At 33.4% G+C, this 72,089-nt stretch overlaps 4 protein-coding genes and 4 long non-coding RNA genes across 15 annotated transcripts; 2 read left to right on the top strand and 6 right to left on the bottom strand.

Moving 5' to 3' along the window:
- Positions 1 to 2,948: 2,948 nt before the first annotated feature.
- LOC110927142 lies at positions 2,949 to 3,373 on the bottom strand. Its single transcript, XR_004894000.1, has 3 exons — positions 3,293 to 3,373; positions 3,115 to 3,183; positions 2,949 to 3,016 (listed from the first exon to the last, which is right to left on the bottom strand). It is a non-coding gene; the product is annotated as an uncharacterized LOC110927142 (long non-coding RNA).
- A 1,674-nt stretch (positions 3,374 to 5,047) lies between these two features.
- Positions 5,048 to 6,712, bottom strand: LOC118492483. The gene is made up of 3 exons (XR_004893986.1): positions 6,592 to 6,712; positions 5,213 to 5,367; positions 5,048 to 5,116 (listed from the first exon to the last, which is right to left on the bottom strand). It is a non-coding gene; the product is annotated as an uncharacterized LOC118492483 (long non-coding RNA).
- Positions 6,713 to 15,915: 9,203 nt separating this feature from the next.
- LOC110871798 (ethylene-responsive transcription factor-like protein At4g13040) lies at positions 15,916 to 18,965 on the top strand. 2 transcript variants are annotated; one of them, XM_022120541.2, is made up of 7 exons: positions 15,916 to 16,103; positions 17,209 to 17,265; positions 17,399 to 17,523; positions 17,588 to 17,669; positions 17,811 to 17,985; positions 18,280 to 18,401; positions 18,616 to 18,965. In XM_022120541.2, the coding sequence occupies exons 2-7, from the start codon at positions 17,226 to 17,228 to the stop codon at positions 18,747 to 18,749; spliced, it is 678 nt and encodes a 225-aa protein (XP_021976233.1). In that variant the 5' UTR covers positions 15,916 to 16,103; positions 17,209 to 17,225; the 3' UTR covers positions 18,750 to 18,965. The 2 variants fall into 2 exon arrangements, with proteins under 2 accessions (XP_021976233.1, XP_021976229.1); XM_022120537.2 differs by having other exon boundaries at positions 15,921 to 16,103; positions 17,585 to 17,669.
- Positions 18,966 to 19,229: 264 nt separating this feature from the next.
- On the bottom strand, positions 19,230 to 23,778 carry LOC110871790 (FHA domain-containing protein FHA2). Its single transcript, XM_022120524.2, has 3 exons — positions 23,029 to 23,778; positions 20,220 to 20,377; positions 19,230 to 19,641 (listed from the first exon to the last, which is right to left on the bottom strand). The coding sequence occupies exons 1-3, from the start codon at positions 23,585 to 23,587 to the stop codon at positions 19,432 to 19,434; spliced, it is 927 nt and encodes a 308-aa protein (XP_021976216.1). The 5' UTR covers positions 23,588 to 23,778; the 3' UTR covers positions 19,230 to 19,431.
- Positions 23,779 to 29,304: 5,526 nt separating this feature from the next.
- On the bottom strand, positions 29,305 to 32,875 carry LOC110871772. Of its 7 annotated transcripts, XR_004893829.1 has the most exons (10): positions 32,791 to 32,875; positions 32,598 to 32,676; positions 31,953 to 32,024; positions 31,765 to 31,836; positions 31,588 to 31,672; positions 30,739 to 30,906; positions 30,179 to 30,219; positions 30,078 to 30,101; positions 29,759 to 29,987; positions 29,305 to 29,469 (listed from the first exon to the last, which is right to left on the bottom strand). It is a non-coding gene; the product is annotated as an uncharacterized LOC110871772 (long non-coding RNA). The 7 variants fall into 7 exon arrangements; XR_002553925.2 differs by having other exon boundaries at positions 29,759 to 30,101; positions 31,758 to 31,836; XR_002553939.2 differs by having other exon boundaries at positions 29,759 to 30,101; positions 30,173 to 30,219; positions 30,709 to 30,906.
- Positions 32,876 to 51,241: 18,366 nt separating this feature from the next.
- LOC110871764 (dolichol-phosphate mannose synthase subunit 3) lies at positions 51,242 to 53,665 on the top strand. Its single transcript, XM_022120493.2, has 4 exons — positions 51,242 to 51,411; positions 52,858 to 53,005; positions 53,126 to 53,233; positions 53,424 to 53,665. The coding sequence occupies exons 2-4, from the start codon at positions 52,904 to 52,906 to the stop codon at positions 53,481 to 53,483; spliced, it is 270 nt and encodes an 89-aa protein (XP_021976185.1). The 5' UTR covers positions 51,242 to 51,411; positions 52,858 to 52,903; the 3' UTR covers positions 53,484 to 53,665.
- Positions 53,666 to 53,776: 111 nt separating this feature from the next.
- On the bottom strand, positions 53,777 to 60,034 carry LOC110871757 (membrane protein of ER body-like protein). The gene is made up of 7 exons (XM_022120486.2): positions 59,792 to 60,034; positions 58,951 to 59,328; positions 58,281 to 58,367; positions 55,548 to 55,706; positions 55,198 to 55,476; positions 54,465 to 54,526; positions 53,777 to 54,335 (listed from the first exon to the last, which is right to left on the bottom strand). Exons 1-7 carry the CDS (start codon positions 59,976 to 59,978, stop codon positions 53,850 to 53,852), a joined length of 1,638 nt encoding a protein of 545 aa, XP_021976178.1. The 5' UTR covers positions 59,979 to 60,034; the 3' UTR covers positions 53,777 to 53,849.
- Positions 60,035 to 67,216: 7,182 nt separating this feature from the next.
- LOC118492416 lies at positions 67,217 to 67,877 on the bottom strand. Its single transcript, XR_004893617.1, has 3 exons — positions 67,717 to 67,877; positions 67,528 to 67,621; positions 67,217 to 67,277 (listed from the first exon to the last, which is right to left on the bottom strand). It is a non-coding gene; the product is annotated as an uncharacterized LOC118492416 (long non-coding RNA).
- Between the last annotated feature and the right edge of the window lie 4,212 nt (positions 67,878 to 72,089).

Here is a 72,089-nt window from a genome sequence, read left to right as displayed (position 1 = left end):
CTGATGTACTTTTAACAGATGTGGGCTGGTTATCATCTACCTCTATGTCCTGAAAAAATCATATTAAAAAAAATTAATAGAAGAATAGAAATGGATACAAAGTATAATACCTAATAGATTCGAACCTCCAAAAGCGCTTTATCGTAATCAGCCCTGGATATCTGAATTACATCATCATCATCATGATCAGATTCAACCTTCTTGCTCAACCTTATCTCAACCTCGTCTCGATACACCGTTAAACCAAACATAACATCATTAATTTTTTCAAAAACCAATAAATCATCTTCTTGAACGCCAAGATCGTTGCAAAGTTGAGTCCAACCTTCTGAGAAAACATAGTTTGAATTAACCTTACTTGTTGACACCGTCCACGGAGAACCCTTATAATTAACCTCATATGAGCCAGCCATTCCATCGTCTCCAAAACATTGTTGGACAAAAGATTCTTCAATCATCTACTTAATATGAAACATAACAAATTGAATGTTGACTATGTAGGTTATATTATTAAAAAAGAAATACATGCTAAATATAAAGTTTAAGGAAAACTTAATGAAATTACGTACCGTATAACCCAATGTTAGATGACGATTAATTGTGAAATAAGATTGCTCACATACGCCATTAACATAAGATGAAAGATAGAGACCAAAATGGTTCATGGGACGAAATGACAGGAGACAATCTTTCTGAAGTTTGAGATCTGAAACAACTTCTCCCCAGCCGTCAGTTAAGACTGGCATACGTTTTAATCGTTTCAACATTACGACCCAAATTTTCCCACTTGAGTGATATATACGCATCTTCCTATCGGCCCAATCCTCTCCGTAGAATTGATTAACAAATCGGATAGGGACATCCTGTATATATATTAATATTAATATTAAGTATATTTAGTATTATAAGTTTAAAAAATAACTTAAACATTAAATTAGTCTAGCAGCGGAATTATATATTAAATAAAGATTACTTACTATACTCAATGAGGATGGGTTTAGAAGATACTTTACAAATGAAGTATACATTTTGATACCTGCAACAATAATTTATTTTCAAATTCTCGTAGTTTAGCAAACACTAATATATACAGTATACAACAAAAAAACAATATATACATAACACTGCTTGGACTACAAAAAATGACGACTAAAATAATGAAAAACTCATATTTATATGATTAACAAATTATAATTTTATATGAATATAGATAAAATATTATAAATAAATTTGGTGCATCAGCAATTAAAATTTTTAATACCAGTATCTATCAAAATTTAAGCAAATGATTACATACTTCTTCATGAACAAACATTTATAATAAAGAGTTAAATTGCTGAAGATAGCATAACAAAACTAAAGTACAACAGTATATTTCAAACAAATAAAGAGTCAATCTTACAAAAAACAACAATATTAATGGTTAACTTTAGAAATACATCAATGAAGTGGTATAAAATCAAAGATGGAAAAGATTTAAATTAAAGTTTATGACCGGTCACAGGAACATAAATGTTGTTACCTTTAAGTAAAGATTAGAAACCCTAGTTTCGGTTGCCGGAAACCATTATATCTGATGATTCCGGCGATAATCCGATATATAAACAACTTTTGAACATAGCATAACAAAACTAAACTACAACAGTATATATTATACAATTAAAGACTTAATCTTACAAAAAACAACAATATTAATGGTTAACCTTATAAGTACAACAATGAAGTGGTATAAAATCAAAGATATAAAAGATTAAAAGTAAAGTTTATGACAATCACAGGAACATAAATGTTGTTACCTTTAAGTGAAGATTAGAAACCCTAGTTTCGGTTGCCGGAAAAGTAAATGAATGATGATTCCGGAGATAATCCGATGATAAGATCCGGTGCCAATATTGAGTTCTCCTAGGGACGATAAGAGTGATAAGAAGGATGATTTGATGGTAGAGTATGGTAAGGAGAAAGTCATTATTTAGAACCGCCATATTGAAATTTACATATACATCCCCTATAGTTTGATTTCTGACAAAAATAAAATTGATTTAATCTATAATTACCACAACAACCTTTTACATTACATAATAGAATTGAATAATAATTATATGTTTTTAAATATATGAAAAAGGAAGATATCACAAATAAGTAAAGTAATAAAAATAATTTATGGTAAGTGTATATTAAAAAATTTATAATGTATCAAATAAATTCCTTAAATACATTAAATTACATGTATAGTAAAATTTAATTCAAATATCAACCAATAATAAAATTTTACGTTATATTTAAATAAAATACAAATAATATAAAAATTTAATCTAATAAAAAAAATATCTAAGTTTGCCAAATTAACGAATTCTCATATTGGGTACTATATTTTAAGTAAGATTCATTATTTAAAGAAGGGATTATTTTTTTAAATATTTAAATAACGTTAAAAGTTGTTATCTTATTACTATGTAATTTTTTCTAAATACCAATTTATACAATATCATATTAGCTCTTATATTTTAAATAATAATATCAATACTCAAACGACATATTATTAAAATGTTATACAGCAAAAAAGAATAATGATGTCATATGTATAAGAAACAAAAAAACGGGATTAGAAAAATAAATTAGCAAAATAACAATTGATATACATAACAAAAAACTAAACAATAAAACAACCATGTTCATAAAAATCAACCACCGAGTTATAACCATTGTCAAAATAAACATAAATATCCAAATACTTAAGAAAAAAACAGCCGATTTAATCAAATGTTCGAAATATAGGTGACTACTTTTCTTTCTTTGGAATTAGAAGAACTGCATCCACACCACCATCTTTACGCGACTTCGAAGAAGACTGAGAAGATACATCATCCACATCATACACGGTTTCCAAATTGCGCTTCAAGTCACGCTCGCTGCTCGTATCAAACTCAGCATCCATCCGATCAATCGATGTTGTAAAGCCAACTTTAAACACATTTGAGCAAGGGGTTACATCGTCTCCCGTTTGGGATATAGAATCCTAGTTAAAAATAATGAATAATTAGGTATGAGTTTGGAAATACAATTAACATATAATGAGTTAAAGTTGAATAATAAATAAGGTAAACGATACTAAACCTTAACAGGCAAATAATCATTACGATTTGAATCGGATGGTTCGACATTGACGGCTTCCTCATCAATAGGCTGTTTTTGTAAATTATTTTAAGTTAAAACAATATATCATATTAATCAGTAATTAAACATTGATGGAAGATTGTAATAATAATATAAGGGTGAATTGGAATAAGTATACCTGAATAGTGTCAAAATGTTTATCCAGCTCGGACAAAACAACCGGGTTATCAGTCATCTTGGAGACTGAATATCCATCAGATTCTTGCTGATGTTAAAAGAAGAAACAGCAATCTTGAAGGCAAACTTCATATTGAGTAATGAATTTAGCTCATTTGGAAAGCTTCCTTCGTTTGCTAACTGTTGAAAAATAAAATATAATTAATATTTTTAAAATAAAAAAAATATGATAAAATGAATTATTTACTACATACTTCAATGTTGTTGTCTAAAAGCTGATTAGCATTAACCTTCAAAAGCTTTGTCACCTCACGCTCAAACAATGTTAGACTCACAATACCAATGCAATCTTGGACACGTATATAAAGCCTAATTCTGAAAAAAATATAAATGAGATTAACTTATTTTGACAACAAAATAAACAAAAAATGGTTAATATTTACCGTGGAATTGATGTAACGGTTCTTGTATTACAAATATCAGTCTTGCATTCTAAGAGAGTAACCTCTTCAGAACCATCAGTACCATCCTGCTTTTCTTTAACAACAGTAACGGTTGAAACCTTTTTGTTGCAGTTTGTGCACGCGTTGTAAAACCACTCATTGTTGGATGCAAAACTCTTGATAGTGCCAACAATGACAACAAACCTCGTCTGTGTTTAAGATATATATAATGTATTAAAAAAATTGATAGTGTAAAACATATAAAAACTATATGTTATCCGTGTTACCGTATCTATTGAGGTTAACGACCCAATGGGAAAAAAAGGTGAGGTCAGAAAGAAATTCTTCAGTGGCAGACTTCGCAACAGAAGAACTTAGGCCAGAATAACTGGAAGACATTTCGGGAGAAAGTTTCTCGATAAATCTATTAAAAATTAAAAATTAAAAATTTAGATTCACAGAAATGCATAGGAAATTTAAAATAACTTATTAGGATAGTGAACCTTTGTTTAAAGTCAGCAACCTCATCAATATCACTGTTAATTAAGACTCGGGTGACAATATACAAATTTGAAACAGACAAATGACCTGAACATATATATACAATTATTTTAATTAATGCAAACAATTATTCAAAATGTAACCATAAAGAAAAAAAAACACAATATATTTGAAGTAATACGATACCTCCCCAGAATCTGTACTTCCCAAACTGAATGATTACGACGACATTTTTTTCACCACGATTGCTGCTCTCATACTCCATTATTTGATCCGCATAACCGTCCCAAAGCGTCACGAAAATCTGCTTATTGCTGGACATTATTGAAATGAATAAAATCAAAATAGCAGTTCAGAGTACATAATATAGAAAAATAATATATTAAACAATAAAATAGAGGAAAAAATAAATAAATACTTCAGGTCTTCAAGCATAAAGGTGACTTTCTTCTGGTTTTGTCCGTTATTAGTTTCTGTGTCTACCTCGAAGGGAAAACTTTTGACCACAAAACCAATTACATCTGTTGATAAAAATGAAATAGTGTCAACAAAGTAAAAAATGTGCTGTGTTTAGTTAAATAGTTATAATTGTATATCATACCAATTGGACTTTTAAAAAACTTGTTGTCAACTGTTGGATCCTCCACAACTGAATCAAAGGGAGTAAAATCAAAACCCCATTCAGAACCAATAGCCTCGTGACATTCCTCAACAACGGTGTTGTTATTAAGGTTAATCTTCAAACCACCGTTAGCGTACTTCACCTTCTGACGATTCTCACCCAATGAAGGATTTCTAATCGTCAAACAACTCTTTTCTTCCAAAAGATGTTGATATCCAGATGCGTTTTTAGCCAAAACAAAAGCTTGCATTTTTGTTCCCTGCCAAACAACAACATTATTTTAGACAAATAATAAGTAATTTGACAACTAACAGTATATAAAGTTAAAATATAACATACGTATATGAACACTTACCTCACTGTCCATGAATATCATATCATAACAATACACTTTTCTAGCGTTATTGAAATCAGCTCTTGTCCACAAACGAACAATGCGTATTCTTATGGTATAGTTATCAACATTGAGGTCCAAATTATTCAACAATGTGATTGCACCTTCTTCCATTTCTGCAAAAAATTCAAAATAAAGATTATAAAACAAACACTATATACTAACACATTGTAATTGTAATAAATTATAAAGCAATATAGTCTAGAAGTCTCATTGGTATGCTTACCAAAGAGTATGAAAAATGATGTAGAAAATGCTGAGTAGATAAAACTGAGTACAATTTGAAATGTTTAAAGAATATTTATAATAGGTAGACAAATTAAATTAAGTAAAGATTGTGTAGTATAAAAATTTAAAATATCGAACAAAATCAATTATTGTATAAGATGAAAATGGAAATATGTAATATGGAGGTGTTTTCTAAAAATAAAGTCAATCAAAATAAATGTCCAGAAATATGGTAATATGTCATAAAAAATTATAAAAAGAAATGTAACTAACTAACTTATTATACGCATTGTCAATATTAAATTCATTATTAACCTTTTATTGAATTTGAAATTAAGGAACATTATAAAACTTTAGCAGTTTTAAAGTCAGCATTGAACTATGACATATTACACATTGATGAACATATCCATATAATGTGAATAACTAAGTATACTACATTTGTATATTTTTTTGTTTGGTGTATTATAGATTCTTAAACGATTACAGTGGATAAAAAACACATGGGGCATATTAACAATTTAAATAGTTATTAATTTGAAATTGAAAAAAACGGAGGGATTTTTGATGATTAGTAAATTTCAAAAAAATGAAAACATTTATAAATATGCAAACTAATATGTCGTACATGACTTTCGGCAATTATTATATATAATAAAAAAATTATTATGGTATGTTTAAAAAAAATGTTTATAATGTAACATCATAGTGTAATATATTAAAGATATAATACTAAGTTCATAATACTTTTTAATATATGCAGAGTTAGTTTATATATTGTTCTTTAAATATATTTAGTTGTAAAACAATAATCAGCAATAATCAACAATACCATAGGTTTATCTATGATAAGATGTTGCAGTGGGAATACAAATTAGTAAAACAATAGATTATACTCTTAACTATTTTCTGACAGTGGTTAAAAAAAGAAATAGATTGAAAGATATATAAAACTTGAAATTAAAGTCAAAAACCAATGTTATAACCCAAAAAAACTGCTAAGGCCCAAAAAACATGCCATAATTGTCATATATCTAATTATTACGGTTAACGTAACGTACAACCCTCTCAATAGTCAACACCTGCTCATTTTCATCAAAATAAAAGTGAACCTGGTCACGGGCCTTAATTTGAGCAGCTTTCATGAACTTCTTCCAAGAGGTTAAAGCGTAACGATAACCACGACGATTGGGTCTTCTTTCACGTCTGGTACCGTTAGTAATCTGCAGTGGCGGGTCCAGATGCAAAAATTTTATGGTCAAATCTTTTAACCCTTCATGAAGCTTAGCCATATGTGAAACAGGATTAGGAATTCTCTGTATTTAAGTAAAATTGAAAAAAAATATTAATATTCATTAAGTAAATTAAATTCGCATCAAACTTATGTGTTTTATCAGTTTTCAAGATGATATGAAAACTTACAAAATAATCATCACCGGCAGTACGAACAAACCGAATAACACCACCATGTACTTGTTCTTCAACTTCATTGTCAACATCTATTGGAGCAACCTCAATCTGCAAATTAAAATACAAATGATGAATTTCAGGCTGATATGTATAAAACATAGAATTAAGTACATATATTTAATTACCTCATCAACATGTAATTTAGGATATGTGATTTCAACCCCGGTTTTTCCAAAGACTTTCATATAGAAAAAATGTCCAAATCCTTTGGTGAATAAGAAATAACAACCAACCTCCAACTGAAACATACTAATAATTACATCCATACCAGCGGAAAAACCGACTTTGCCGTCATTAGTTAAAATGGAAACGTTAAACATTTGGTTGTCGATCATAACCGTAGAGATTACATCATTTGACGAAAAATCGTAACTTTTGGGGAAAATACATTCAGGAATGACCTGTAGCATGTTAAAAAAAGTAAAAAGGTTAGTATCTATAAATAAATAAATAATATTTGAATATATCAGGAAAAGAAAATCACATTTGTCTTACATAAAAATTGCATGATGGAGGTTGCATATATGTCCAGAAAGACCCACGACTAACACCATCTTTATAAGTCATTAACTTAAACGTAGCATGATCTAAAGGATTAAATACTACCAAACATCCCTGAGTTAGTCCCAAGTGTTCAACAACATTGGACCAACCACGAAAGAAAAAAAACTTCCCTTTAGACGCGCTTAAGAAAACATTAAAGTCACGACCATCTTCACTGTGTATCATAACATTAGTAGGGCATTTGTCAACACCCCACAGTTTGGAAGCCGCATCATCCGGAATGGACTAATCATAGAATTAAAGGGAAAATGAATTGTAAATACTTTCAATTGATTTAAAAAATAGAATAATAATTATATGTTTTTAAAAATATGAAAAAGGAAGATAACACAAATAAGTAAAGTAAAATTTTTTCCTATACCAGAATAAGTTGGTCTGCTCGATTCATTACCCTACAGAACCAGGGTCCTCTGTAACCGAATTACACAATACAATGTTAAGAAAATATAACACGACAAAGGGATTGTTAGAAAATTCAAAAACTATCCACATAATACCTTGATGAACGTTCGCCCATACTAAAAAACTGCAAAAAAACAGGTTACAATAAAAATAAGACATCAAATCTAATATACTTCAAAAAAAATAAGTAACAAACAAAGGATTAATTAATAAGTTGAAGAATGAGTTGTATACCATAAAAATAACCATACTAAGAAAATAAATAAATTGTATAAATAGTAAAATAGTTAAATATAAATTTCATAACCATACATAACATACTTTTCGTTTCAAAAAGTTGAATCAGAATTTTTATAAGACATGTATTTAGCAAAATACAAAATAGTTATTAGGGTTAATGATATCGATACCATTTGAAATATCAGTTACACAGTTAAATAGAACATAAATAATACAAAAAACTCTATTTGTGGTTATATATAATAAATATAAAAATGTTAAAACAGAGGTGCAATATACTTACCGATGCTTGTATTTGGAGGTATGATGATGAACAAAAAAGAGAAAACGCTTCTCAAGTGAAGGATTGCAACATTATACTAAAAACAATTTTGTATATATATGGAGTACAAATGGAAACGGTTCCAAAATTACCTAAAAAAATTAAAGATTATTCATTCAAAAAGGCAAGTTTCCATATATAATGAAGTTAGGGCGGTTAAGGAATATACAGGAAATCTGTGATGAGAAAAAGAAACAATCTGTCGACGAAGCAATCAGTCAGAGAGATTCGAAGAAACTATAATGAGGAGTCGTTGACATTGCCGAGGAGTGTAAGAAAATTATATAGCTTAACATTTCCTGAGACTCCTTGGCAACATCAACGACGCCTCAATGTTCCAAGCAAAAAAACTTTCACTGATTTTTCATTCAACAGAAAGTTTATTATAAACAAAAAAGGTTTAAAGGCGAAATATAAACCTGCATATACCTTAATGAAGAAGGGACAGGCATACTACAAACCTGCAAAAACAGGTTTGAATGCGAATAAAAAATCATATTTTATATTGAAATTCAACAGTAATGTTAATCATCATAAAGCATCAGATCTTGATAGAAAATCAGATACAGGATTAAATTAAAAGAAAAAATAACAAAAAAACAACAAATCAAACAGATCTTATATTTAAATTTAAAAACAATATATTCAAAGACTTTATGGTGCATACAATACAGAATCAATCAAAATTAAACGTTTTTTTGACAAAGAAACTGTGATATCAGATTATCATTATATGGATTTGAATAAATCTAGCATCAAATTCAATGACAATAACATAAAAATCTGGAATACGAATAAACTACAAATTTTTTACTATGAAACTCGGATATCAGCTTATCATTTTAGGGATTTGAGTAAACATAGATTCAATTTCAATAACAATAAAATAAATATCTGGAATATGAATAAACAACAACTTTCAATAAAAAATTAAACATTTTTTTACAATGAAATTTTGATATCAGCTAAACATTTTAGGGATTTTAACAAATCTAACATCAAGTTCAATAACAATAACATACAGATCTGGAATATGAGTAAACATAAAATTTAATTACAAAATAATAATGTTACTAAACATTATAAACAGATCTGGACTTAGAATCGGACTTAGGGTTTCATACACATAACAATACGAAATTTATTCAATAAAAGTAACAAAAAACAGAAGAGATAAACCGATTTAGTGATATGATTAAACACAAAAATGCATAACAAAAACAAAAAGCAAATAATCATAAAGAACAAATCTATAATGACAACCGGATCTAGGGTTTGTTGTACAGAATAACACTTTTTCAGAACCAAAATAAAATTCAGACAAAAAAAAAAGGATTAAACTAAGAAATAAACAATCTACACTTACAAACTTTCGATATGGATCAAAGAAAAGTATCAGGAATCGATTGAAGAAGATGAACTTGAAAAGGATCGATTGAAGAGAAGGCGGTGGTAACAAACATAATTGAAGAGAGAGAGCGGTGAAGGTAACTGATATTTATTAGCATTGAAGAAAATGAAGGAATATGGAAGAAAAGAAGAATGGCGCCCAAAGTCACAATTATCTGGCCAAAGAGAGCTGCCACATCATGGTCAAATGGTCAACCTTTATTTTGCTTTAGTATAGTAGATAGATTGATTGATTTATATAACTAAAGGAAAGGATGTTCTAATTTAAATTGAAGAAAATAAACAGAATTTAGAAAGTGGAATATAATTTTAAATTATCTATTCTAATTAATACAACTTTCCTAATTCTTAGATATGTGTTCTTGGAATTCAAAATGAGTCAAAATATATATTGAAAACGACTTGTTAAGAAGGAAAGTATTCAATGATAATAATGCATTAAAAGATAATTGAAATTTATTTAAAATCATTGTTAAATTGAAAGATGTAATTCGAGTGCAAGTATAAATATAAATAATAAGAATAGTATTTCAAATTTTAATCATATATATGACAAAACTCAAAAGGTACATTACACAAAATTACTATTGCAGTGACATATAAGAATAGATCATCCAAACAACTTCGTTATAAAACAAAACAAACAAAATCTAATTTCTTACAAAAAATGATGATAAATGATGCAAAACCGGAAACAAATACACCTAATATATTCCTAAATCCTAATAACATTGAAATCGCAAAAACAACTAATATCTTCAAAACCCTAAAAATCCTAATAACATTGAAATCGATAATCAGAGATTGATACAAAAACATATTCAAAAAAAGCCCTAAAAATTGATACAACATCAGAATAAGTCAAGATAAGAAAGCCCTAAAAATTGATACAAATCAGAAGCTTCACAAAAGATTCATATGTTTACTTATGTTATTCAGTGGAAATTGATACAAATCAGAGATTGATACAAAAACATATTCAAAAAAAGCCCTAAAAATGATTGATAACAACATAGATGTCAACGACCAGAGAAATATGCAAACAGATTAAAGAATCGTACCTTAAATAATGCTTGACAAATCGATTAACAGCCAAATCGATGTGAAGAAAGAGAGGATGATTGATAAATCGATTAACAACCGAATCGATGTGAAGAAACGACTGAATACGTATGGATTTATAGATCTAGGGTTTATGCAACCAATGATCCTTAAATATGGAAACTCATTCATATTTTGGAAGATGATCATAGAGAAAGATGGAATTCGGATCTCTGGTAGGAATAGAAAAACTGATATGAGAGAAGGATGGAAACTGATATATGTGTATAGATTTAGGAAAATATTAGTATGTCAAATGAAAGTGAAAAGCGAGATGCAAAAGACCTCCAATAAATTGCCGCTCAAAAGAAAATTCAGACATACAATCAGATGACACGTGGCAATAAGCTTTTTAAGAATAGGACAAATGGCATAAGTTTGTTTTGTTTTATTATAAGGTATAGATTTGCATTTAATTTTAATATAAAGGTATATTTGTAAACTTACATAGATCATTAATTTTTTATCTTCCTCTTTAATAGCTAACTACATTAAATTTGTAACTTATTTTCAAAATATATATTTTTTCAAAAAATAATTTAGAGTGTAGGACAACTTACTAGGTGTGTATGATAAATTGCGAGTTGTGTAAGATAAATTTAAATATTTGTAGGATAAATTTCTAAAGGTGTAGGGTAATTTTTTATGTGTGTAAGCAAAAAAAAAAAAATTAATGTGAAGAATGATAGTTTTTATGAGTAATTAATTACTTAAAGATAATAATAAATGAGATAAATGAGATTAAAGAAAAACTACTTAACATTTTACAATTATACCCTTTGTTCTTTTTCTTCTCAATTAAATTTTCTTCTCAACCTCCCCCTAAATAATAAATCTATTAATTATATAGATGCTTGGAAATATAGTAAATTTGAAAGCAAAAGAACCCAATGAAAAATATTGTACCAACCAAAACTGATTTAAACTTTTGCTTTTCACCAACACTGTAACACATCTACAATCGGGAAGTCAGAAGGTTGTGAAGTCTTCTCGACATTGTTTTAAAACTAAACCGGCCAATGAGATCGAAATACCAATCATTTCACTTGTTTGGTTTGTATGTTATGTCAATGGTTGAACTCTCTAATTTTTTTATTTTGTTTAGTTAAACATAGTGGTTGAACCAAAAAAAAAAAAAAAATCATTATTATAAATTACAGTGATGATCTCTATGACAGGACTATATTTTGTTTTTCGTTCCTACGTTTGAGGGATTACAAGCTTTGTAATTAACATATGCCACTCGTATCGTTTGTTAGTCATATTAACTAATCGACCTTAGAAAATTCGTTGAATCTATGTAAAAGAAGCGACAAGTTTATTATTAAGAAATCAAATTAAACCTAACGTCTTATTCAACCTCTCGCACCACCCATTCCATCCTCTCCTTTTCACAGTCTTTATCATTGCACCATCAACCTCGTATATTCAAGAGCACATGTGTAACCCTAGAAGTTAACCACCTGACCATCCCTTGTCTGCACAAACCAATCAACGATTCACAACCACAAGGTTCTTCGCCTCGCCCTAGCCCATTCCAATCCTTTTTTCTCCAAATGAGGTCCCATCACCACATCCAACTCTTCGAATTTGAAACTAAACCGAATCAAAATTCAAAAATCTAAAAACTAATTCAAAAAACTCGAAAATAGTTAATTATAAAAAGGAACTTGTTTATATAATATAATTCAAAGTAGGTTTTTGATTCGTCTTGATTATTATAAATTCATATAAAAGTTCAAAAACCTAAATTTGGTTTATTTTTAAACGCCATCGAAATATAGTTAAAAATTCAAATTTTGTTAAGTTTAAGCGTTATAGATTTTTCAAATAGGTTAAATAACAAACTTCAATACAACGCCCTTAAATGGCTCATTTGTGAGAAATATGTAGCTCACTAGCTCTCATTGAGCCGAGTTGATGAGAAAGGGAGGAGATCAAAAGGAAGAAAATTATGACCCGTAACGGTAACATATACGGCCAGCCCTTGACAGGTGGGCAAACTCCTAAGGCCCGCTCTCCCATGGGGCCCAAGAATTTTTATTAACATACATACATATATATAAGATATTTTTAAAATAAATAAAAAAAATTGAAACCCAATATATTTTTAAACCCATTAACTTATCATATTTAGTTTAGGTCCATATAAACAAATAAACACACTTTTCATTAAACCCAAGTAAACCCACTAATATTTAAAAGTTTAAACCCATTTAGAAAACACAAATGCTGAAAGTCTGAAAATTAATGGGGTGACAAATTGGCAAACGCAGATAATTGTTTGAGGGCACAATTATAGAGGCAAAGTTTTTTACTCGCCTAGGGCCCCAAGTTATAAACGATTGTCAGAGACGTCTCTGATAATAAACGGAGTCTGTAAAGGAGAGAGGGGATGCAACTGATGTTAGCTTGTGCACAGGAAAGCACTAATATGGCATCATCCGTGAAGGCACTAATATACCTTAAACCTTGTAAGATTAATCTGCATTATTGTGATTTGTCTTTATTATATGAAAAAAGGTTATGTTTATTTTCTTCAAAAAATTTTTTTATAAATGTTGTAAAATAAAATGAGCGAGGACCCCAACTTACTATTTAAACCATACCTTGACCTTGTCACATGAAAACAAAACAGAACAAAGATAATGTCATTGGCATCCACACAAATCTAAGATCTACATGTGCAATAAAAATGCACATTTTGGTGGACTTTTAAGGTAAATAATAATAAGCCTAAATTTAAGGACAATTATACCCAGATAGACAAAGAAATAAAAACAAAATGAACACCGTCATAAGGGGTAATTCAGTAAATTTATCAAAGGGAACCGAATGCACAAATCCTTCTTCAAACCTAAATACTTGCTTGAGCAAATTAGACAATTGCTCTTTGTTCCAAGTCCTTCAAAAAATCTATAATCTATATATGGTAGAGGATCCGGTAAAAAGTGCTCAAAGTGTAAAAAGTGTGAGAAGTGTATTATAACATTATATATAATACTATATAACACCATATAAACATCGTATAACAATATGTAACACCATATAATACCATATAACACTATGTAACACTATATATCATTATATAATAAATATAACACTATAGGTTGTCTGATAGCATGTCTATGATAGATGTATAGTGTTATATTTGTTATATAATGATATATAGTGTTACATAGTGTTATATGGTATTATATGGTGTTACATATTGTTATACGGTGTTTATATGGTGTTATATAGTATTATATATAGTGTTATAATACCCTTCTCACACTTCTTACACTTTGAGCACTTTTTACAGGATCTTTACCCTATAACCAAAATATATAATTAAAAAAATAAACAGAAAAACCGATGATTTAGGGCTGCAAACGAACCAAACGTTCGGCGAACAGTTCGTGAACTGCTCGGCGGGAAGTCCGTGTGTGTTCGTTTGTTTATTAAACAAACGAACATGAACACGAAAATTCGTTCGTTTAGTTAAATGAACAAACATGAACAGAGGTCGTGTTCATTCGTTTATGTTCGTGAACGTGTTCGATAGTTCATTAGTGTTTTTAGTTTTTATATTTATTTAATACTTCAAAATTCCGACAAATTAAATATCTAATAAGTGTCGGTGTATTATATGTTTTGTTCATGAACGATTGTTTGTGTTCGTTTGTTTCCATTTGTGTTCATGAACATTAGTTTGTGCTCATTTGTGTTCGTCAACATTCGTTTTTGTTTGTTGCCTAAAATTAACAAACAAACACGAACAAGTTCATTTCCTTAACAAACGAACACGAACATAAAATCTCGTTCGATAAGTTTCGTGAATGGTTCGCGAACACATATATTTCTTAACAAACGAACACGAACAAGGTCCGTTTACAGCCCTACTTATAGCCCTTGTTATAAGTGGCAGTTAAGCCGTTGTTAAGCAAGGAGTTCTTTCTAACAACAAAAACAATCTAATCGTCCGTAAGGCTTCACGGTATGCATTGAGAATAGTATGAACTTTTGTTACAAAATTTAGTTTTTTTTTTTTTATTAATTGAAGTAACTTGAATTGTCATAAACTTAGATGTGGCAGGTAAGCCGTTGTTAACCAAAGAGTTCTTTCTAACAACAAAAACAATCTAATCGTTCATAAGGCTACACAGTATACATTGAGGATGGTATGAACTTTTGTTACAAAATTTAGTTTTTTTTTTATTAATCAAAATAACTTGAATTGTCTAAGTGGCAGTTAAGGCGTTGTTAACCAAAGAGTTCTTTCTAACAACAAAAAGAATCTAATCGTTCATAAGGCTACACAATATGCACTGAGTGTATTTTGGTAGCAAAGGGAAAATCACTTCACCCCTTGGTATCAAAAAATTACATCCCTAGTACGCACTGAGTATATTTTGGTAGTAAAGGGAAAACCACTTCACCCCTTGGTATCGAAAAATTACATCCCGATCAAGACACCCATAGTTGCTGATCTCTATCTCTTCTCGTCTCTCTAAAAATATCTCTAAAAAATGGTTTCGAGACACGTGAGATGGTGAGGATCCGTTTCCAAGGGATGAAAATGATAGAATTGAAAAAATGGTGATATGACGCCGGTTTGACTTAAGAATGGTGAAGATAGATACTCACCATCCTAAAAGAAACCAATAAATCATAAAAATCAAACAAAACATCGATTACATGTATGATTTGGATCAATAACTGAACCGACACACGCACACTCCTGGTTTTATAAGGTCACGATAACTTATCGTCAAGGGTAGTTTGGTAATTTACAAAGAAAACCTAGACCTTAAAATTTAAACTTAAAGAACTTGTAGTAAGTAGCAAAACATCTCTCTCTAAAATAACTTACCATCAAACCACCTCACTACTCACTAGGACCCCCTACACAACCAAACATAATGAGAGGTGAAATAAAAACAAAAGGTGGTAGATGCATGACCAACTCCAACCCCCCTTCTCTCTCTCTCTCTCTCTCTCTCTGCATCATACATATAATAGATATATCTATATCTCAACTTTCTCTCTCCAACCTCACCACCTTGCCCTTGTAATCCAGATCAAAACCCCAGTTCATCTTGCAACCCCTCTTGGTTTTCACCACCTTTTCAGGTATTTACTTACAACACCACACTAAATCTTTGTGGGATTTGGTTGATTGGTTAATAGTGGTTAAGACTTAGGTTTCTCTCAGTCTTTTGTTTATAAAAGGTGGTAGGTTGGTGGGTTGACTTAAATGTTATCAACAGAAATGGGTTTGTTTTTCTGGTTTTTTTGCTTGATTTAGATTCTATTTGTTTTTGTCATGATGTTTGTTTAATTTAGGTTATGGTTATTTGTGGGTTGTAAGTTATTTTTCTTGATTTGTTTAGTTTGGTATGTGAAAGATGAAAATTTTCAACTTTTTCCTCATTTGGGTGTTTGAATTACTAACATAGTTACAAGATTTTTGGCACCTTTAGTTCCATTTCTTTGTGAGTATTTTGGTGATTATGAAGTGGGATTGACTTGAAACTTCACCCTTTAAGTAGCGAAGCTTGAGATTTCCGACCAGGGGTCGAAAACGTATATACCAAAAAGTTTCTATAAAACGGGGGGTTGAAAACGTATATACCCAAAAATTTCTATACGAAAACTACATACTCTCTACTACTGACCGAAAAGTTCGGGGGGTCGGCCGCCCCCTCCCGCCCCCACTATGCTGCGCCCTTGTTTATGAGTCTTGTTTTCTGTAACATTTGTTTATGTGCTTCGGAATTTGGCTTCAATGAGTTTGATTAAATGTTTTACTGTGCAAGTGTGTAACAGTTAATGGTTATAAAAAGTCCCTTTTTTTCACTGCACAAACATATAATGTAGGGTGGATAATGAGTATAAAAAGTGTTTTTGAGGATTTTAACTTATAAAGAAAGTACTTATGGTTGTGACATGATCTAGTCTTTTTGTAAATCTTTAAAGGGGTGGAGCACCGGTAAGTGCTTGCGTTGCGTCCCTTGGTTTTTTTGCCTTTAACCTCCTTGAAGGCCACCTGCACAGCGCAAGTTGTGTTTTACCTTTGGTGGGGTCCGTGAGTTTTCTGGTAGTGACCCCTCATGGTTAAAAGAAAAAGATTGATTTATGTGAACATTTTTTTGACTATTGAGGACCAAGGACAATTAATCTTCTTGGATCCGAATGTGTTTATATAACTTGCATATTTTTCTATCGGATGGTTTAGGTTTGTGGTTGGAAGATATGGTGAGCATTCGTCGACAAAGATTGATCAAGCTTTACGGTACATTTTTAACTTTATGTTACTTGTTATAATATAGATATCTTGATCGTTATGTATTCGCTATCTTATGAATCTTGTCAAGGTACATGTTTTTTTTGTAACTATGTTGATGTTGTACTATGTTATATATTAGGGCGAAGTCCTTCTCTAGATTTAATATCTTCACTTGAAAACGGGCAATCTCCAAGTTGGGTCCAGAGCACCCGACATGTCAATGTGCTTCCGACACCTTCGGTTGACATTAACCGATCTGCAGAGGTAATCACAAGTGTTTTTGTATTTTCTTTATCATTTTCCCACACGTTATTCGTGTTTCTAGCAGGAGAAAACGAAATCTGAAGAACCCGAATCTTCAAATGTCAATGAATCGAGCTCATCTAACAAGCAGCCCATTCAACATCCAGGTCTATCTCTCAATTTTTTTTTATAGTTTTTGTCATGTAAGAAAATAAATAATCTAAAAACTTGCATCAGCTTTTTTGTGTAAATAGAGTGATGTTATATGAATGGCGTTTTTTGACCGTTTTAGTTTGTACCTATTTCAGTGTTCAAAAGGCGGAAACGACACAGAAGAAAACACTTTGAGAACCAAGAACCGTGCATAATGAGAGGGGTATATTATAAGAACATGAAATGGCAAGCTGCCATTAAAGTGGACAAAAAACAAATCCATCTAGGTACAGTTGGCTCCCAACAAGAAGCTGCTTGTTTGTATGACAGGTATTGACCGATTTTAAACCATTTTCTTATTAAATGTGTTCATTCGGGTTCGTTTATATTATTAACTAAAAAGGACGGTCCAATGGATCGATAAGAAGCTCATAAATCGTGCTTTAGTTAAATGTTAGATTACTTTTTGGTAATATAGTTTTTGTTATCTCTTTATAATATAAAAAACGGATGAAAATGTGTGTGACCCGACACAACTTGTTCCGATGCACACGTATAACTCACCTGTTTTGACACGTTACCTAACCAGACTGACCCATCCACAATGGTTTCATGTTTGTGTAGGGCGGCTTTCATGTGTGGTAGAGAACCAAACTTTGAGCTCACGGCTGAGGAGAAGGACGAACTCAGTAAACTGAGTTGGGATGATTTCTTAACCATGACTCGGTCAGCAATCAACAGCAAAAGTAATTTGACTTGTCTCTAACTTTGTATATTTTCCAGTAGTTGACTATTTGAATTTTTTTTTACATTGACTTTTCACCTCAAGAAACCATGATTATTCCAAGTTTTGGAAATTAATGGAAAAAGAATACAGAAGTTGAAATTTAAAAGTCAAACATGCTGACTCAAAATGTCAACCACTTTTTGTTTATCTAACAAGTACTTTTATTCTCTCAGAACATCAGAGACGGGTTAGTTCCCGAATGAAGTTCGAGCATCCGTCACATAACAGCAGTGACCCGCATACGAAGGCGGATCAAGGAGGAAAGAGTTTCTCAGGATCTGAAGATGTTGAGACATCGGGTTCCTGATGATTTAAAACTTTATTATTGGCATTTCTTTTGTTAAAACATTATAACCTTCAGCTCTATTTTTAACAAGTTTTATGTTTTAACGCGCATTTTAGGAGCAAATCTAAATGCTTATGCTGTACCATGCAATCATAGTGTCTTTGGAGGTCACAAAAATTGATTAATTAGTTTCCTTATATTGTATAATAGCTGCATTGTGTAATTTTAGCTTTCTAAGTCGCTATTTGTGTACAAATATGCTAAGCGAGTCCAGCCATTTGAGATCAGCTCGTTAAAACCTCAAATCAAGTTGAGTTTAAATGAGCATGAGCTTTATATACCTAGTTCGGCTAGTATTGCGAACGTCAAGTCGTCAACACACCTATTATTTATGTAATAATATAAACAATTATATATGATTATAACAAAATTAACTAAATAAGAACATTTAATAAATATATATTAATAAACCTAATAAATAACTAACTGATAAATAACAGAAAAACCAAGTTCAAGCTTATAAAATTTCTCGTAAAACGAGCTCCAAGCTCGGCTCTTTAGCATCTTCTAGAAACATAACACCACTTTGAAGCAAACCAAATGGTCAAAAGATTCATAGTTACATACAATCAAGGGTACAAACAAGACCTCAAGTTGAAGTCAAAACATAAAAAGTAAGATACTAAGCCACTTGTTCAAGATCTCAAGAAACGAGTGAAACAAGCGAGACAAACTCGAGTGTAACACGGCCTCTAGATCTAGTGTTAATGACAAAATGTTCAGGGTATTTCCTCAACAACATAAGCAGCCCAAACCATGGTTTGCCCTGAGCTTCAGAGCCTGGATGATCATCGCAAGTTAGATACCTCCTAACTCGACTATGGTGCCACACATTGCCGTACAGTTCAAACAGCTGCACCCCATGATGTAAAAAAGAGTTTAGCAAAACAGTTATGTATTAATCAGGTTTATAGCCAAATAAATTCAAATAGAGAGTTTTTTTTTTTTTTGTGATATTTATGCATAAGAAACATAATCAAATTAAGAGTTAAATGACATTTTAGTCCCTGTGGTTTGGGCCATTTTGCCAGTTTAGTCCAAAGGTTTCATTTTTAACCTGTGGGTCCAAAAAGGTTTCACTGTTGCCATTTTAGTCCACTGGGTTAACTTCATCCATTTTTTCTGTTAACGAGAAGGCCAATTCGGTCATTTTATATGGCTGAATTGCCCTTTTAGTTAACAGAATTACATACAAAATGACCAAATTGGCCTTCTCGTTAACAGAAAAAATGGATGAAGTTAACCAAGTGGACTAAAATGGCAACTGTGAAACCTTTTTGGACCCACAGGTTAAAAATGAAACCTTTGGACTAAACTGGCAAAATGGCCCAAACCACAGGGACTAAAATGGCATTTAACTCTCAAATTAATAAAAAGCAAGTATGATCAACTTATAATGCATAGACTGGGGCTGTATGCTTAGTGATTTACCTCAGCATGAAGTTTCTCTAGAGGCATCCAATCCCCGGGACCGCAAAGGTCAGAAAGCACAGTAGCGACAGACGATACGACGTCTTTCTCTTCTAATTGTAACAGCTGCTGGTTATCAGACTCCCGATCAACTCTTGATCTTGCCTCTGATTTCTTATCTACAATCACAAAAGAAAGGGAAAAACATAATTATTGGAGGTACAGTTGAAGCATTCGTATTAGTAATTTATATATTATGTTAGTTATCTAAAGTCTGTCACTAGGGCTGCAAACGAACCGAACGAACACGAACAAGACCTTGTTCGTGTTCGTTTGTTAAGAAATATATGTGTTCACGAACTGTTCATGAACACTTACCGAACGAGATTTTGTGTTCGTGTTCGTTTGTTAAGGAAATGAACTTGTTTGTGTTCGTTTGTGTTTGTTTGTTAATTTTAGGCAAGGAACAAAAACGAACATTGATGAACACAAATGGAAACAAACAAACGTTCATTAACAAAATATATAATACACTCACAATTATCAAATATTAAATTCCGAATCTTGAAGTATTTAAATAAAATATATAAACTAAAAACATTAATGAACTATCAAACACAAACAAACACGTTACCGAACGTTCACGAACATAAATGAACGAACGCGACCTCTGTTCGTGTTTGTTCATTTAACTACACGAACAAAAATTTTTTGTTCGTGTTCGTTTGTTCAATAAACGAACGAACACAAACGAACTTCCCGCCAAACGGTTCACGAACTGTTCGCCGAACATTTGGTTCGTTTGCAGCCCTATCTGTCACATAGCCCCTGATTTAATCCGCATAAATGCGTAATAACTAGATGGAAATATACCAGCGTCCAACTACATATGCTAAGTGATTGAAAAACTATTTAAAAACATTAACTCCACCGTAACATGACATACCAGGAGTATATAGCAAAATTATATACAACATGCAAAGATGAAAGCATACCAACATCAGAGATATTATATCGATTAACACTAGATGATTTCTTAATTTTAATAAAAAAAAGTTATCTAGAGAACCAAAAGAGTGAAGAAACAAGTCATAACTCCCAACATATAATCATCATTAAAGGTTTTAACAATTATTGATATTTTATAGACGGACTTTATTATATCTCTAAATTATGTCTAGAGTGTTAGTTATGTTGACCGAGACTAATATTCCGGTTACAACTTCTATTTCATTTAAGCTTAAGGTTAATGTGTCTATTTACTTTGACTGAACTTAATGTTTCAGTTACTAAATTCATCTATATAAAGACTCGCTTGTAATTTTCGGATAACTTCTGATATATGATATTAAACGCTCTTTCATTTAGGTAATACATTCTAAGTACATTGTACAGAACAGATCCCAATAGGAATGTGATATCAATGAGGGACCGAGCGATAACTCAAATATTTGATCCATATGGGGACTTGTAGAAATGCTGAAAAGAGCAAAGAAACTATTCCATGACTCCCAACAAAAAATTATCAAATAGCAATTTACTAATTAGTTTTATTTTACTGAGGAATTTTATTTTTTATGTTGATTAAGTCTAGAGGATTAGTTACTTGGACCGAAATCAATATTCCTGTTACACTTTCTATTTCATTTAAGCCTATACTCAGTTACTTTTCATTTAACTTAGTGTTTCAGACTTTCAGTTACTAAAATCGTCTATAAATAAAAAACTCACGTGTAATGTTCGGATAACTTTTTTGACACATAACAAAATTAATAATAAACTTCCACTTGGCTTTTATTAAACACTTGCTAGAACGTATCTAGACCCTTCTGCTTCCATTTTGCACGACAGACAATGGTTTGCCACCTTGGTTTTAAAAAGCGATAGGTGCACAAAAGCAACGAGGTCTAAAATTAAGGCGCGAAGCGCAAAAGCGGTGGGCTTTTCGTAACCGAGGCGCAAGGTGTTTATATAATTTTTTTATATATCCCATACATATCCCATTAGTTTTTAGCTTCTTTTAACCAAAATATAGCTATAAATAAGGCTTTTATACCGTTTTACTTACATGTACAAGTCAAAAAACCCAAGGCATAACTTTTTTTCTGCAGAAAAACGCCTCAGATACATGAGGCGCGCGCCTCAGGCCAAAAAAACCCAAAAATCTGCGCCTTTTGGGTGCTTCTTGTAATTACACAAGGCGCTGAGCTAAAAAGCCCCAGAAGCTGCGCCTTGATACGCCTCGCGCCTAGGCGAGGCGTGTTTTTTAAAACCAAGTTTGCCACTCCAGTAGACGTCAGATATAAATCTATCAGAAAAAGGCTCTACTTTAAAGTTCTTAATGTATGTAATCGGAAACCTATAATACAATACAACTTTGGCCATAAACTTCATCTAGTTTCATAATCAATCCGGCATGATTACATCTCACAGCTCTTATATTACTAAACTGACAACTAACTATAAACCTTGCATACGGTTATCATCCGTTAACTACATATCAACCTATTCTACTCCACAATCCACATAAATTTTGACAATGATCATAAACAAATGTCACAAACAAACAAATAAAAAGACATCAACACAAAATACACAAACACTAACCTGAATAATGTGATCTTCCACAGCAAAAGTCTCACAAAGTCTATTTTAATGTTTCAGTCGCTAAAATCGTCTATAAATTGTAATCTCACATCTCTTATCATCCAATCACTATTATATTTCCTATTATTATAAATCTTGCATATGGTTATTATAACTTGTAATAATCATTTAATTATAATCACACATCAAAAATGTTACAAACAAACACACATTAAACACTAACCGGAATGCGATCGTCCACCCGAACCGGAAGCACCACCAACAACACCATAATCATCTCTCCTCACCTTCTTCCCCACAACACCTCCATCCTCCACGTCATCATCACTCCTCCCCCTCCCCCTCCCAGAGGGCGGCAATGCCGGCGAATAATAAGCACCACCACCACTAGGGTTTCTGCCACGTGGCACCGGAGCAGGTCCACCGAGGATGCTTCTAACCGGCAAGAGAAAGTAAAACTCCTTGTCTCCGATCTGGAGGAGATCTTGAGAGTCGAGTTTGACCGGAGGAGTGCCGGGGAGGTGGAGAACGCCTTCGACGAAACAGCCGTTTTTGCCGAGGACTTGGAGGGCGAAACGGCGTCGTTGGAAGTCGTAGAAGATGCGGGCGTGATGGCGGGAGATGTTCATGCCGCCGCCTAAGGAGGAGAGGTCGACGTCGACGGTGGATTTCTTGGAGTTGCGGCCGAGAATGATGGAGTAGGTTTGCATGTAGTATTCGAAGTCTTCGCCTTGGAGCTTTGCGAATCCGGCTTCTACGTCGCTGCCGCTGCTGCTTGTCATTTTTCTGGTTGTTAGGGTTTGATCGGATCTATTGATCGGACATTGAATAGGATTTGGGGGAAAATGGGGGCCTAGGGTTTGTTTCAACGTAATTGGATTCCGATGCGTGTTTTCTGTATGCAGATTTCGATTGTTTGAATAATATTCTCATTTTAATGCCCTCTCATCTCACACTATCTTCATCACTATTGCTCTATCGTAATCAATAGTGTCACCACACTTTTTCAATTCGAATTCAAAAAATTGGAATTCGATTATCAAGGTTCGAATTTGAGATGATTCATATTCGAGTCTAGTAATTGAATACGAATTATGATTTTCAATTCAATTCGAAATTTGATTTCAATTTATATATAACTAGAATTACCACCTGTCGCAATGCGGCAGAAGATTCATTAGTTATATATCATGTTAGATGAAAGGCGAATGTTTCTCACATGACCACGAGCCTATGTGTAAAACCGAGAAAAAAATAATTAATCGCACGTTGCGACAGACCTATCAAACGCGAAAAATAGACGTGTTGCGACGGACATGTCAAACAGGAAAAAAATAGATGAAAAAACGTTGAACTCTACACGCACGTTGCGGCATGTTAACTTGGAAATTTAGAACAACATGTTAAACGGAGAACTTATGAAAGATGAAAAGTATATAGGAGACTAAAGTTGAAAGTAAAAAAAGTGTTGAGATTAAATTGCGAAAGATGAAAAGCTTTGGGTTGAAAATAAAAAAAAAATTAAAGGGGTTAAATTGCAAAAGATGGAAACTTTTGAATTAGAAATGAAAAATCAAATTAATTAAAGGGGTTAAAATACCAAAGATTGAAACTTTAGACTTAAATTGCCAAAGATTGAAACTTTAGAGTTAAAAAAAGAAATCAATTTCAGATTATGAAAACAAAAGAGATAATTAAAGGGATTAAATGGCAAAAGACGAAAACTTTTGAATTAGAAGTGAAAAATCAAATTAATCAAAAGGGGTTAAAATACCAAAGATTGAAACTTTAGACTTAAATTGCTAAATATTGAAACTTTAGAGTTAAAAAAAGAAATCAATTTCAGATTATGAAAACAAAAGAGATAAATAGATTTAGTTAAATTGATGTTTAATATTATTATTATTATTTAATAAAAGATATAAATAAAAAATAAGACTGAGAAATTAACAGAGAATGACACGTGTCCAAAAATGATTTTTGTTTATTAGTATAGAAACATTTTTTAATATATATATATATATATATATATATATATATATATATATATATATATATATATATATATATATATATATATATATATATATATATATATATATATAGGGGAAGGTTCAAATGAAAACCACTTTTATTGTGAAAACTCGAAAACTAACTAAAAAAAGGCTAAAAAACACACAAAAAAAATTTTTTTTTTCAATTTTTTTTTATAAAAATCGCTAGTTTTTATATATAAAAAAACTTTTTTTCAAAAAAAAAAAAAAAAATTTGTGTAGTGCACATGTGTAATAATACACATGTGTAGTACACATACATATGTGCAGTATTACACATGTGCACTACACAAAAAAAAAAAAATTAAATTTTTTTTTATATTAAAAAACCTGCGAAATTTTGATTGCAAAAAAAAATTTTTGTATGTTTTTTTGGCTTTTTTTAATTAGTTTTCGAGTTTTCACAATAACTAGTGGTTTTCATTTGAACCTTCCCCTATATATATATATATATATATATATATATATAGAGTAGGGATATGGTAAAAAGTGTCTAAAATGTAAGAAGGGTAAGAAGTGTTTTAAACCATTGGATATTTGATCTAATGGTTGAGATCAATAGGGTATAAAATGTAAATTGTGTTTTAATTAGAAGGACCTTATGTAAAAATTGAAGGGCAATAGTGACTTTTCCAACATTTCAAATATGGTAACCGTTTCAAAACCACCCATCAAACTCCTAAAAATCAGCGAATTATATGTAACCGCCATCAATCTCCAAAAAAAAATCAGCGAATTTCTTCATACTTTAAAACATTCCCAGATTTTTAAAACGTAATCGCAGATTCAAGTCATGGTGTTTTAACTGGAGACATTGTTGATGGCGTGGTGTTTTATCTGGAGACATTGTTCATGGCGTAGTGTTTTATAAATACAAAACATTCCCAGATTTTAAAACACCATGACTAGGATTCAAGTCATGGTGTTTTATCTGGATACCTTGTTCATAGTGTGGTGTTTTAAACATCTATGATTCAAGTCATGGTGTTTTATCAGGAGACCATGGCGTGGTGTTTTATCTGGAGACATTGTTCATAGTGTGGTGTTTTAAACATCTATGATTCAAGTCATGGTGTTTTATCAGGAGACCATGGCGTGGTGTTTTATCTGGAGACATTGTTCATAGCGTGGTGTTTTATCTGGAGACATTGTTCATGGTGTGGTGTTTTATCTGGAGACATTATTCATGCCGTGGTGTTTTATCTGGAGACATTGTTCATGGCGTGGTGTTTTGTCTCCAGATGTTTAAAACACTATGCCATGAACAATGTCACCAGATAAAACACCACGCCATGATTCAAGTCATGGTGTTTTATCTGGAATCCCCAGCAACCTTCTATGAATATAACACCATACAACTTAATAGAACACCAGAATAAAACACTATGATACACATTAACCTGCATCGCTGGATTCCATTGAAATTGATATAAAACACCAGAATCGAAAAAAGGCGCAGACGTTAAACAACTGGAATGGGGATATCGATTTGATAATCCTTTATGTATTTATAATTAATGATGATTGAAAGATACGTATAACACAATCGTATGGAAATTACAAAATTCGTTCAAATCCCTAAACAATCTCATGGACGGTTATTTTTGGATCAGTTATGTTGAATTTGAATTAAATGACAAAAATGTACAATTACAAAACTACCCTTTTGAATTAATTAAGAGGATGGACACTTGTCATTCCAGGAATATTTCTTACACTTCTTACAAATTAAGCACTTTGTACAGGATCCTAAACCTATATATATATATATATATATATATATAGGGTAGGGTTATAGAGTGAACACTAATGACAGTGGCGGAACTAGCCCATTAAATCAGGGGTATCCCAAAAAAAATTACCATGCAATCATACAATTTAAAAAAAAAACGACGATAAATAAATCAAGTAAAACAAATACCTAACTAACTGGGCCACAATTTCAATCATATTATTAATAATTTGGGCAATTGAGCCACTGTTTCAATCGGGCTCCCTTATTCTACAAGTTTAGGTTGGTTAGGGGTATCCTTGTATTATTTTAGGGGTATCTTTAGTATAAAACCGAAAAAAAATTAAAAAAAAAAAACACTATGAATACGCACTTGAGCCGTAGCCCGTGCTATGGTTGCTAAGGCATTGGGTCCGCCCTCCATATATATACACACACACACACATACATAACTTCTAAATTTGGTCAAATTACGAATTACATCCATAAGTGATAAGTTTATTGTTCATAACATTATCATACCTAATGACAAATAGCTCATACTGCTTATTTCTAAATTTTTACCTAACTTAAATCGCTATCAGTAACCAACCTATCTTCTAAATTTTGACATGTCGATAGTTAATTAATTTTGCACATTGTTATATTTTAGGTTAAACATAATTCGTTTGTACTAGTTTTAAAAAATGAAAGTAAAATAATTTATTGTTTATAGTGAATTTAAATTAAATGGAATTCGATTCGAATTCGAGTTTCAAATACAAATCGAATACGAATTCAGGTAAAAAAAATAAAAAATTTTGATTAGGTTGTTTCGATTAATTCAAAAATTTGTTATTCGATTCGTTGAACACCCCTAGACATCGCCACTATCACCATAAGAACACCACCGGTGATCCAAGCCATTTGACATGTTTCTAAAACTGCCTTTCATGACCCCAAACATGCTTCAACGCATTGCCCAACCCAACCCAACCTTCATATTTTGACACCCATGGTCTATGGATGTATTGCCTTTTTAGCAAATGTTATGGAATGGTATAAATTGTTTTCTTATATAAATACACGAAACTTCAACTTGTAGCGTGCCATGATATTATTATCACTCGAATATACAAAATGGTCTACAATTCAACCTTGAATCGGTCAACATATTAAAATTTGTAATTTGAATATATCATTGTAGGAATGGGATCAAATACAAACACTTAAGTTTGTAAGAACCATAAGAACCAACACATAATTGACAAGTGTCTATCAATAAAAAATTAGTTTAGGGGTAATTTAGACCTTTTGACCATATTTATTTATAACTAATTAAAAATAACTACAAAAAATATAATCAGCACAACACTATATAATTAGCATAACATCCTTAATTGTTCTTCATTATCAGCACATCTTCCTCAATCGTTCTCCATTATCAACATAAACAGCATTAGCACAACATCCTTAATCGTTCTCCATTATCAGCACACCAGATGTGCTTATATCTACTTTTGATGTTTGTTTGTATTATTTTGTAATTAACACATAATCAGCACGTTATCAGCACAATTATAAAACACCTTTTGTTAACTTTTTTAAACATCACTTTTAGAAATACAAAAAAGGTATAGCAATATGGTACTCATATTAAAGATAAAAAAATACTTGATTTTATGGTATATTTTTTTTTTAAAATAATGAAGTATATAAAAGTTATTTTAGTTTAAAAAACCTTGGTGGAGTTTGTATTTAATGGAAAATAGTCAAATGACTAGCAATTTTACAAAATTACCCCTAATTTGTTAGTAGTAATTATTAATTATAAGGGTTTTATTTATAATCAATATCAACCCTTGATTTAAATTATCAATGGTTCAGATCTGTTCTTACGGTTCTTATAATTCACACTGTTTGTACAGGATCTCAACCCTATCATTGTATCCCATTTGCTTCATGTAATATCTTAATTTTTTATATTCAACAATAACTTATTGTATCCCATTTGCTTCATGTAATATCTTAATTTTTTATATTCAACAATAACTTATATAAATATTATTGGGATGTTATTTTTATAAAAATGGTGTGATAACTTTGAAGTTCGAAACTTATGCATACTCATGATTAAAAACTAATTTCATAATAAATATTGATATGTATGTGTTAAACAGCTTCTCTGTCAAGTAGAGTAGGTTTTCATGTTACCAATTGGTGAATTAGATCAAAGTAAGAATGATATCAAAGCTAGTAAAAAACTAAAAATGTTAAATGTCCATGCACACTAGATATTTGATAAACTGACACTAAGAAGAATTTAATTTAATTTTAGGAGCCTCTAGTTTATATGAAGTTAAATCACTACACTAGTACACTTATAACTTGTTTCCATTGTCTTAAATTGAATTAAACTATGAAAATGGAGCTGAAATTAGTTTTGGGTCAGAAGTAGTTATGAGTTTAATTTTCGGCTTTTGTTTGGATTTTGGATTGTTTTGTAAAATCATATAAAATCAATTGTGTGTCCGTTTGGAGTGTATATTATTTGGTTGGAAAGATTGCCAACTCTATATTCTTCGTATTATTAGACAATAACAAATATGGTCAATAGATGGGTGAAAAGTGTGAAATATACTAACTATACAAATATGATGAGCCATAATTTGTAATGTTTTGTATATATCATATACTAGTGGGGAACCCGCGCGTTGCTGCGGAGTCGACGATGTGAGGCAGAAATATAATGCAAACCTTAAAACGATTAAAAAATCATATATAAGTTGTATATATGAAACTCGCAGAAGTCTAATTCAAAGCCGGAAAAGGCTGCTGTATTAATTCATCTTGAACCTCATTGTCTCTATAAAATTTGTACAATCTCTTCCCTATACACCTACAAGATACAAAAAGTGTACATTAGTAAGAGAATCAAGTCCCTCTACGTCTTCTTTGTGCAGATATTCTATTTTGAAGATTATTTAATGTTTTAATATGATTAAGAAAACTACCTGTTTAGAAGATTAGCAAAGTTTCTTTATAATAAAACGATTTAGGCCATTGTAAACCCACGCGTTGCAGCGGAGTCGACAATTTCCGTTAGTTTAATCTTATGTTATGAATCACTTACAAGCATCAAGGGTTTTGCATTGGGTTAGTTTTATCTTATGCTAGAACCCACTTACCAATTCTCCCTTTTATATACTCTGATTAAAGTTGGATAGCCTGTTCTTAATGGGATTTGTATGCATTTTCTTGAAGTCTTGATCAAACCTATCTTCTTGAAATGATTGATCCGTCGTCAACTCTCGATCTGTAAAGTTGTTTGAGTCTGGCTTGAGTCGCATAAGTATGGTATTCTTGGAATGCTTCTATTATTTCAAACTCTCACCCTACAGGCACAATTAGGGAAAACTGAAGAAGAAAGTTAAAACGACAACATACAACACTACTAATCCGCGTTCCGTAGAAAATCGATATGCGGAGTCCAACCGCAACGCTCACCACTCCAACCGCAACAGCCACCACCTGTCGCCACCAACGATTAATTACTCAAAAGCATATCATTTTGCTATCAATAATAGAATTTAAAAACTCACCACTACCTTTTTCCTTGTGAGCCGACCTTGCGAATAGTGTAGTCAACCTTGCGAAAAGACATAAAGCTTAATAATTATTTATTATTAAATATTATTGATTAATCCATAGGGCGAACTTATGAACTAAACTTGTTAGAAAATACAAAACAAATTATCAAAAAAGGGATAAGAGGCGGAAAGTGTGTCTAATATTCAAATTGGTATTAACTATTACAACAAAAACCAGTACTGATACCCCATATCGAAAACCCAAAAAGTGAGTATCGATACCAATACTGATGTTCGGTCGGTACCGGTTCGATATGCTATCGGCATCGGTACGGGACCGCTAATCGGTGAAAATGCTCATCCTTTAGCTACCAAGAGCAAAAGTAGTTATAAAAATACTCTTTTTACGAAACAGGTAAACTTATATTTCGTTATAACTGGTCGAACACATGAAATACTCTTGTAACAGATAACTTTGGGGATGCATAACTAATAAGGAAGATGACATCATCATATAAGTTTTTGTTAGAAAATCAACCATTATTCACCTTAAAGTTTTAGACGAATTAAAAAAAGACCTCGATAAGTGTAGCTGCAGATTGCCCTTCTCCAGCAGTAGCACCAAAAAGGACAGTGTTACCCATGGCCATTATATCGCCACCACCTCCACGTCCCAACCAGCACCACAATCAGCACCACGACCGTCATTACCGCCGCCTTCACTAACAGAATGGGATTTGTTTAAACTGGGCAGTTTTGATGCCAAACAGAAACAAAGGGTTCCAGTTAGATACAAAACATGAACACACTGTGCACAAGTAAAGTTATGTATCAATATATTATTTAGTATACAAAGTATCCCTAAAAACAATAATACAATAAAACTAAGTAAAATAGTTCATATCTATCACCAACATGAATTCATACAGGACTTTCAACCGACTAACTCGACCAGATGGCAATGCATGTACCACGTTGTTACGTTTGTCAATCCAGTTTTATATTTCAAAAAACTTAGAGCATTTTTCTTCTCAAAATATGTTGACCCATTAGCTTATGAACATGTCAATTATGGTTACTCAGCAACACGTCAAATGGTCAAGCATGTAAACTGAATTTGAAATAAAAAAAATTGTAATGAAAATTTCCCTTATTTGGTATTTGTAGAAGGGTATTACTAAATTAGATATATATGTCATATAGTCAAGCAAGTGGTTTGATAAAGATGATGTGGACGCCACGTGTCGAAAAAGACCATGTGGTTTACTAAACCACTACTCATGGTCTAAAAAACAATTATATAAATAACTACTATTTAGAACGCAAGTCTCTTTGTTTTGGAATTTCTTTATTTTAGTAAAATTGAGTTAAGACTCGTTTCAAATGAATATCATTTTAATAAGAAAAAAACACCAAATATTTTTTACCATGTCTCCTCTCAACGTCCATTAATGAAGTCAATGGAGTTCCGCCAACTGTCCATTCTGCAACTGGTGCAGCTAAATTCTCGACCTTCATGTATCATAACAATAAAGTTAGTCTTATTACATTTAATTCACAAAAAAATATTATCAAAATAATATAATTAAAAACATACAAAATACCTGCCGGCTTTCATGATTCCCTCTTAAAATAGTAATTCGTTGAGGATATCGTACTTTCACAGCCACCAATAGCTGTAATAAAAAAAACATTGGTTATATATCAAATACTTGCATAACATGCGACCAAGCGGGTCAGTAAAACAAATATAAATACGTCAGAAAGGCATGATTTAGAGACTTTTACTTACTGTGACAGTTTCAACAGAATAATACCCTCCATCCACGTAATCCCCCATAAACAAGTAGTTTGTATCCGGGCACTGATACGACGGTAGAGATGATGTTAATGTGATTATATCATGTAAGTTAAGATCAAATTGACTGCGTATCATGTAAGTTAATAATACAAACATGAATTACCAGAGGTACTACATAGTATAATTATGTAGCCCGTTCATGTATATTGTCAAACTCAAGCTCAAGAAACATGTGAAGCAAATTTTGATTAATTAAATTGCAAATTTAACAATATCATTCAACTCCAAGTGCTCTTTTTTTTTCTCTTTACATATCACAATCTTAAAACAATCTTAAAATACTTGCAGTAACTGTTAACTTTGAATTGTCAGAAATCAAGAGCAAGTGTGATTCTCTCCACCCAATATTATTCAACCACATCATAAATAAAAAAAAAAACAAAATGATTTCAGCCAAGAAAGCCAAGAAATCAGACAAAAAATATAATCGATTAACGAACTCAGATCCATCAATAACCAAAATAAAATAAATAACATAATTCCAATCATACACAATATTCAAATAACAGAACCCTAAAACACAAAATTAATATCATAGGATGAAGATACATCAATATACAAGGATAAATTTCTTACTTTAGTGCGGGCGACAAATGGCTCCGGCTAGGGTTTTTGATTCCAACTGTTCACCGAAGTAGAAACACTCAAGCCTTTCCTGCATTGATACAAATCTTGAATGTGTGACCTAAAGATTCATTTTAACAACCAAAACACATATAATAAACACAAAATGTAACAGTCATTAAGAAAACAAAATGAAGAAAGTTACAGAGAGAGAGAGAGAGAGAGAGGGAGAGCGATGAGGTCGATATTGGAGGAAGAAAGGGAATCAGAAGGGCTTCATCAGTTTAAATGATCGTCGCAATTAAGTTCAATAAATATAATCGATTGCAATTAAAGTCAAGGTGGTTGAATTACCAATAAGCCCTTCCAGCGTCTTAAAATACCAAACATTTTCTAATTTTCTCTGCTTACACAGGGTTGTATATACTGCTTCCAATGTTGTACATGATGTAAAATTACGTTTTAGTACATCACTTCTCCTTTTTATAATAATATAGATAATTATTAAGGTATCTGTTTAACATATTTTTATACGTTTGGAAAGTTAATGGAGTAACTTGTACTGTTTTAAATCATAAGAAACTAATATGGTCAATAAGTTGGTCAAAACGGGGTAATAAAGTAGTTTCACTGAAAAGTATATAAACAAAGTTAAGTTTCCTAAAAGCTAATTGAAGATGATGCTTCTTTAATTTAAACCAGGAACATTAGTTTCTAACGGTTAAATGTACATATTAATGTATGCTTGAAACACTGAAAATACTCAAACATGAGTTTATACAAGTAATGTTGGTTCAGTTCTGTTTGTGCATGAAGGAAAACATTAAAACATACCTGTTATGACAGACAGTGCGTTGGAGAATCCAGTAATGGAGTTCGACATGCTTGTCATCGTGATCTGGTTCCTCCTTAGGGTGCTGACTGATGATGGGGACTTAGAAAACCGAAAAGGGTATCGGCTAGGAGAGGAGGTCGTTCGTGATGATGTTATGGCTAATGGGGTGTGTGTAATTGTGTAACTGAGTAACCCCTTAACCTCCACATAATTCTCCTTATATAAGCACCCAGGAGGAAACCTAATTAGTTAATAAGGGTAATATGGTCCATCAACAATTACCAACTAATTATTTAATAGGTTCTAATATATTTTGATCTCTATAATGTAAATGATTGTGATGGCTATAGATTAAATATTAATATGTAATATATTTAATCTTACAAGTAAACCAATCAAAACGGTAAATAAAATAAAGATGTGTTTAAGTCTTATTATTGACATGGTAGTTATTTAAATAATTGTTGTAAAGCAGGGTAAGAGTAACCTTTTTCATTAAAAAATGTGTTTGATGGGTGGAAGAACCCATGATTCTATAAATCCTATGGGCAAATGTAAGTTAATTCTTATTTTAACTTCAGAGCAAGTAATTCATATCCGTTAATAATCTAGATTGTTATAATCAAATAAATAGGCGCTTTATTATGAATACATTGACTTTTAGTTATGCTATGGTTTTGTATGCAAAGAATGATCCTAGTGTTGGAATAAATGGAGTAGAAGGCTTGAGCATTGTCACGATGAGAGAAGTTTGTTTGTTGTACATGTTATTTGAAAGAAATGTACAACAAAGTGCCTACTTGTATGTAAATTTGTTTTGATATCAATTTTGAACATTGACCTCACCCTCCTTTCACAAAGATATTATCGATTTTTTATTTTGATTAATACTAGATCCTCAAATTAGTTGCGAAAAAGACCTTAGTATGTGAATTTATCAAATGATTATAACAAAATTACTCCCATTAGTATCTTGATATTTGGTTGAAATTCCCATAAGGAGGAACTAATAACTATATTAACTACGAAATATTCATTACATGGCATGTGTTTTATGAAGAGGTATATACACCCCCTAAATAAAAGTTTTGGAGAGTAGAGTTTTTTTTTAACGGCCAAACGATACCCATATATTAATACCACAAACTAACCTTTTGGCAAGTAGCTAAGAAAACCAACAAAATATACAATCTAGCGAACAACATACAAATAGAATCAAGATACAAAATTTACATGAATATTACCAAGTTGTACAAATCCTCCCTGGATACTCCACCATACGTTGATCTATGTTGAGTCCAGTCAAACAAAATTTCCTTCTCCTCCTCCACCATCCTTTGAGTTGAAGTAGCCAATCATTTGAATACCTTGTCATTCATTTCTTGCCAAAGTCTCCAGCATGTTAACAAAGTTATAGCAAGAACCATTTTCTTCATTTTTGTCAACATTCTCAGCCGTTCAAACTCTCCAATAGATCATCGATAGAGTCCTAGATAGGTAGGTTTGGAGCTTTGGTCCGTGCCCAAATTTGTCCACATCAAGCATTAGAGTAAAGCATCCGTAACCGACTCAAACACACTACCACACACTTGACATGAAACCGATGAGAACGTCATACCTCTTGCAGCTAAGTTAGGACTTTTTTCAAGAGATGCTCTCCACACAAGTAAATTGGAGTCAGCTAGTTCATATCAAAGTCCCTATCCAAATCTTCTGATGCGTGTGTAGTGTAATATATTTTTGATGTATATTTAAGCCCCTTTTTACACGTTTAGCCAAGTTTTAAATTTATAAAACACGATATTCACTAACACTAAACACACATATGGGCAAGTGCACCCATCGTGGACGTAGTATAGTGTTGGTAAGATACCGAGGTCGTCCAAGGACACAAGAGCTTTTAATACCGGTTTATCCTCAACGTCTAATCAAATAAAAAAGTGAGAAAAATGTTTTTTTAAGCTAAGAAAATAAAAACTAACTAAATGCTGAAAAAGTAAAAATAAAATAAAACAGATAGACAAAATGAATCACTTGAATCCGACACATGTATTAGTATAACCTTTGATTATTTTCGCACTTTTGCACTTGTTTAAGAGATTATCTTAGTTATTGTAGTAGGCCCCTCTTTTGAAGGCGACGTTACCCTCAACCCAGTAGTTCGAGTCAGCAAGGATACAATCCTAAAGGGTCGGATTATTGAAAGATAATGAATTAAGTTATTAATGCAAATTGTGGTAGGCCCCGCTTTCGGCGGTGACGTTACCCTCGGCTAAGTAGTCTCAGTCAGCAGGGATACAGTCCTAAATAGCCGGGTTATAGTATTAATAGTAGTTAACTTATGAGGGGGTCAAAGAGTTTGGATCCTCGCCATCCAATACCTATGGGCATTGAAGGAGATCCTACTAAATTTGACCCAGGTCCCAAGCAGGACCTCTAAACGCTGAACAAGGGCAAGACCCTTACCAAACCGTTCCCTTAACCCCCGACCAGGTAGCAAACATACCTCCATATAGACCGTGGAGATATGAATGATGAAAATCTTTTATTTTATATAGACAGTAAAATAATGCCAAGACACCACGGACAAACGATAAGGAAAGATCACCTTCAACATAAGTAACTAGTTATTAAAGTCATTAATACAAAACCAAATAAAAAGTGCAAAAGATTGAAAATAAAAAGTATTATACTAAACACTTGTCTTCACCAAGTGATGTAAGAGACTTAGGCAAACATGGCCTTGATTGTCAAGAACTCTTACGATCAATCTTGGATCCCGAGACGACTCACACACTCTACGATGGACAATGGATGATGGTGGTGGATGATGGTGTTATGGTGGTGGTGGGTGGTGGATGAAGTGTGAGAGAGGTGGTGTGCCAAGGGATGAGTTGAAATGAAACCAAGCACTCCTATTTATAGGATGAACAGAAGGCTGGGCACGGCCCCGTGTCCGCTGGACACGCTGTCACACCCCAACCAATGGCGGAAACATCGGGATGAGACGAAGTGTGAAGATTGCTCGAGACATCATAACGCTATTTGTGACAATAATTTAATAATCCAAATTTCATTTCCAAACTTCAAGTAGTCATTAATACAAGATCCAAATAACAACAAGTTTAATCAAGATAACAAATCAACATAACCAAAATTCGATACAACATATTAAACCTAACGTCTAAAGTGTGTATCTAGGCATCGTGCTACCTCTTTCATTTCATCATCATCAACCTGTAACATGTTTAAAATACAATTCAATGCAAAAGCAAAGGCGAGTATACAAGTTTGGTACATACATAGCATAAGATAAAAGTGTGAACAATTCCTCATAGCAAGCATGCGATTCAAGATAAACATTAAATATGGCATGTGTATAACATATCAAACCAAGAAAACGCAACTTGCTCATGACATAACCAAAGTTTCAGTAGAGGCGGGTCGTTAATCCTATAGCGCTACATATGTCAAGGTTTGGCTCATACGAAGTTAATGATAAGTTCAACACATAAGAATCACCCAAATTTAAAGTATCAAGTCATCACATATACAAGCATGTTATAGGAATGTTCATGTGTTTAGACAAAAGTTCATGTGTAAGTTTCAATAGGTAAACATGTTACACCCCAAAAGTGGTAAAAATAAAAGGGGGAAATACGAGTATACTCACGGTTTACAAGTGGTGACTTGAAATTCCGAGAGCAAGTTTGTAGATGAATTAGTTCGGAGCACCTTGTCCTTCTACACGGGAAAGCAAAGGTGTGTGAGTTTGGCGTATAACGGAAGATTATAGATTCGGAGTTTTTAAAATATATAGAAAGTAGCATAGGTGAAAATAATCATCTTGTACACATAACTCTTGTTCTTGACACTATTGAAACTCAAAAGTTGGTATGATTTCATGGATTCTAAGATCCATTAGAGTCGTAACAAGGGCATGGTCATAGATGATGTAACGTCCACTTAACAAATAACTATTAAGTCATCATCAAGTCTTAGTTACTTAGATGTATACATATAGAATAACTTAGATATTATATAGTTTACAAGTCTTATGATTCAAGCATGAGGTAGGAGATTAATGTCTCCATTTAGGTACCTCTTTGTGTCATAGAATACATACATGAGGTAGGAAGAACAAGCTTCCATTTAGGTACCTCTATTGTTCACCACTACACTTGTTGTTATAAACAACAAGGAGGGTCATGAACATACATGTATTAAGGTAATAACAACAACTAATCTATAGAAAAACATCAAGTAATGAGTGGATTCTTATGAAGGATAGCCCAAGCTAATCCAACCATCACACATTCAACAAGTTTCACACTTGAACATTACTTGTGGGTAAAACCCTAATTAAAAACAGAAAGTTTATGAGGTTTTAGCCTCTGATTTAGATGTCTCAACCATGTTTTTAAGCTTAACCAACCATAAGAGGGGTTGTAAGCATTAGGACATTGGTTTGAGATGTGTTTCACACAAGTTAGATGAAGTTTGCATAAGTTTGAAACAAAACAGAAAGTTTTAGTCCATTTTAGGGCAAATCCAAGCCTGATTCTTCCAAGGAAAAACCAAGGATTCAAACCCAAGGACATAACAAAGCAATAGGAAGAAGAACCAAGTGATTTGGCTAAGAAATAAGCAAGTTACACTCACTTTAGTGAAGTTACAAGAATCTATCCAAAACTCAGATTTGTTGCAGATTGAGAGTGAATTTGTGAAGATTAGAGAGTTATGAAAGTGTCAAATGGGTTGGAGAAGGTGGGTATTTATAATGAATGAGTTAGAAGGTGATTGGAGGTGATTAGAGGTGGATTAAAGGTGATTGGGTGAGGTTGGTTAATGGGATTTCGTGCATAATCAGCTCAAGAAACACAATCTGCCGAAAACAGGGGCTCGCGTAGCGCGAGCATCAAGCCCCATACCCGTCGCGCTACGCGACGGGGTCCAATTTTCTGGATTAAGTTTGAAAAATGACAATTTGCCCCCTGTAGTTCATAGTTTAGGGTTTTTAAGAGTTTTAGGGGATGTTCTAGTCATATAAGCATTGTTTAAGGGCAAGACAAGTATGTTTATCATAAACCAAGTATAATTGAGTGCATGAATGTCGAAATTAAGTATCGTTCTCGTTCAAAACACGTTCAATGCATAAGTTTAGTTTAATTATAAGTTTCGCACATAGTTTCCAAGAATAACAATTAGACATTGATTGATTCACGAAGTCGAACATACGAGCATACATAGAGTGTGTATAACATAAATGTAACAAAATACAAGCTTCATTAATGATCCAAGTCTCGGTTTGATAATGATTACAAAGAAGGAACGATTACAAGACTACAAAGTTTCCAAAGATAGAAATACGAACAAAGCTTTCTATAAATGGAAAGTACAAAAGAGCCGGGCGTTACACACGCCCACGTGCCCGTCTGACACTCTCTCTCCTCATTAATTGTAATTCGCAATTACAATTAATGCGCCTGCTGTACTTTCACCACGCCCCCGTGCCCGCTGGACACGGCCCCGTGGTGGGCAATGGAAGCTTCTATAAGTTTGTCTTTTATGCTGCTTCTTGGGCACGGCCCCGTGCTGGCTGAGCACGGGGCGTGTTCAGACTTCTGCTTTCTCTTCTTTCCTTTGGGGGATGCCGTTGAGGATCCGGGCAGTCTACTTTTATTCCTTTTCTTGTATTTATGCTAGAATTAGTTATCTTTTTGCTTCTTTTGTGAATTTGAGCTCATTTCATCCTGAAAATACAAAAGGAAGACAAAAACACTCTTTTTCCAACATTAGTACTTAAAAAGGGTTAGTTTTATGCCTTAATTGATGTGATTTATATGTTGCATTTTACACACATCAAATACCCCCACACTTGAACTTTTGCTTGTCCTCAAGCAAAACTCTTTAAATGTGGCTTACACTCCCAAATGGAATAGGTAGAAGAGAAAGTTTTTGGCTTGTCATAGAGTGTCGGGAATCCAAGATCTTTGTAAGTTTTATTTTTATTTATTTACAATCCTATTCGTTATGATTTATTTAGAACGTTTCACAGGATAAATTACTTATTCGGGCATAGCATGCCTTATTAAAATTCCATTTATATACAAGTTCACATACCTCACGGGAGATCACTCAACACTCGGCCGAAGGTGTATTTTTTTAGTGAATCACTCGAGAGCGGCATGGAACTTACGCCTTCCATAGGCTTGCCAAGCAATCAATCCTCATCCTTTTTAACTTTTTATCTTTGTAATTATCAAGAGGACTTTTTGGGTGAAGGGTTAGGCTTGGGTTAAAGGTGGGTGGATGGGTTAGTGGTTAGTAAAAGGGCGAAAATCGTAAAAAGCGTCGGTTTTCGTGACACACCTTGTTTTTAGTGACTCTTTATTTTGAAGTATTTCTCCAAACAAGCTTTTATATAGCTTTTGTTTGTTTTTGACTTCATCATATATATATATATATATATATATATATATATATATATATTTTTGATAAGTCACATAAAATAGCGAGCTTACGAAAAACCGAGCTTGTTACTAAAATAAAGGGTGAAAAAAAAGGGGTTTTTGGTGGGTAAAAAGGGTTTTAGGGTAATGAAATGAAAGGTTTAGGCTCAAAGGGGCTAACTAGGGGGATTTTGGGTAGGTGGTAAAAAAAATGAAAAATAATGGTGTAGAAAGAAAAATATGGTTAGTCCTAATGCCTCCATCACTTACTTACTTGGGTTTAAGTTGGTAAGGACCGGGAATGTATCGTCGTGGCAAGTTCTAGAGTTGTAAGAACCAAGCGGCTATTCACACAAGAAACGAAAAATGTGCATTTAGTCTAAAGATGTATATTTGTATGCTCAATAAAGGCTCAAAACTCACTTTTGCGGGAATGGGTTTTTAATGTGATCAAGTATATATAATCGAATTTTTAACTAGACTTGTTATGCCGTTTCGTAATTTTCTTATGTTGGTTCTTTGTTATCACGACGCTATCGGTTGTAAATTTGTAAAAATATAACATTTTTAGAACTTGTTATTCCCAAATTAAACCAAGACAAGTAAAAAAAACGAAAAGTTTTTGAAAAAAAATTGGGGTGTTTAGCGGTTCCAATAGAGTTTTGTGTAAGGCTTGTAATTAGGATTTGCAAAATTCAAGGTTTTAGCATCCCCCCACACTTAAATTACACATTGTCCTCAATGTGTCCCAAAAATAAGATTTTCGGTTGATTAGAATGTGTAAAAGTGGGTTAAAAAGCAAAGATTTATGTTACTGGCATCCTGGACACGGCCCCGTGGTGACCGGGCACGACCCCGTGGTCAGGTGCCAGTAACAGAAATTAAAGAAATAAGACAGAAGCCTGGACACGGGGGCGTGTCCTCTGAACACGGCCCGTGTCCAGTTACCTGAACTGGGCGTTTTTCTGCAGGTGGCTCAGCACGGGGCCGTGTTGGTTGGGCACGGCCCGTGTTGAGCCTTCTGTGATGGAGATTTGTGTCGGGTTGCTCTGTTCTTTGTGGATGGGGCCATTTTTCTCGCTCCCTTTTTCATCCATTACCACCATGAGTGTGTTTTATTTATTAATAACCATCAAACCTTAGAAACCATCATATCATTGCAAACATAGAGAATTACATATAGTTAGCTAAATAACTAGGGGATACATGAGGTTATCATAAAGGTTCTACTTATTTAGGAAAATTTCGGAAATAGCTTCCCGATGTAGTAACACCCTTTAGCCGACGGCTCCTCGGTTGTTGTTCAAAGCCACTCTTCTATCTCCCTTGGGAGGTAGAAAGCAGCTTCATTCTCTTCAGTGGCTTGAGGAGGAACATTCACCGGGACTCCTTGCACCACCCTTTGTTGAGGCACTTGGTGCATGGCGTGCCATTCGGCCGGAATGATGACCTCGGGCACTACATTCCACGCTCTTTGGGTTATTACGGGAACCAAAGGCGGGGAAGCGAGAAGGTTTAACCTCTGGTGCAGGAGGTTTACTTCTCGAAGACAGCCCTCCAATCCTACCGTGAGATGATTAATATGGTCCACTAATGCTTCTTCTACTCCCATCATTTCGTCTATGGCTTCCCTCAAGGCGTAAACGTAGTTTACTAGGGAATCTTCTGCTGTGGACGACCTTCTTCCATTTCGATTATTTCGTGAAGATGATCCGCTATTCCTGCTGGCCATTTCCTGTGAAAGAAACCGAAGATAACTAAACTTTTGCAGAACAGTACCTCGAACACGGCCCCGTGCTCACTGAGCACGGCTCCGTGTTCAGTCGTCTGCAGGATTTTTGTCTAACGATTCTTGGGTTTTAAATTATTTTAACATCTTTTAACTGTGGTTTAAGCTTAGATAATTTAAAACAAAGTTATGGAACTAACTTTAAACAAGAATCCGCAGCCAATAATCTTACAAACTTCACATAGAAGATTGGAATCATGGGGTTTCCAAGCTTCCATGGAGGAGATGTTTGAAAAATTTTGAAAGAAGGAGAAATGAACAAAAGTGGAAAAGACAAGATGGTCCTTGGGAACCTTCTTTTAGCACTTACCTAGGATGGTATATGTGAAGATCCCAGGAATCTCTGTTTAGTGAAGTGGTCAAAAATGAGCAGGAATCAGGCTGCATTTAAAGAAAACGACAGCACACTGGACACGGCCCCGTGTGCAGAGAAAATCCTGACACATTTTGTCCGTATTCTGACAAAATCAGCAGAGAATCTTCTGAGTGAGCACGGGGTCGTGTTGACCGGACACGGCCCCGTGTCGGGAGGCTGTTTTATGGAGTTTGTTGCTCCTAAGGAGCTTATTTATATCGGGTGGTTCTTGATTTGTTGGAACAACCCCAAAGTGCCTAAGATACCTTAATTGTCCTATACTAAGGCGAGAACGCAAGAGGTTATCGGTGAGGGTAATTCCTATTTTCATTCTAGGTGGACAAGTCCAACCCTTTTCTGGGCTCTCGTTAAAGAAGGTGTATGCCGAATTGCTCAGGTCTATGTATGCATCGAACGAAGTCGATGGGGAGTCCTTCACGGCACAATCGACACAGGGACGACTATCGTCCAAGTCTTTTCTAGGTATGAAGGTATTTTCGGGAGCAACGAGGTTGTCGGAATGCGGTTCCAACATTTCCTCATGGTCATCATCTTGGGATGGATCTATAAAATCCTTCCTAAGTTCTTTTGACCAATTGAGAATTAGCTCTTCTAGTTGAAATAACTCGTCAAGGAGCATTTCTCCTAGAATATCTGGTTGGGCGCATTCGAGGGAGAGATAGTGCTTATTTTTACTTTCGCCCCTCTTAAGGTTACAAGGAATCGGTGGGTCTATATAGTGGGGCCTATAATTGAGAAAATAACATTTTAATTCCTCATGTTCGCCTCCACATAACCGACACCACATACCATAAGAGTGCCGAAAGTAAAAAGAATTACTATCACTCATGTTTGTGTCAGAAATTACCAACCGCCGGGATCTAACGGTTCTGTTTTCAGTAAGAGAATCTTGGGCACGGGGGCGTGTTGAGTGGACACGGCCCCGTGTTCAGCTTATTGTCTGACTTAAAACAGGATTGCCAGTTCCAATGATTGAGCACGGGGGCGTGTTCAGCAGGCACGGCCCCGTGGTGAGCTCTGCCGAAGCTGAAAATCTACGAAAAATCCTAAAAATTAAAGAAAAAAATAAAAATATGATTAGGCCGTTGATTCCTAACTTTCTTAAAATCCTTGTGTCCCCGGCAGCGGCGCCAAAAACTTGATGTGCGTGAAGTGTGTTATATTTTAGATGTATATTTAAGCCCTTTTTACACTTTTAGCCAAGTTTTAAATTTATAAAACACGATATTCACTAACACTAAACACACATATGGGCAAGTGCACCCATCGTGGACGTAGTATAGTGTTGGTAAGATACCGAGGTCGTCCAAGGACACAAGAGCTTTTAATACCGGTTTATCCTCAACGTCTAATCAAATAAAAAAGTGAGAAAAATGTTTTTTTAAGCTAAGAAAATAAAAACTAACTAAATGCTAAAAAAATAAAAATAAAATAAAACAGATAGACAAGATGAATCACTTGGATCCGACACGTGTATTAGTATAACCTTTGATTATTTTCGCACTTTTGCACTTGTTTAAGAGATTATCTTAGTTATTGTAGTAGGCCCCTCTTTTGAAGGTGACGTTACCCTCAACCCAGTAGTTCGAGTCAGCAAGGATACAATCCTAAAGGGTCGGATTATTGAAAGATAATGAATTAAGTTATTAATGCAAATTGTGGTAGGCCCCGCTTTCGGCGGTGACGTTACCCTCGGCTAAGTAGTCTGAGTCAGCAGGGATACAGTCCTAAATAGCCGGGTTATAGTATTAATAGTAGTTAACTTATGAGGGGGTCAAAGAGTTTGGATCCCCGCCATCCAATACCTATGGGCATTGAAAGAGATCCTACTAAATTTGACCCAGGTCCCAAGCAGGACCTCTAAACGCTGAACAAGGGCAAGACCCTTACCAAACCGTTCCCTTAACCCCCGACCAGGTAGCAAACATACCTCCATATAGACCGTGGAGATATGAATGGTGAAAATCTTTTATTTTATATAGACAGTAAAATAATGCCAAGACACCACGGACAAACGATAAGGAAAGATCACCTTCAACATAAGTAACTAGTTATTAAAGTCATTAATACAAAACCAAATAAAAAGTGCAAAAGATTGAAAATAAAAAGTATTATACTAAACACTTGTCTTCACCAAGTGATGTAAGAGACTTAGGCAAACATGGCCTTGATTGTCAAGAACTCTTACGATCAATCTTGGATCCCGAGACGACTCACACACTCTACGATGGACAATGGATGATGGTGGTGGATGATGGTGTTATGGTGGTGGTGGGTGGTGGATGAAGTGTGAGAGAGGTGGTGTGCCAAGGGATGAGTTGAAATGAAACCAAGCACTCCTATTTATAGGCTGAACAGAAGGCTGGGCACGGCCCCGTGTCCGCTGGACACGCCCCCGTGCCCGTCTGACACTCTCTCTCCTCATTAATTGTAATTCGCAATTACAATTAATGCGCCTGCTGTACTTTCACCACGCCCCCGTGCCCGCTGGACACGGCCCCGTGGTGGGCAATGGAAGCTTCTATAAGTTTGTCTTTTATGCTGCTTCTTGGGCACGGCCCCGTGCTGGCTGAGCACGGGGCGTGTTCAGACTTCTGCTTTCTCTTCTTTGCTTTGGGGGATGCCGTTGAGGGTCCGGGCAGTCTACTTTTATTCCTTTTCTTGTATTTATGCTAGAATTAGTTGTCTTTTTGCTTCTTTTGTGAATTTGAGCTCATTTCATCCTGAAAATACAAAAGGAAGACAAAAACACTCTTTTTCCAACATTAGTACTTAAAAAGGGTTAGTTTTATGCCTTAATTGATATGATTTATATGTTGCATTTTACACACATCATTTTCCCTAACGTTTTTAATCAAGAATGAATTACCCGAGTCATTTCCATAGCCAACAATCTTCCCCGATCCCCACCTATTGATGCATCAATACGGTTGTAAGTTCTTCGACTTCTAACCTTTCTTCAATTTTAGTTGGTATCTTTGTCCAACTCCAATCCCACAAAACCCCTCCTCGTGATCGTTTGTAGAACTCCTGAATCAAACATTTATTTCTTTTAGCCAACTGAAAATAAGTCAAAGGAAACATGCACGAAGAGGCCCTTCATCCGTCCAATCATCGTTCAAAAAAATCGTTTTATTACCACACCTAATTTTGCTAATAACTATTTGTGCCAAATCTATGTTACATTTCTCAAACTTTTTATCATTACCCACAATGGTCTTCCAAACTCCAGGAACGGTTTTCTTTACCATGATTGAACTATGAACTTTCACGTTTTTGTGGTTAACATTTATTATTTTGACCCAAAGTTGACACGTGTCTGTCTTGTACCTCCACCACCAGTTGGTAAGGAAAGCCAAGTTTAGCTTCCGAATTCCCTCTACACCAAGCCCCCAAACTATATGAAATTAGTTCAAAGTTTTAGGAAATCAACGACCAGACTCGTTGATTTAACCAAGTCTTCAATAAGGTGATGAATAGTCATAGCGACTTAACGGAGGTGCAAACAATTGCAAGTATTGAATGCGCTACGTGACCCAAAAATTTAATCACATTTCGGCATGACAAATTTTTCGAAGCCATCCCGGATGCGAATCCAATGCCCAAAATTTTATTTTTAATTTTTATTATGTACTTTTGTTATCTCCACCCCAGTCAATCACACTATGTCATGTCAACTTCCCTCTTAACTCCCCATTCTACATCAAACGTACGGGGTGCTCCCCTCGTGGGGAGTAATCCATTTCTTTTTTTATTTTTTTATTTATTAAAAATTATGCACTTATAGTTCAAGTATATTTTAAACACAATAAAATTACATTAAATTAAAAGAAATATTACATTAAACTAAACTAAATAAAATTTTCATATTATAAATTGACAACATTTTGTTGCTTTGTTATGTTGTACCACAAGTATTGGGGTATTTACAAAAAATGATTTTTCATTTTTAACTCAAAAGTTTTCATCATCTTTTGTATATTAACTTTTTTTTTTACTTTTAACTCAAAACTTTTGATCTTTTATAATTTCACTCAACACTTTTGTATTTACAACTTTGGTCCCCATACTTTTTACCTTTTGCAAGTTTTTCGCTTTACGTTTCATTATAAATTTTGCGAGTTAACACGTTGCAACGTGCGCGTAGGGTTCAATGTTTTTTGGTCTATTTTTTTACATTTGACAGGCTCGTCGCAACATGTCTACTTTTCCCTGTTTGACAGGTTCGCCACAACGAGCGGGTCCTCAATCGACTTATTTATTCTTTTCTACGTTTTACGCTTCTGTCTAATTTATTCGCATGAACACACTGTAACAGGGGTGAATGGTTTATCGATTTTGCGTATGCTTTTCGTTCAGTGTGACTTTTTCCATTTTATCTATCTTATTTTCGTGAGTTTTTCCGATGTTGAGAGTCGTTGGCAGTGGTGTGGCATTGGTGCTACTTGGCACGGTTTACAAACGTTTGGTTCACCCTTATATTTCCTTTACTTAAAAACTAGTTTTTACATGCATATTTTATATACTTGTAGGTATAAATATGATTTTCTCTACGTTTTGACGTAAACTTTTTATAAAAACGAGTCAACTCAAATATAATATGTTTTCGTTTAAAGAAACCATTTTTACGTGCATATTTTTATGTTCGTTTCTGTATAAATTCGAGTTGTTTTACGTCTGGACGTAAACTTTTTTCATTGTGAAATGAGTCATGTCAAATAATATGTTTTCGTGCTTATTTTATGCATGTTTCGTAGATTTCATTTCGAACCGAATGGAATCAAATTGTGATTTCTTTTTTCTTCTCTTTTTTCAAAAGCTCTAATTAACCCCTTTTGATTACACGTGTTACTTTTTCCTTCATACCTGTTACGTTTTCTATGTATGAGTCGGGTCACATATAACACGTTATGATTGTACGATACGAATTCGACTTACTTTACGGGTTGATCCAATCGCAATGCTTATCCAATCGAAATGAGTGTTTTCATATGGTTAATGCATCTCATAACGTTTTGGACTAATTCATTCAATGTTTACGATATACCCATACCGCAACACGCGTAGGTCTTATTGCTAGTTATACATAAAACATAGAAGTTAAGCTTCTATATTGCTTAATTTTGTTTGCAATAGCTATGGATAAAAAAATTAAAGAAAAACATAGAACATCATTTATTTAATTAAGATTTAAGAACAATAAAGAAACATATAAAAAGGTAAAGATTCAGGAGAAGAATATTCTCGACGATTTAGGGCGATGTTTTTAGAATTGGACCGGACATCGAATCGGTCTCCTTATCGGTTCAATGGTCCAACCGGTTGGGCAGGACGTAAGAATCGGAAGGTGTCGTAAATATTATAAAATTTAATAGGGTTAAATATGAAATATATATATATATATATATATATAAATCCAGTTCAACCCTTCTAAAAAACGGTTCGACCGGCCGGTTTCCCGGTCCAACCGCCAGGTCGCCTGTTCAACCTTCGATTCAATGTATTTCTGCTACGATACTATGACCAGGACGACTCAACCTCTGGTTCCCGGCCGGTCCGGTCCAGTCCGAGTCTGAAAACACTCGTTTAGGGTGATGAACCGCTCAAAATAGTCTGAATAATCAATTTTGTCATGCAACCAATGCATGACAAGCAAATTCTATAACCATTGCATGGCAATCATGCAGTTGGGCAGCCATCAAAATCAATACTCCTTTAATTCATCTAAAAATCATATACAACAAGGGAAGAAAACTATAATATATAACATGTAATAAAAGCTTGTAAATTGAGCATATAATTATATACCATATAATTAAATGGTATACAACTATTGATGTATGGAGTTGAATAGTAATTTTGTGAGTGTAAACAATTTTGATAATTAATAGTGGGTTAATAATTTGTCTTAAAACATATATTACAATTGTTTTTACCATGTAGAACCTCGTACACGATATTTTTTTATACAAGAGAAATAAATATATATTCGACAATAGAAATAGTTTTATTATAAACTTATAAACCGAATATTAATATATTTGGCAAAAACTCAAAGTTCATAAAAAAATAAAAGTTCTTTTTGGTAATTTCATAATCCTTAAATGTTTAATAACAAATGAGTAAAGTTCTTTTTAAGTCCCTGTGATTTGTGCATTTTAACCATTTGAATCCAAAACCAAACTTGTCTTGATTTGAGTCCCTGTGGTTTCTAATTTTAACCATTTGAATCCAAAATGTAAAGAACATTCAAATTAGAAACATTTGATTTTTGGATTCAAATGGTTAAAATTAGACACCACAGGGACTCAAATGGTTAAAATTAGAAAGCACAGGGACTCAAATCAAGACAAATTTGATTTTTGGATTCAAATGGTTAAAATACACAAACCACAGGGACTCAAAAAGGACTTTACTCATAACGAATATTAAGGGAAAGTTATGATTCAAAAGTAATTGCATAAACAAATAACTGCCACCAGCATTATCCATAAAATTTAATTAATATAAACAAACTTATATCGGTATGGACAAATGGTGTAAGTGTGTGAATATAAAGCCACGACACATGTATAGACAATCACAAACTTGTTACTTTATCATTTTCAATGGCTTTAGTGTGCTTGCTTGCCTGCCCTATTCTTGGTTACAAGAGTTGTATGGCCCCAAGTAGCGGTTTTAACATTTCCAAGCCGCTATACACATCACAATCGTCGTCAATGGCGGTCACCATGACTGAACCCGTGGTGGTTAGACGATTAGCTAACTATGACTCAACATTGTGGTCATTTGATCACATTCAGTCATTCTCTAGTTACAATGAAATAGAAAAAGACATTGCATTAATTTAAAACTAGGAAAATATAAACATAAACCATAAAACTAAAAGTGATTTTACTACTCGTTGTCGGAATTCACCTCAAGGTGGTGTAAATTTAGTCCTTCAAGATGCTCCACGAGATCATGTTTTAGTCTCCAATGCATATCTTCATCAATGAGCGCGTTAAAAGCAGTGCCATCGAAAACGGGCTCGACTGGAGGATCCCGAATGTGTATCAGTGCTATCGCGTTTCCGTCGTCCTTTAAAATATGTTATGTAAAATAATACACATATCTACGACACACCTAATCTTTTTCAGAGTCTTAGCACACAATGATTGATTAAGTATACCCCATTTTTACTTTAAAACACCAAAAACCCGTTCCACGCCTTTTCTTGCCGCCTCGTGTTGCCTCTTAAACTTTTTTTCATTCAGAATGTGAGGGTATGTAAATATTTTCACAAACAAGGACCAAGTAGGGTAGACTCCATCGGTAAGATAGTATCCACATTTGTATAAGTGGTCGTTCACGTAAAATGGATATTTTGGCACAGTTCCATTTCGCTGAGTAAGAAATAATGAAGATTGTTGGAGCACATTGATGTCGTTTGTGAGCCTGGTGGCCCACAAAAGCATGCCAAATCCACAAATCTTGAGAGACCACCACCTTAAGCATAACTGCCGGGTATTGGTGATCGCCTCTCATATATTTGCCCCGCAACTCTGTGGGACACATTCTCTAAACGAAACGCGTACAATCAAGACTACCCAACATCCCAGGAACGTGATGTTTTTCCTCATGAACTTGGTATAAAGCGTAACGTCGTGGCTTGTTGGTCTATGTAAGAACTCGGGAGCATATATACTACATACTGTTTTGCAGAAATATTCTAGACATTCATGGGAAGTCCTTTCGGCCATATTTAAATACTTGTCGTTCTCGTCTGGAGGGTTACCAGTTGCAAGTTGTTTGATCACCGACGTAACTTTTTACAATGATTTAAAACTCTTCTTCATTCTCCTGTCCATGCCACCTTGAAACCACAGATTATTCGTTTCCACGTCACTCACAGTTTTTCAAAACAACCTTTTTGACATACGAAACCTATGATGGAAAAAAATCATCATTGTATTTCAGTTCCTCAACAAAATACCCTGTCATAAGGGTTTTGTGGCCTTTTTCCCGATCACGATGGACATATCTTTTTTTACTAGATGTGCACGTGTCTTCTACTTCGGCTTGTTCGATGAGTTTTTTGAAAAAAAAAAAACTACTATCGCTTGAGGAGATATCATCGTCGGTAATGTCGGGTGGAATAAACAATGGTATTTCATCTGCCATTTGAAAAAAATGTGGTATAAAATGAGAAGAGATATGGTTTGGACTGAATTGTTTGGTTTTGAATTGTTTTTGGTTTGGGAGAATAGATTGTGAAATGTTTAGTTTAAATAATTAAATGTAATTATTTTTTTTTTTTAAATCAACGACATTATAGCCGTTTGAAGTTGGTAATGTCTCTTAAGGAGATATTATCAGCGGTAATGTCGGGTGAATGGTTTGTGAGATATGATAACACCCTCATCACACACCATCCTCACATACACTCGTTACACCCTAATAGTCACCCTAATAGTCGATTCTCTATATCAATATGTAACTAACATATATTATATAGATCATTTTCATACACATGAGCTTTAAAATTGCTTTTGTTATTGTTTACCAATTGACTATATAAACTTGTCTACATCGTAACTCAATCCCAAATTTTTGGGTTTATTGATCGAATTGGAATACAAAACTAGATATGACGATCTTAGTTCGAGTCTCCTCTACTCATCTATATCTTCATGTACAAACTAGAGGTACACAACATAACCGGTTAATTAACTATAACTGGTTAATAACCGATTTAGGAATAACCAGTTAGTGGTTAATTTTAATCATATGTTAGTAACCGGTTATAAGTATTTGGTATAGGAACTGGTTATTAATTGATAGACCAGTTAACCTGAAAAAAAAAATAGAATTTATAAACAAAGGCAAAACAACCAAGAATAACAGGTTAATTAATCAAACCAGTTAAAATAATTAACCGGACCAGTTAAAAAAATAACCGGTTAGCCGAAAAAAAAAACCAAAATTTATAAAAAAAGACAAAATAACCGAGAATAACAGGTTAATTAACCGAACCAGTTAAAGTAATTAACCGGACCAGTTAAAAAAATAATTAAAATCAAAAAGTCAAATAGCCGGTTGTTAACTGAACCGTTTATTAATATTAACGGTTTGTGCATACAAAATCCTGTTTGGGCCCAAACCAGTTTGGGCTATAACCGCCTGCCCGGATCATTTGAATTAGTTGGGCTTTTGGATCAACCCGAATAAGAAAAACCCTAGACGAGCCATGATTATAAACATCACCAAACATTGTAAAACACTCAAGATCATCGAAGACGTAGGTGTAAATTTCAAGAAACCCTAATCATCAACATCTAACAATTGATCCTTTCTAGAAACCCTAATCATCAACCCAGTTCAACCACATCAAGGTAATCGTATCGATCGTGTTTGTTTGTTAACTTGTTAATTGATGAATATTTAGAAGAATGAATTGCCATATGATGTTTGGGAAATTGCGCAAGGGCTTTGAGTCCCATTTGTGTATCGTAAAAAGGGACCGTGAAAACATTCAACGGTATATCTATCCCACCTGATGGCATCTCATTCAACTGATTCACTTGTTAGGTTTTTCTTTTTTATTTTTTTTAAATTTTTTATAGATTTAACTCTTTATTTATTAAGCTGCACTTGATTACAAGAACCCTAATATTTATAATTTTGTGATTGGTATTTGCTATGAGTCTGTAACACCAATGTTTTTGGATCTAATCCCTTTTGTTGACCTGCACCCATGGTTGTAAAAATACTGCTTAGGCTCTGATTGGTTGCGATCTATGCAGTTAATGCGGTAAAATGTCGGATATCGGTCAAGGACCGATATTTGAGATATAGGTTATCTCGGTGAGATATTGGTGGGATATCAGTAACTTTAATACATGCTGAACTATGCAGTTAATGCGGTAAAATATCAGATATCGGTCAAAGACCGATAATTGAAATATATGTTATCTCGGTAATTTTAATACAATGCAGAATTTATATATAGCAATTTAACACAAATAATTCAGTGATATATCGGTTATATTGGTCAATATCACCGATAATATCGGTACTGATATTCTGACCGATATTTTACTAGCGGACTGATATGATCAGTATAACCGATATCGCACCGATATATATATATATATATATCAGTTATATTGGTGATATATTGGTTATATAGGTCGGATATCGGTGATATATTGATCGATATCGCCAATAATGTTGGTACCGATATTATGACCGATATTTGACAGTTGACACCGATATTTTATATGGGGACTGATAACCGATATCTCACTGATATTGACTACATAGTCACCGATTAATCACTAATTGGAGGTGCACCGAGTAATGGCGGATTAATCATTAGGCGGTCAATGGTGGTCTTATTCCGGCCAAATTCTGGCTAGATTCTTGCGGAATTTTGACCGAACCTTATTAATTTTCTCCAAATACTTAAAAAATGTGTCAACAAGGGGTTAAAGCATGTATACTTAAAAAAATACATATAAAAAGGTGTGTGTATATATATAAAACTAAAAATTACATATAAAAATCTCAATCCGGTTATAACCGATTAGTTCCTATTAATCCCGACTAATCGGCACCTTGCCGACTGACTAGTGCCTACCGATTCTTAAAAAAACTGCCTGCACTTGATTACAGTTTGCAAGAACTGAAAATTTTAAATTTGTGCTTTTGGATCTAATCCCTTCTGTTGACCTGCACTTGGTGTTTGTTATGATTATGGCCCTTTACAGAATTTGAGCTGACCGCAAGTTTCAGAATAGTTTATATAATATAATTAATACTATGTTATAATGTTACAGACTAAATTATTACGAGTTTGAGGTTACCAATTTCTTTGAAGATCAAATGAAGCATATTGCGAAGATTATGACATTTTTGGTGGCTATCACTGCCGTATGGATCAGTTTATTGCAGACCGCAATGATCCCGCAGAGTCATACTTGGTTGGTGAGCTATTTCATTTGGTTGATCTATTTTAAATTCTGTTTATAGGTTGCCTCAAGTATGTGAAGCTCTCGTCTCAGTTTTCGAAACCTAAACACTTTTTGTTTTTTATTTTGAAAACAGCTGCCTCTGTACTTGATTGTGTCGTTAGGATGCTACGGGCTTCTAATGGTTGGGGTCGGTTTGATGCAATTTCCCACTTGCCCTCAGGAGGCGGTCCTTTTACAGCAGGTATTTGATCTGTTTGCCAAAATATAGTTCATCGTTAGGATGCTACGGGCTTCTAATGGTTGGGTTATTGTTTATATCTAACGGGTCAAATGTGGTAACTAAGAAAGTTTCGTTAAAAATGAAACATCTCAAACGGGTCGAATATGTTGACCGATGTGTCACTAAATGCTTATGTTTGTTACTTTTGTAGGATGTAATTGAGGCTAAGCAATTCTTGAAGCATAATGGGGTAGATGTGGGTTCAGATTGACACTTGTTACTTTGTGCATCTGATTTTTGAATTCCGGTTGAGTTATATTATTTGTTTCTCGTTTGTCGTCATGTCGATAACTATTTGTCCGAGACTAGTTAGAACGTGTAAAGATTTTAAGTACAGTGACTGCGACTTGAATAGTTGTAAAACGAAACAACAAACAGAGCTTTACCCATTAATCGTTGTCCGAAAGTTTCGGTTCAATTTTTAAAAGACTTCAAACGACACTTTCGAGATTTGTAAACCGAAGCTAATACAAACCGAACTCAAACAACGTACACGCTACAACATGAAAATAACAAACATCTTCGACACTTACGAAAACATCCTGACACGCCGAAAATAACACAAGTAACCAAAACATCAATAATATGCCACTGACGGATTCATAGACATGACTTCAGGAAGAACCGCCATTGATATGTTGGAACTCGTCTCAAACAACCCGAGCTCCTCAATCAGTCTCTCAACCAAATCCCCAACTGCATAAGACACACCCGAGACTGCAACCGCGGTAGTCAAATAATACGTTATAGTCTTAACATACCCCGAGAACTCAGTGCACCGATCAATGTACGCCTTGAATATCGCTAGCAAACCGACACATACAAAAGATGCAACTGCAACAACCACCATGGTGAAGTCCCTATCATTGGTTTCATGAAACGCGTACCCATAGGCCACGGGTGGTATGATTCCAAACACGAGGAAAGATAGTATAGCGAAGAACGCGTGCAATGGGAAATGTTCGACGGAACCTAGTAACTCTTTGTATTTGGTTACAGCTTCTTGGTCATTGCTTGTTTGTTGAGTAGAGAATTTGTAACAATCGTCTTTTAAGTCCCAAAGCTATATAAGGTTTGACTTTTGTGGTCAAATAATTTGAAATTTAAATAAAACAGGTTTTTTTTTTTTTTTTTTTTTTTTTTTTTTTTTTTTTTTTTTTTTTTTGCGAGTCTAGGTTGATTAGTTACTTACGTTGTGGCCAATGACGAAGACTCCACCAATTAGATTCGCCAACGCTAGAGCTACGATGTTCACTGCAAAACTCGAAGAAAACGATTAGTTATATAAAAGTAAATGCACTTAAAAACGAGTTATTTACGGTCAATATGAAGGAGGTAAATTATGTGTCTAGGGTAAATCCAAATAATTTAACATGTAATTTAGTATTCATTTATTCGTACTATTTTATAAAAATCTAAATCTAAATAAATTGTTTTTCTTTTTCATATATATATTTGATGTAAATTTTACAAAAATTTAAGCTCCACTCAAAATAAAGTATTTTTTTTTACATTAAGGGACAATTTTTTTTTATTTAAACACAACTTAATTTTTAATTAAACTCATATCAAAATTTAGAGAAGAAAATACAAAACACCAACACATATTAAGATTTTTTATTAAATATTATAAAATATTAAAGAACAATTATACTACATGCCAAAAAAGTAAAAGAAAAAAGAAGTTAAATATAGATGTGAATATACTACATTTTTAACAATAAAAACCAATGCTTTAAAATCTTGTTTTTATACTGTATCGGATTTAGCTCAGAAACGGTTTAACCAGGTGTACCTAGCGGTTTAACAAGTTCTACTGGATGGTTCAACCAGCCGGTTTAAACCGGTTTTTAAAAGATTGATAAAAACCCAAGTTTCAAAAATCTTTTTCAAATAAAAACACGACTTTTAAATGTGAAACTTACGTGTGGTGGCATCACCAGCAGCAGCAGATGCTACAATGCTTAAACTAGCAATCACCTCCATTAACCCTCCATAAACAATGCTCTTCAAGATCTCAAATGATGTAGAATCTTGTCGTGCTGATCGTCGTGGTGGATCTTGGGTTTCAGTAGATATGTCTGGTAGAATATCGAGTCTCGAGTCCCCCTGTCCATGTAGTTGATCTTGATCATCATAATGAGGCGGGAGTCCACCGCTTAAAAGTGGTTGTCTGCCTTTCGCATCTGGCTGGCTTTTCTCTCCTGCACAAGTTCAATCGGTTCGTGTAAGATTTGTGAAAATAAGAACAAGAACAGGATATACAAAACTTCACCTTGTTGGATTTGAGATTGGTGGTCAGGTTTTTTATGTTTTGTCTTTTGGGATTCTTGGTCAATCGGTTTTGGATGCTTGGAATCTTGGTAGATCTTTGGATTCGGTTTTTCAGAATCTTTTTCTCTACGGAAAACTCTAAAGATGTTCAAACAGTTCCCTGCGTAAATTTAAGAGAATCAAGTTTCGATATGGGGTGTTCATGGTACAGTTTGGACGGTTCTTAAGGCAAACCGTTAATAATCATTCTAAGTGAAGACCAATGTGTTACTAATGTTTTGTTGATATCACTGTTTGGACTTACGAACAAAAAGATGATAAGCTTAATTAATTTGTCTTAAATGCCAAACAAAAAATATTATGAACCATCAAAAACATAATAAGCTACACAAAACTTTACAAAAATGTCATTTTATGAGTATTTAACAACCTACTAGCTAGAGATAATCTTGACAACCTAAAAGAATATTTGAAAATCGTTTTTTCACGGTTGTATTTTGTTTAATACGCAAGCCAAACTGAGCCATTCGGTTTTAACATTTAGACTGTGTAGTCCATTAATGTTTTCATATCAAATCAGTATTGGGGGCGTTAAACACCATGCCGTCCCACCATTCATGGGCACCAACAACCCTTCCGCCATCCAGTCAATATGCATGCTAAATGCGTGAATGCGTTTGAGAGATGGGATCCACCTCAATAAATCAGTCACATGTTTTTTTTTGTCTTTTTCTTTAATTTCGTTTTCTGTTAATCCACTACACCACATAGTTAATCGGTGATTTAGTTATTTCCCTCTGTCTACATGACAACACTTTTTAGTTATTTAACTACACATTTTTATAAGCGATTTGTCAACCTCTTTCTAGAAAAAAGCCGGTTTGGAAACGAAATATAAACTTATGATTAAGAAGAAATATAAAATTTGTGAAATTCACAATCCTACAATATTTAATTTAATTGTGAGAAGATGTAAAAAGAGTGGACTACACAAATCCTTTAAACTGATTTTCCAAAAACTATTTTCCTGCATATGAGCACATCCATGCATGTAGTTACCAAAAATATTGTTGTTTTCATGAACTGACCACACATATATAAGTTTCGAATCAACTTGAACAATTTCATTTTCAAAGCAGCCAATAAGGAACGAATATTGCATGGAACTGTTTGTATCTTGTCACAAATTGTTTATCTCATATTAATTAAATCATATATAAATTAGCAAACTTTTTGTGCATTATGACTTGTAAGTTATGCTTTGGGTGTTTTTCAAAAAAAAAAAAACTTGATTTTTTTGTTTTAACCCAAAGGTTTGTACATTTTCCAATTTTAACCCTACATAATTTGTTTTTTTAACTTTAACCCAAAACTTTTCATTATTTGCAATTTAACTTCACAACTTTTATTACTTATACTTTTCATCTTTCGCAAATTTTCGTTTTACGTATAGTTCTAAAATTTTCGAGTTAATACGACGCAACGTACATGTGTGGTTCAACGTTTTTACTTCTATTTTTCCATGTTTGACAGGTTCGTCACAATACGCATATTATAGGTCGAGTCAGTGTTGGTTGTCAATGACGGTTGTGTGACATTAGTACTATTTGACACCGTTTTACGCCCCGCCGCAACGCGGGGTGTGCTTTGGGGATTTTTCAAAGAAAAAATTGTTATGCATATGGTTGTCGTAACGTTGGCTTTGGGGGTTTTCCAAAAAAAATTGATTTTTTTTACTTTTCATCCAAAAGTATTTGATAAATTACTTTTAACCTAAAACTATTTGTTTTTTACTTTTAACCCAAAACTTTTTATCTTTTACAATCTATCCTCATAACTTTTTTTACTTTCAACTTTAGTCCCTTATAGTTTTCATTTTCCGCAAATTTTGCGCTCTATGCTTGGTTCTAAATTTTGTGACTTAACACATCACAGCGTGCGTCTTTGGCTTAACGTTTTTACGTTTTGTTCTAAATTTTGCGAGTTAACACGACGCAACGTGCGTGTGTGGGTGAACGTTTTTACATCGTCTATTTTTACCCCGTTTGACAGGTTTAACACAACGTGTGGGTCGTAGATCGACTTAGTTATAAATAAAGCATCCCCGCCGCATTGCGGCGGGTCGTAATCCTAGTTTTATCTCATTTGCAATGTTTTTAGAATTGAACAGGCCGGTAAGTCAGAGAACCGTCTATACACTATACAGTCAGTCTGATTGTGTACTTTTGAACCATCTTTGCTTTGACCAACTGGTTGTGGCATCAACTAGTTGAATTGGCTAACCGGATTGGTTTGAACCGATTTTTCAAATTTTTATAGTTTGTCCTTTAAAATCCCACTAATGATTTATTTACTATTTCATATTTATATTTTGTTAAGAATGCAACAATGCAAATCTACAGTAAAACATAAATCAGTTTCATTATTTTTTGTTAAGTGATATATACATTTATATGAGACTATGATTTATATTAGAGATTTATATATACAATATAGTACCGTTACAATAAATATGTTAGATGTAACCTTAAAGTTCAATAAATAGTTGACTATAAATCTAGAAAGTAAACTTATAGGTGCTAAACGTGCCTTGCTGGAAGGTTGACTTTGTATATCAAGTTAGTATTTAACAAGTTAGTAACGATATAGATGTGATATTTTTCATTTAACAATTATATTAAAATGATTTTTTATTTTCTAAGATAAGTCATAGTCTCATGGATTAGTAGATTACCTTCCTCCCTATCGACACCGTTTCCATCAGCACTCGAATTTGTATTATTATTCCCAAATATAGCAAAAGGGTTGAAGCCTCCATTATCTGAAATAAATTCCATAAGTCCCCCAAATTCAAAACATATTATACTTCCCGAGTGATTAGACTTTTATTGATCGTTAAAAAAAATTATAGTTTGTAAGAACGAATTATTGTTCATGTTCATGTCAAAAATCAAATATGTAATACCTATAATTTTCAATAAATTACGTTAATACGTAAAAAAAATCTTTTACGTATATGTAATACCTATAATTTTCAATAAATTATGTCCATACGTAAAAAAATCATTTACGTATTTACCTTTTTTTATCAAAATCGAACACTTTACACTATTATATATAGTTTGAAAGTATTGGAATCTATATCAGGGTTTCTCGTATCTCTAGGTTTATTAGGTTTTCCTTGTAGTCTCAACAAACCCTAATAAACCTAACGAGTATCAGAAACCCTAATTTGATAAAATACAGATCCAGATTAATGATCAAGGTTTCTAGTATCTAGAACAACTCATTAGGTTTATTAGGTTTTCCTACTAGTTTCAACAAACCATAATAAACCTAACGACCTTTGCTCAATACCAGAAACTCTAATCTGATAAAATACAGATCGAGATTAACGATCATGCCTGCGAGAGTGAACAAGCTTAAGCACGAAAAGCATCCGAGCACATCTCGGGTTTCGTCTGGTTGTTCAGGTTCAGGATGGGAATCAAGTTGCCTCCTGAATATTTTCCGGCGAAGAACTACTTTGGTAATCTGATTATCACAATTCGGGCAGTGCATCGTATGCGTGTGGAGTTTCGGTATCGCCTTCTCGAATTCCAACTCCACCACTTCCTCCTCCATGATTTCTTCTTCAATCTGTTCTGGTTTTTCTTTCGCTTTCGCTACATCTCCGCCACCATTAATGGCGGTTTGTCTCTCTATTTCGGTTTCTCCGTTGTTGTTACCATCGTACTGTACGGAGTTCACAACTTTTTGAATGTGCAGATCTTCGATTGCTCCTGAATTATTTATTTACAGAAACAACATGGATCCATGCAAGGTGATGAACTAATTATTATGGACAGAATTAGTTACGTACGGAGTGGCGAAGCTTGAGATTTCCGACGGAGGTTGAAAACGTATATACCCAAAAATTTCTATAGAACCAGGGGGTCGAAAACGTATATACCAAAAAATTTCTATACGAAAACCACATATATTACACCACTTAGCAAAAAGTTCGGAGGGTCGCCCCCCGGGCCCCTTAATAGCTGTGCCCCTGTACGTACGTACAGGGGCGGACCTAGGTAACGGATTGGGTGGGTGGGCGCACCCCTTGAAAAAATATTTAGTGTAATTTACAGGCAAAAATTCTGATCGTACCCCTTGAAAATTTAGTTAAACCCCTCGTTCGCGCCCCTAAGAAATAATTCTTGGGTCCGCCAGTGCATACGTAAAACATAATTTAGAAACAAGACATACCTCCGTATTTGTGTAAATATGTGCTATTATCGGACGGTTCTTCTGCGTCGCCGTTATCTGCCTTAACACTGGAGAACTGCGGGCGTGGTTTCCTCGGAAACAATCCGGCCTCAACGGAGTCTTCGACGTCGGTATCCGACTCGGATCCGATGCTGCTTTTGGTGTCGTGGTTCAACGCTACTTCCATTTTTGCAGCTTCTCAAACTAGCTAGCACTACTGCAATAATAAGTAGACCGGCTTAATTAGCTAGTTGTGAGTGGTACTACATATATATAGCTCCCATTTATTGCTTTTATAGTTGCACACAGTCAAAGTTGTTACACTGCGTTCATATATTTAGTCATGGGTTCATATATAATGGTTTCACTTAAAAAAAAGTGGTGTTACGTCACACTTTTACATAGTTACGAGTGATTTTATTAACCACTTTTACTATATATAGTGTGTAATGGTTTTACACATAGTTGTAAAAATCTTGATTAGTTGCTGATTAATCGCTAGTACAAGGTTCACCCGGCCAGTAATTTTTATCTAATCGGTAAAGTAATAAGTAGACGATCAACAATGGTCAAAATCAGACCAAATTGGCTAAAAATCGGTGATAGTCTGGCGATTTCGACCCTAGTCATATTCTTGAGCAAAACTTGTAAATTCCAGCAATAAATCATATCTACTTGAAAATGTGGGTCAAAGAAAGTGTTAAAAGATGTTTACTAAAAAAATACATATAACAATGTGTATATACTTGTAAAACTAAAAAAAATCATATAAAATCCCAATTCAATTAATCTCTATTAATCTCGATTAATCGCTAGTCAGTACCCTGCCGTGCGACTAGCGCCTGACAACTCTTACAAACTTTTACATGAAAACTAAATAATAAAAAAACTAACAAAATAATAAAATGTGATGAGTTTGATTGTGATTAGATAGAAGAATAAATAAAAAGTGTTACTGATGAGGACCACATCATGTGGTTGACACAATCTCATTCTTGGGGCTAGTAGCCTCACCCCTCTACCATCACGCCCCAAAAACGCCCAAACGGGTCGGTGTTACTCCCCCAAATTGGGTGAGGTAGCAAAGTGCGTTGGCAAACATTACACATAGCCGGTCTATGTCCTTTTTTTCAAAATTTTGTTTAGAAATTATTTTGTCATATTTTTTTCACTAATAGATATCAACTTAGCATGACATTGTTGGCTTTCAGCTGTTTTTATTTGTTATCATTATCCATGAAAATTTTTGCTGGGTACCCGGTAAAATGTAATATTAATTAGTTAACATCCACTCAAACTGGTAAAACTTTTTTATGTTTGTGTGTTGATATTTCTAATTCTAAACTTGTTTATTATTGTCTTGCAACCAATTAGATTTTAGCAATTTATATTATATAAACAAGCATAGGTTATAAAAGCTCGTCATAAAATTCTAATATCCGGTTCACCATCTCTAGATTTTTACATACTGCTTTAAAGAAACATCTAATTCACGTGTTTTTAATTTACAGTTTATGTAAGTTAAACTTTGAACCCACATAGTGTAAGATAACTCAATTTATAGGTGAACTTCTAAACAAAATCTAAGGTTTATTTGTAGGAAGTTATATTTAGTATTAAGTTAATATAACCCAAGCAATCTCTATTAACTATATGTGAATTACCATAAAAAACAAATGATATAATTATATTTTTTACAACTATTTTGAGAATATATGTATAACACACGATATGATAAGACCATGGGGTATGATTCTATGACATCAGATTCCATACTCCATACTGTTTTCATTTTTTTTCTTCACATTACGCTCCACTTTTCACTTTCATGTCATTTCTTTTTCAAATACAAATATTAACTTTATGCTTTAACATTCTGTAAATAAAAATTAAAAAGATTATAAAAGAAACCACAAGCCGATGAAATGAAACACAATCATAAAATACAAAAAAAGGTAGATATCTACTCATATTCGTTGGGTAGTCGAAGTTTAAATATCAAAATGTTCATATGAAAGCGTGTGAAAGCCGTATACGAGACCATTTAATTATATTTTTTTTTAAAACCAAATCAGTTCTCAATGAAATTTATATCGAAATGTACATTAAAAAATAAACAACAATGCTACTTGGATTTTTTTTAAAAGTTAGCAAGTACAAGTTATCACCAACAATTGAGGTTCTAAATCAATTATTGATTAAAAGAACGCGCAACCCCTCCACGCCATAGTTTCACTCTTCAGCGCAGCGTGAAGAAATACGACATTGAACCAGGACGGTATACCTCATAGCCGGAAATATTAATTATCACCTAATCATCACGGCATCACCTAATCATAGTTCAAAAATATTGTTTCTAGACCCTTCGTATGAAACCTTCAAAGTTCAAGCATAAAATATAACGTGAAACTTTCAAACATAAAATATAACGTAAAACTAAATTAGTTGAACAGATATTACGGTGTGAATATATTAATTTTTCATTTATGATTACTTGAATTAGTAATTAGTATTATACTATTTTCATCGTGTTCATCCAACAGCTGGCAATATGATTTAACTAATTAATTGTTTACAAATTAAATTTGTGGAACGCAATTAAAGTCGCAATGGATGAGAGCTACGACTGGAAATAAATATTCGATAATATGTATATATGTTTTAGTAAATGTAATTCCTACTTCACCTCATTAGTTTTCAGCGGCACCTGGTAATGATGGGAGACTAGGCGAGTAGGTGGCGATCGCTAGTTTGATCCTTGAACTGAATGGGTTTTACCTCACCGCACTGTCGTGCCTTTGGGCGAGTGTTCACGGGCTTCTGCCCTAGGTGAGGGTTTTCCCCAGTTTGGAGAAGAGTGTATCCCGATGTGGTGAATTTCGCTAGTAGCCCATTTGAAGGATTCATTGGGCGTTAAAAAAAAAAAGTAAATGTGTAAACAAAAACATACATACAAAATATGATATAAACAAGAATCCAACACTATTCGAATATGTGTTGTAAACCAAGATCACTCTTTGTATATTACAACTAAAACGAGGAACGAACATAACATAAAGCATACCCATTTGCATGATCAAGCTCATATGGAAGAAATCGTTAAAGATAAGCTGATACCATTCGCATTTACTAAAGATGACTCAAGGCTAAAAAGCTCATTTAAAACAAAGATCATCTTGTCGCGATCGTCAACACCCGTCACGATGTGAATACTTTGAAAGATGTATTCACATCCTTTTAGAGTGAGTAAGTGATGATTTTAATAAGTTGGTAAAAGGTTGAATTATCTATCAACAACACATTAAAGTATTTTGTTTATAAAAACATGCATACACAAACATTCTTGCCGCGATCGTCAACACCACTCGTTGTCCCAACTACAAAAATATACGTAACCGATGAACCACTTAAATACTTATTTTCAAAATGACTTAATAGAACAACCTGTTTAACCCGAAATGACTCCATTTGATACGAACAAAACTTATACCTTTTAAAACAACCCGTTTAACTCGAATTGACCCCTCCTGATGTTAACAGTGACGAAGTTCACGGACTACTAACGACGGTCTAATGTTTTTTCTTCAAACAGAAGTTACATTAGTTGGTAGAATAATACTCATTTAGTCTTACTAGATTATTGGTGTTCAACAAACGAAGACCTTAATTAAATATTATGTAAATAAAAATATCTATATTATATGTAACTGCAATTATATGACATTAAAGAAAATCATACACATATATGATTGAAATCTGTTTGAATATTGTTCTCGTATGATCAAAAAAAAAAAAAAAAAATGAATTGCTATCTTAATTACTCAGTCATCCGAACATTTATATATTCTTTTTCTTTATTACCATATAATTTTAGTTATGGAATATCAAAATATGAAACTCATCAATTTATCACTGGAGGCTTAAGTCTCGTTTCAGTCACAGTGGCGGACATACCATATAACAAGGGTAGCCTCCACTACCTCATAAACGCTTGTCGGTAGTGTAAAAAAAGTGTGACGTTTTTTTTTTTATTTCGCTGCCTCTTTAGAATTTTTTTTGAAACGTTGCCCCTATAATTATTTTCTAGATCCGCCAGTGGTTTCAAATCAGTTATAAGAAATTAGTTACGACTAGAGTTTAACGGACCATCAAAAAGGCATTTGCGCGGTAGCGGAAGTTTATTGGTAGTGAGATACATTCTTAGCTTATAAAATAAAAGATTTTCCAACAAATTTTTGTTTAGGAAATTCTATACAGTTATTTTTTATTTTGATACTAGTTTAAGATCCCACGAGTATCGCGGGTGGCTTAACACAAACATATAATATATACTGGTAATGAGATGAACTTTGTAATGAAAGAATTTTTCAATATAAACGTATAAAAATATGATTTTTCTCACTTAGGTAAATATGTTTTGATTCATTTTTTATAGGTATTGAGATGTTATTGTACAAATGATTTTATAGCAATTTTTAGAACCCGGATAGATTTCATTTTTTTAATTATTTTTAATAGATTTGGTTATTTGATATATATTTTCTTAAATAAAGCATTTTAACCAGTTTTGACCTTAACATATATTGAGCAGAACACATATTGACATGATTTGGTTTTTAGAACCCGTTTTGACTGACCCGAACCAAATTGGGATTGTTTAAAATCGGTCCATTATGACCAAAACCTATTTTGAGTTTAACCAGTTTTGACCTAAGCCATATTGGACTTGTCTAAAATCAATATGTTCTAACCCATACCTATTTTGATCATAACCCATTGAGACCAGAACCAAATCGTACCCCGTTTTAATGTGACCCCGACCCATTATCCAACCCGCCGGTTTTGCAAATGAAATCAGTTTATTAATACCCTTAGCATGAAAACTTACGAATATTAAAAAACCATTTTATAAGTAGTTGGCCCTTAGAAAACGGATCCCCTAATTTACTCCAAACTTGTCATTATTCATATTCTCATTTCAGTTTTAGATGTGATCTTTCCTGTTAAATCTAGAGTGCTTCCTTTTACTTGAGGTCTAAACCAGCTAAATCATACAAAATATGATTATTCCTTCCAAGTTTTATTTCAACATCATATTTAAACACTTTCACTCAAAACACATAAACAAACACCAAAAATAAGCCACTAATAAATATAATTTAGTGAATCTTTATCTTTAAGCTAACAAAAAAATATCATTTCCAAAGAATATGCTATTTCCCAGCCTTTGGGGCGTCTGCAACACTCCTAGGTTTACTAATTAAACTAAGGTTACCTGTTGTACGCCGAAACGATGCCACATTGGCGGGGCGTGAGTATCGAACTGAGATGAACAACTACTTTAGCAAGCTTCTTTTTAAACTTCTCAATCGCATTCGCCACTTCCGCAGGCATATACTCCCTATCATGCTGAGCCAAAACCTCACTTGCCAAAAAATAACAATCAATACTCCTCACCTTACCGGACAATACTCTTTTTCGGTCACCTCACTTCTAATTCCTCCGTAATCAGCTTCACGAAACCTTCAACCATAACATAATGATGTTGCAGTATTTATTTTTAAGCGTCCATTTAAGTTGTAACTATATGTATATGTTTAAATCTATGTCAAAAAAAAATATGCTTAGCCATATATGTTTAGCAAGATTTGCTTTTTTCTAATAGGAATACCTTTTAGAGGCTTGCCTAATAATCAAGGCTGCTGATTATCCTAAATAGGATTGAAAACCTGTGAAGAGTTTCGGGTTGACAACAAAAGAAGCTGCAAAGACTCTTAGATATGATTCTTTTCAGCTACAGTCAAATTTAGGCTAGAATCCACAGAGCAACCAATTTAACTCCCTTGAGACTTCATTCGTATCCACCAAATCCAGTTTGAAAAAATCAATTTGATTAAAAATTAAGATTAAATTAACTCAAAAATCAAATGAGTTTAATTATATTAAAACTAATTAATTAATAAGAGAATTTCATTCTTATTCATGCAAATAGATAAAGTTTTGAGTCATGGAACTAAAAAAGGATTTACAATTCACCTTTAGGTGCTAATACTGCATATTTCAAAGAGTTCAAAAGGATTAATGCATTTGGTTATATTTCAAAGGGTTTTCACCCGTTTGACCCACCCATCCCATTTAGCACATTTCTTTTAGTTATAAATAATTTAGCTCAACTCATTTGACCCAATGAGGTAGAGCATAACATAAACCAACCCATTTGTATATAAACGGGTCAAGACTGCCAAAATTCAAAAAAAAAAAAAAAAAAAAAAAAAAACTAAACAACCAGCAAATACCAGACCCTTGTATTCTATGCCTGATGATGATATTTAGTAGCTGATTCAAGAAACTTCCCGCAACCAATAACCGCCTCCTTTGTGTAAGATGCCACTGTTTCCCGAGCTTTATCAAGATGAGCCTTTATTGCAGTGGAAATCTGGTCAATGTACAGCTTGGAGACCTTCTTGACAGTCTGTCACCGCATAGTTGTAATAATTAGAACGCATTAAAATATCTACATAGTCATGCAAACATATAAATAAATACCTGAAAGTGAGGGTCTACAATTTCCTTAATTTTGATCACAGGTGGAGTTATAGCATTCTTAAACTGAATATAAACCTCTTTGGTCTTCTTGGTTAATGATTGTAGTTGCGGTTCGACGTTAGTTACCACCAACACCCATTGTTCCCTGGCAGCTGGGATCCATTTTTGCGTATATTAAGAATTAGAAAATCAAATTGAGTAAAAAATTAAAAAATTAACTGATCGAACAATATGATACTAATGTAATCAGACCTGATTGTTTAGCTACAAATGGCAAATTTGAGAAAAAAAAAATAAAATAAAATAAACTACCTGAAAACCAGCCAAACGGCCTGCAAGCCAAGGTGGCAGCCATGCACTATGGACCTGAATACAGTTTACAGAACGCAGAATAAGGTTTCTAAAATGCAAGTAAAATCACTAAAATCTGTTTAGGAAACATAGTAAAAGAACATGTACATTTGAAAGAGCCAATGATATTGTGGTATAGCTAAGTTTCACTTTCAGGTTTTACCTCAGTCAGTTCTTTAATCTCTTGTACATTTACAAAATAATTTAGTTGAACAGAACCGTCTTTTCGGTACTTAGACCTCAAACCAAGAACCATGACTTCAAGATCTTCCTGTAATTCGGTAAATACCCTTTTATGGGATATTGTTGCAAATCAGAATGCATCTAGAAAAACAATACTAAATGTATCAGAATCATACAAACAGATTTGAACATCAGATTCACATTTCATTCAGGCAATTTCACAAACACTTGATATGCGTCCAAAATGTTATCCTTTTTTTCTTTCTATTTAAGCACGTGGATCATTTTTATACCTCTCATAGACGGTCACAGCAGAGCAAAGTAGCCTCACATCTATCTGAATCACATCCTTTTCATTTTATCCGCGTCTTTTTCTTTTCATGCCACAGATGCCTGCTTACATTCCCTTAAGAAGAAGCAATAAACAGTCGATAATACATGGTGTAGAAAGTCATAGGATTGTCTTTTACAACCCACAAAACTCGAATCCTAAGACCATATTTTGAGAAAAAATTAAGGTTTTTTTTTTTTCAAAAATTAAGGGGATTGTCTGTAGGGCGTGAGTATCGAATTGAGATGAATAAAAATAGATATGCAACTTGATACCATTTTTTGTAAAATATAAGGGTTTTTTTTTCAAACAAATTTCAAATTACCTGATCTTGCAACTTGCACCAGCTCTGTAGAGATATCGTTCGAGATGAACAACGCCTAACAACTTGCTCAGGATCAACTTGTCGGAAGCATAGCCTTCAACATAAAAAAAACTTATAAAAAGGTTAAATCCAATAACTATGATAAATACACAATAAAAATAATAAAAATACCCTGATGAGGCAACATACCAAAATCCACTCGAAGAAACTACTCCATACGACGTCGTTCGACAATCAACCGCTAATTACGGCATCATTTTCCTCAATCTCTCATCGATTTCTCCATGAATCAATCCCGATGCCAATCCAAACACAATTCCTCAATCGTAATCTCACAAAAACCTAATAATCTTATTGAGTCTGATTAAAAAACCAAAAACAACAAAACGACGTAATCTCACAAAAACATAATAATCTTATTGAATCTGATTAAAAAAAGCAAAAACAACAAAACGACACAGAATTAGGTTTAGATCGTCATTACAGATGATCGATTGAGTTGAAATGATAATATTAACGAATCAGAGGGGGTGAATTGTGTATGTATACCTGATGATCTTTCGCATCCTCTTAAAACTTCATCTCTATAATTCTTCGCAAAAGATGGCGGTGGAGAAGAAGACGATTTCAAGAAATAAAAGATCAGTATACAGATTTGAAACCCTAAATCTTACCTTGTTAAGGTTAGAGATGGAAGGAAAGGGTTCAGTAATTTAGGAAACTCCAATTTCATGAAAGAATGGGGATTGGAGAGATGTAATGATAGAACTTGAGAAAATAAAAGGGAAACGGCTTAAGGAAATTGGCGCTCAATCTCTTTGAGGGAATGGTTTTAGAGTGACAGGTGGCAATAATAGGAGTAAGAATATGCCAAGTGGCATAAGTTTGTTTTGTTTTATTATAAGGTATAGATAATATGTATAAATAGCTATGCATACTATGCTAATATTTAAAAAAAAAAACCCTAAAATAATAATTTTTGACTCATTTGAGGTGAATTAATCAAATAAAATTTATTTGATGATGATAAAATATAAAATATAAAATATAAAATGATACACTGTATATATTGTAAAATATTATGCCATAATGTTATAAGTATATGATTGAACAAAAATATTATGTATCACTAAAGGATAAAAGTGTGTGCATACTGTAAAATTTTAATATTCTAATCTCATTCTAGACACTTCTTTAAAAAAAAATTAAGATGGTGTGAATGAATTCATTCTTGACACTTCTTTAAAAAAATAAGAACAATAAGATGGTGTGAATGAATGAAGTAAATATAAATTGGTGCCACGTCGTTAGTATAATCTTGTGTTTAATATGGTGAATATTGGTATCGGTCATACTTTCAGTCTCACCAAACTCATCATTGTAACATTTGTAAACCCAAATTCCTAACTAACCTTCGTTGTCGCTTACTTAACCAAGAAAGACCGCGTATCAGGTTTTGCATCGGATTAGCCGAATCTTAAGTTCAGGTTAATTAGCCTTTAGGACCATGCATGTATGATGGCATAGAACTATACTGTAAAGGATTATTTAGAAACAAATATAATGCTAATATGAGACTGGCTCATTTGATAGAGACCCTTACCTTTTATTGTAAGGTCTTAGGAGGCGTTTGGTTCCCACAAGAAATTAAATAACCAAACTAACTATCAAAAGATGATATTGACTTTCTAAAATAATCACTTGAATTACTCAAATTGAATATTCTCACTTTTTTTTACCACTTAAGCGAGTTATCAACTTCCTACTACATTCCCATAGTGATAAATGACAATGAGAGGCTAAGCATAGCGAGTTTATAATGATTTGGAAAAATAATGCTATCCACAATTATTTTAATTAGAGTTTCACACTCGGCGGTAAATCCGTTCCTAGGCCTTGTACACACCGTCCATCATGTTATGGGACTTGTCCATGCTCGAAGTTGTTACATTAATTGTAAGGAGAGGGATGCCGAAGGCAGGGCTAGTGACTGGAGTGAAGTCGTAACAAGGTAACTGTGCTAGAACGTGTTGCTAGATCTGTTGATTATATCTTTAAACATGGGTTAAAATAAAGAACCCTAATCATGTTTATTCAATCATAACGTAAATATAGATTCCAAGTTAGAGATACTTACTTGTAGGGATGATTATCTTTGAGGATAAAGATGAAGTCATGATTCCCGTTATGGTACCTTGTGTTGATGGATCACACTAGAGAGAATTGATCATGGTGTTCTTCTAGAGAGTTTTGATCACCACTTATCACCAATATATAAAGATCAATAAATAATGATCATGAATGGTGATCCGTTATAAAACTCTATGTTTTCTCTATTAATGGTACCTAAAGGGAAATCATAATTGCCCCTTAATACTAATCAATAATTACAATTACTACCATCAAGTAATTGTCGGGGACTAGTTATGTCATATTGGTAATGTTACCAAATGATCCTTAAGGCCACATCAACGGGTTATTTCTAACATTCTCCCACTTGGCCGAGTGATCATTTGTGATAAGTATAAGTAAGTTTGGCCAAGTTAAAACATTAATCAATGTTTCAAATTGAAATTGCAACAGAAAAATACAGTCATTGAGTTACTGTCAACTCAAGACCCCCATTAATCATGTTACAACCCCAAATCAAAATATGCGTAAATTTAAGACCAAAATGACTAAGGTAAACCCTTTGAAATTAATTTGTATAATTATTGTCTATACGTCATCAGGTGCACATACGTATTTATAGACAAACAAATTTAAACAATTGAGGAAATTTAATAATAACTAATCATTCATATGTACGATATGCTATTATGTAAGGCCTTAAGTAAAACCCGTCTTTATTATGAGCTCTTAAAAAGACTTTGGGTGTAGACCTTAGTTATCGGATCCGCAAGCATACCATGAATGTAAATGTATTCGATACAAATAATTAGTTTCCTCTTCTTGTTCATAAACGAACAATAATTTTGTATCGAAGTTTAATGCAGCACCTCTCGAACTGTTACTGTTCGAGGAAATAAGGTAGCTGACTTTTCATTGTAAGTCTTCAATATAGTATTTATATGGAGTTAATAAGTTTATGAGTCTACTGATAAAATTTCAACAACATTTATTGACAATTGCGTTGTTAATTAACAACATATTATGTCATTTTGATTTAGGTTGTTGTTAACAGTTTCTTATGACTCCTCCATGAGATAAATTTGTCTGCAAACATAAGGATTACCCCAAATTGACTTTTAGGTTCTTTTGAATATTACAAAATCAAGGTAAGAATAATCAACCTCTTCTTTATAGTCTTTCTCGTTTCTTAAAGATATCGTAAGATGCTTCACAATAATCTAGAGTGGTCTAATGTTCATAAATGTGAGCAATATCTAAACGAGTATAGACTTGAACCTTCGTAAGGCTTCTAATTAACGAAGCATAAGGAAGTAATAGCATTTATCATTTTATCTTCTAAAGGAGAGCTATATTGTTTGTTACACATGTAAGAGCCCTCTTTAGAGTAAAGCTTATGGGACGAAACTAATGTCTTGTTAAGTCTACCTCGGTATATTTTGATATCTCTCGCGTAAGTGATATTTACGAGATTCATTATATCAAAAAATGTGTGAGAAATTATTTGACTTGTGTAACATATACTTATCCAAAAAAATGCTATCTATATAAGGACAAGTTTACATTAGTTACTCCCACTCATCTTGAGGGGTACATAAATCCACTTAATTCTTGATGAAAAATGCATTAAGATTTCATCACATTTTGATGTTTGCCTTAAACCCATACATGGAATTAATTGACTCACAAAGTAAGTGTTCTTGACCTTTAGTTTAGAACTTTCAGGTTGTTTTATAAACATGTAAGTCTTTGTTTACGGAAAGTTGTTTTAATGTTTATATAATGTAGCTCTAGATGATTATAAGCCACTAGAACAACAATGATCCTCAAAGAAACATTTTGTAAGAAAGGTAAGATGATTCTTTGATAAATAATTCTCTTCTAAGCATAACCTTTAACAATCAATCATACTTTTAGCGTCTTAACGTTTGCATTCAGATTTTGTTTAGTGATGAACACCCTTAGGTAATTCAACCAAATCCCAAACGTTAAAATCAAAATTGCTAATAACATTTCTAATTCCATTTAGTAAATTGATTGATGCTAATGGCTTAATTAGAGGAAGTAGGACCAGTAAACTTTCCAATATCCATTTCAACTTAAGTCAAGGAGGATACATAATCATCAAAGTTAAACCTAGATGACCTCCGTAGTTGATTATTGGGTTGTATTATGAGTTTCAGTTTTATGGATTAACTCTTGATTAAGCTGCTATCACTTTCAAGATTCTAAGTGTGTAAGAGTTGGTGCAGTATGGTGTGCAAGAGGTGTAATTGGAGTAAAATTTAATAGGTCTCTTCCCCCCGCCTCTTGCACTTCTGGCAAGTCCTGATAAGGACTTTTACTGCTCCCACTGACTTAGAAATCTTTAACAATTTAGCATGCTTATGGTCAACATTAAAAGACCAATAAATTCTAATAAAGAAGCAAAT

This window comes from Helianthus annuus, chromosome 1, assembly GCF_002127325.2.
Source record: "Helianthus annuus cultivar XRQ/B chromosome 1, HanXRQr2.0-SUNRISE, whole genome shotgun sequence".
In the NCBI taxonomy this organism is placed as follows: domain Eukaryota; kingdom Viridiplantae; phylum Streptophyta; class Magnoliopsida; order Asterales; family Asteraceae; genus Helianthus; species Helianthus annuus.
Note: the sequence above shows the minus strand (reverse complement) of the source record. Positions and strands in the feature narration are given on the sequence as shown.

Excerpts from the sequence above, each read along its gene's own strand:
- LOC110871798 (XM_022120537.2), top strand. The coding sequence starts at position 17,226 with ATGGTGAGCATTCGTCGACAAAGATTGATCAAGCTTTACG. Across the intron at positions 17,986-18,279 it reads GCTGCTTGTTTGTATGACAG|GGCGGCTTTCATGTGTGGTA; the intron begins GTATTGACCGAT and ends ATGTTTGTGTAG. Across the intron at positions 18,402-18,615 it reads GTCAGCAATCAACAGCAAAA|AACATCAGAGACGGGTTAGT; the intron begins GTAATTTGACTT and ends TTATTCTCTCAG.
- LOC110871790 (XM_022120524.2), bottom strand. The coding sequence starts at position 23,587 with ATGACAAGCAGCAGCGGCAGCGACGTAGAAGCCGGATTCGCAAAGCTC. Across the intron at positions 20,378-23,028 it reads GGGTGGACGATCGCATTCCG|ATAAGAAATCAGAGGCAAGA; the intron begins GTTAGTGTTTAA and ends TTGTGATTGTAG. Across the intron at positions 19,642-20,219 it reads TAGAGAAACTTCATGCTGAG|CTGTTTGAACTGTACGGCAA; the intron begins GTAAATCACTAA and ends CATGGGGTGCAG.
- LOC110871764 (XM_022120493.2), top strand. The coding sequence starts at position 52,904 with ATGAAGCATATTGCGAAGATTATGACATTTTTGGTGGCTATCACTGCC. Across the intron at positions 53,006-53,125 it reads CGCAGAGTCATACTTGGTTG|CTGCCTCTGTACTTGATTGT; the intron begins GTGAGCTATTTC and ends TTTTGAAAACAG. Across the intron at positions 53,234-53,423 it reads AGGCGGTCCTTTTACAGCAG|GATGTAATTGAGGCTAAGCA; the intron begins GTATTTGATCTG and ends TTACTTTTGTAG.
- LOC110871757 (XM_022120486.2), bottom strand. The coding sequence starts at position 59,978 with ATGGAAGTAGCGTTGAACCACGACACCAAAAGCAGCATCGGATCCGAG. Across the intron at positions 58,368-58,950 it reads AAGCTTGTTCACTCTCGCAG|ATAATGGAGGCTTCAACCCT; the intron begins GCATGATCGTTA and ends AATTTATTTCAG. Across the intron at positions 55,477-55,547 it reads CCAATCTCAAATCCAACAAG|GAGAGAAAAGCCAGCCAGAT; the intron begins GTGAAGTTTTGT and ends GAACTTGTGCAG.